General features: G+C 43.2%; 3 protein-coding genes and 2 pseudogenes across 3 annotated transcripts in view; 2 read left to right on the top strand and 3 right to left on the bottom strand.

Annotated features, from left to right (window-relative positions):
• Positions 1-4,221, top strand: part of ELP1 (elongator acetyltransferase complex subunit 1) — a 57,307-nt gene extending 53,086 nt beyond the window's left edge. Inside the window, exon 37 of the mRNA XM_008707928.2 lies at positions 2,008-4,221. Coding sequence (XP_008706150.1) covers positions 2,008-2,075 — 68 coding nt within the window. The 3' untranslated portion in view covers positions 2,076-4,221. The remainder of the gene's footprint in view (positions 1-2,007) is intronic.
• A 3,278-nt stretch (positions 4,222-7,499) lies between these two features.
• Positions 7,500-9,255, bottom strand: ACTL7A (actin like 7A). Its single transcript, XM_008707927.2, has one exon. The coding sequence runs from the start codon at positions 9,079-9,081 to the stop codon at positions 7,759-7,761; it is 1,323 nt and encodes a 440-aa protein (XP_008706149.1). The 5' UTR covers positions 9,082-9,255; the 3' UTR covers positions 7,500-7,758.
• Positions 9,256-13,747: 4,492 nt separating this feature from the next.
• Positions 13,748-15,001, top strand: ACTL7B (actin like 7B). The gene has a single exon (XM_008707926.2). The coding sequence runs from the start codon at positions 13,748-13,750 to the stop codon at positions 14,999-15,001; it is 1,254 nt and encodes a 417-aa protein (XP_008706148.2).
• Positions 15,002-47,304: 32,303 nt separating this feature from the next.
• On the bottom strand, positions 47,305-47,612 carry LOC103678554 (annotated as a pseudogene).
• A 17,786-nt stretch (positions 47,613-65,398) lies between these two features.
• On the bottom strand, positions 65,399-70,600 carry LOC103678647 (annotated as a pseudogene).
• Between the last annotated feature and the right edge of the window lie 1,109 nt (positions 70,601-71,709).

Raw genomic sequence — 71,709 nt, 5'->3', positions numbered from 1 at the left:
GCTTTATTGAAGAGCACTTTCATTTTCCAGCTGAGCCTTAAAGACACTATTTTGAGGCTCCTCATTATCTGAGTGCATAAGTATTATCAGTGTCTTTGTGGTTACAAGATGGCGTAGGAAAAGAAAGGTTCTCATAATCTAAAAATAGGCAGATGAACTACTGACAAAGTCCCAACACTATTCCTCAGCTGCTTCTCCCCAGCTAAGGGGAGGAGTTAAGCACGCTCACAGGGCCCTGTGAGTGGGATCCATGACTTGATAGGCATTCTCTCTGTTTCATGTTTACAGCGCAGTATCATGCAGATCCATTGTAAGTCTTGCAAAAATGTAGCGTTTGGTAAAATGGATTAAAGTATTTTAAGAGAAGTGCTTGAATCATCATAGCTGAGTTGGGCTTGTTATAATTGATAACAGAGTAAGTGCTTCAAGTGGGAGTGATTTTGACTATTAAAGATTAAGAAAAGTCCTTGGAAAAATTGATAAGACCTTCAAAGTATTTTTCCAAAAATAGCTCTTACACTGTGAAGTTCAGACACGGAAAGGTGAAGGATGTCATGCCTTGTTGTCATACAGTTTGTCAGCACAGTTACTTTCTTACTAAAAAGTCAATGCTTGGTATTCTTAGTTAAGTGTAGAAATCAAATATAGTTGTAGTTATGTCTAATTTTTTAATAAGATAGAATACTTTATTTTCATAACTTGTTTCTTTTTTTAAAAAGTTCATCTCGTTTTATTTAAATTCAGTTAATTAATACATAGTGTACTATTAGCTTCAGATATAGAGTTCAGTGATTCATCCGTCTTATATAATACCCACTTGATGTTGTAATGAGCACTGGGTGTTATATAAGATCATCTCATTTAAAGTTTAATCACCATTTCACATGAGATGATGGGCCTTGCTGATAATGAATTTCCTGTATCAGTGTCCTTATATAAGGAAAACCTCGTGTGGTCTTTTTGTCTATCTAGCTTTTTGTTTAGGGGAGTAGAAAGCACTAATTGTATGTAAAATTATAAAACTGATGTGATTAATGGCAAAAATCTGGATTGTACAGAAAAGTATGTCAAAGAATATTAAAATTTGACAATTTTTAGTACATGTATGTTTAATATGAAAGTCATGTTTTTAAAAACATTCTATCTTGAGCATTTTTCTCACATTGGTTAAATATTCTTAAAAATAAATTTTAATGTCTGTATGGTTCGTAAAGATAGATATTCTTCTGCTGGAAGTGTATTACAAATAATGCTGAGAAAGAACATCTTTCTGTACATGTATTTTCTCATATCTTTGCTACCTCTATATATCTCTGCTACCACAAATCTGAAAGAGGGCCCAGGTGGAGCCGTGTCTCTTCATCTCAGCGTTGTGGGTTTGAGCCGCACGTTGGGTGAAGAAATTGTTTAAAAACAAAATCTTTTAGAAAAAGGAAAGAAAGAGGGCCTGCAAGTTTTATTTAATAGTGACAATTTTACCCCATCCATCTTCTCCTCCTCCACTTGCTTTTTTCTAAAAGTAGGGACATTTTTATTGATCATTGTGTTTGTAGAATTTTTTTTATCATAAAAGTATTTTCTGTTCATTAACTGTTTACCAAATAACATGCCATCACATTTTTTTTCCTCTTATAATTGAGGAAAACTTCATGGATAGTGAAGTGTACAGATCTTAGTGTACAGTTTGATGAGATTTAATAATTACATATGGCCTTGTAACCACCACCATCCCCTCCCATTTGAAATCTAGAACATTCTTCTACTTTGAATCACTCAGTGGGCATTTTTTCTTCTACCCTTCACATGCCTGAAGTGGAAATCCCTGTTCTTGGGGCAGGGCCTCCAGGCTGTGTTTGCTCTGACGGGAGGCTGTGAGGGTTAACAGGAACTTTAGCTCTCGTTTGATGGTTATGACGGTTATCTCGTAGCTTCCAGTGCAGAGTTACTGCCTCAGCTCCCCCTAGCAAGAAAGTGTGTCTGTCACAGTTTTCCTTTCTTTTCTTCTAGATGCTGAGCTTTTTATACCCCCAAAGATCAACAAAAAAACCCAGTGGAAACTGAGCCTTCTAGAGTGACTAACCCCGGCAGAGACGGTTTTCCTTTCACTCCCTCCTCGAGGCCTGGCTGTCGGGAACTGGGAAGAGTATGACAGTGATCTGCCTTAGCAGTGTGGAGAGCTGCTCTATACAGCAGACCTAAGCAGACACCAAGCTCTTTTGCTTTATTTGGGTATGATTTTAATTAGCAAAACATTAACCTTTAACCAGTATTGCATCCATTTGTAAGAATTACTTTCTTTTGTTTAGTGCTGTTTGAGAGCATATTTTTGGTATAGTAATCAGAAGATTGACTTTCATTCCCAGCTACCAGTCTGATTCATTTGGGACCTTAGACAAGTCACATAATTAATTGATTTGTGCCTCAGTTAATTGGGAATAATGTTTCATGGCTTCTACCTCAAAGTGTGAGGAAAAGAAAAGAATGTTGTTTAAATATTTTATGTTCTGGGAGGAGAGCATTATATATAAACAACATGGCTATTCGTGCTACCAACAGTTGGTGAAATTTAATCACTTAAATGACTTCTTCACCTTGAACTAAAGCAGAATAAAAAGCTAAATATATCCTTTGAAATTCTAAGCTTTCCTTGCTGACAGCTGTTATTTTGTGATATCCTACCAGGCCATGTGCTTCCAGTTACAACGGCATTGAGCTTCACTACAGTGCCCATAGGGACTATTTTTACTGCCTGTGAATTTTCTGCTAGGGAGTTAGCAGCGCTAGAGCTGGAACAGATGAGAATTTCTGAAACAGTATCATGCACATTTGGTATGGTGAACTGTGTGCACAATTTTAAGTTATTCCTTTTTTCTCCAAGTAATTGCTGCTTTTAACTAAAGGGTTTTTGTTAGTGTCAAGGCTGTTTCATGTATTTTTCTTTATCACGCTTCACTGACTTCTTTTAGTTATTTTCTTTGGTAAAAATGAGAATGTTTTCTCTTTTTGGTGAGTCTAGAAAAAGCTCATTTTGTTTTGACAACAGTTTTGTGGCTGATTCTTGGGTAAGGTTAACAATTTCTTCCATGCCTTTAATACCAGAACCAGACGTTCATGACTGTACATAAACGAAAATGCTGCCTCTGATCCGTGGAGTATAGATTTGCCCAGAATTGTAATTAAAGTCGTTCCCTAAATAGCAAAATGTTAACTATAGAATCTAGGTGTGTTTGCTTGTATAATTAAGCTTCTTTGAGTGTCTGAAAATTTTTACAAAATAATAGAAAACAAAAAAGAAAGTATTTCCTGCCTTGTAGAAATCTACTTTTTGATTTGTATCCATAATGGATTTGCTATAATTAAGTGCCCCATGCTGAAAGGCTGAACATGCTCTGCGACTACTCTTCGACCTGGGTAAATGAACATAGTAACTTATATGGCATTTTAATATATTATAGTGCTCTTCCTATGCACAGTGGCAAGGGCACCCATGCCTGATGGATTGGAAGTAGAAGTAAATGTGCCTGTTGATACTAGTGTGACTTTTCATAGATGTTCCGTTTCCTTGAGATAATGTATTGAAGCGGCAAGAAAGAATTTGTGTGAATACAAATTGCTATCAATTACTGTCTATTTCCTGTGAGCAAGATGGAATTTTGTTCATTTGGAGAAGCAGCAGGCTGGAGCAGACCTTCCAGACTGAAGTCAAAGTCACGGGAGAATTCATGAGGAAAGTGCAGTGTATGGGAAGAGGAGAAACTTCTGGAAGTGGTGAACACTTAATTTTGGGGAAAGCTTCTGTCAAGGTCCTCGAAAAGAATTTATAACTCTTCCACCAGATTGGAACTCTGTCCCAAAGCAAGTTCATGCTGCAGTAAGCTAAAGACCCCAGTTATTTTGTTGGTCCCGTTGAGTCAGCTGTGCTCAGATGTTCCAGGCGTCAAGAGGGAACTTGGAGAGGACGGTCTCCTACAATCCATTTTAAATTTACACTTAAAAAAAAACTGAGGCAGGAGGTAATGTTTTTGTTATGTCTTTATGAGTGTTGCTTGATGTAATTTTTTAGCACTGCCACATATTTTAAAATAAATTCATTTTCCATACATGTCTGCATATACACACACACACACACAGGTTTACCTTTTAGGGTTTGTTCATAGCCATAATTGAAGAGGGTGTTTTCAAAAATAAATAAAGCTAATGATTCTTAGCAATTTAAGGTCACTACAAGTTTGGGAAGCAAAATCAGTTTTTTCCCCGCCTCCCATAAACTTGTGCTTCATCAGAAGTACCACCTGAACAAACCCTTGGGAGTTTCTGGCTGTCCTTTCTTGTTTGTTGTATTTATTAGTAACTGAGGTGAGGAAAATAAACATCTTAGACGTTAGGTACCCATTAATATCCCAGAAGCTGTAGACAAGTCAAAGCTAATATGGTGACCTCTGGGAACACTGAATTGATTCTTGTGTTCTCTGTGCTCCCTAAGCCCTTGCCTGTGCTCACGTCTATGTTAATCTTACTGGCTCTGAAGTCCCAACGGTTTTAAGACCAACAGATGTTCTCCTGGAGAACCCACCCATCTTAGTGTCCTTGGATAGAGACGTTTTTCTATAAAGATTGTACTTAATTGAGAGAGAGAGAGAGCATGAGGGGGGGAAGGGGTGGAGGGAGAGGGAGAAGCAGACTTTCTGCTGAGCTGGGAGCCTGATGCAGCGCTCGATCCCAGGACCCTGGGGTCATGACCTGAGCTGAAGGCAGATGCTTAACTGTCTGGGCCACCCAGGCACACCTGGACAGACATATTTAATCTCCCTGAATCTTGCTTTCCTCCAACCTTGTGTACCTACTAGCACCATTGTGCGCCTTAGCACTGTTGACATTTTGGGTCATTTCATTCTTTGTCGTAGGGAGCACCCTGTGCTTTATAGGATGTTTAGCAATATCCCTGGCCTCTAGCCACCACCTGCCAGCACTGTATATCCCCCACTCCTGTTCCGATAACCAGAAACATTTTTAGACATTGCCAAGTGTCTCCTGGGGGGTCAAAATTGCCCGCAGTTGAGAACCACTAGGCTAAGATGACTTTCATGTACTTACTACAACTATTCATCTCTTTCGTGAGGATGACTTTTTTTTCCTACAAGGGGAATTGTGTAAGGATCAAGTGAGAATTCATGGAAGTGTTGTTTTGTTTTAAGATTTATTTATTTTAGAGAGAGGGAGCGCGGGGAGAGGGAGAGAAATGTCAGCGGACTGTATGCTGAGTGTGGAGCCCAGTGTGGGGCCCAGTCTTAACGACCTTGAGATCATGATCTGAGCAAGAGTCAGGCGCCTCACTGTGCCCCCCAGGTGCTCCCATCCAAGTGTTTTGAAAAAGATACATAGTTGTTCAGCTTTGGATTGGTATTTTTCTTTTTCTTTCTTCTTTCTTTTTTTGGTTTTTTCATTTTAAAGTGCAGCAGAACATTTAGACCTACTGTGGCCTGGAGGTTTCCCTCCAGAGCCACCTCCTGTGCTTCTCCTTCATCAAGACTCACCTTTTCGGGGATCCTTGACTTGGGGTTCATAGATACTTAATGGATTTAAAGATAGTATGTTTCTACATGATTGGTTTTCTCTGTAATTCTGTGTATTTTATTTTATGCATTTTAACACATTATTCTGAGGAGGGGTCCAGAGGCTTTAGCACCCTGCCAGCGAGGTCCAAAGGTTAGGAATTAATCAAATTTTAACCTGTCCAACAGTGAGCGTTCATGGAATCTTGGACATAAGAAACTGAGGTGAATAAGACCTTCTACCTCCTTCTCAAGTCAGTGTACCCTACTGCTAGGGGATCCTGGTGCTTCAGGGTAAGGTTTAGTCATCCTTGCTTAACCGTAGGAACTTCAGAAGCCCTTCTGTGCCGGTCTTTACTTCTCTATTCCGGCCTGCTGGTGCCAGTCAGCCATGCTTACCAGGCCTGGATCCAGGGTTGGGCATTTAGGTCTTTCGAGGCAGTCCAGGCCTCCCAGTCTAGGCAAACCCAGATACTATAAAGATGGCTCGGTAGGGCTTCTCCCTGGGGATGGTCGAGATGCCATTCTCTCCTGTGAGTGCTGGAATGCCTGCCTTTGGTTGTGCGTGTGACTAAGACCATGGTAAGGGACACCTGGGTGGCGTAGTCAGTTAAGTGTCCCACTCTTGGTTTCAGCTCAGGATGTGATCTCGGGGTCATGAGATCAAGCCCCGTGTCAGGCTCTGCACTCAGTTTGGAGTCTGCTTGAGATTCTCTGTCCCTCTCCCTCTGCCCCTCCCCCTATCCCATGCTAACTTTCTAAAACAAATAAATAAATCTTAAAAAAAAAAAAAAAAAAAAAAACCACCATGGTAAGACTTTGGGGCTCCTGTATAAGAGAAATCTACAAGATAATTCTAGCTAGGTCTTGTGATCACCTCCCAGAAGCCAGATACTAGTATTTCAGTGTAGGTGTTTGAATTCAATTTTATAGGTAAGTAGACTCAGGCCACACAGTTAGGTGTTAGTAAAATAGGTTTTCAAATCAGAGTTCAAAGCCCCTTTCTTTCCACTGTTTGATGCTGCTCCCTGCCAGCGTTCAGATGCTGAGTTTTAGAGACAGGGCAGAGAATATATTGGGGACTGTTCTGAAAAATCTGCGTTCCATTTACAAAACTGGCCCTGTAAGACTACCACAGAACATGCTGGGCCCTGGAAGGGCTTCTCTGGTCTTGAGGGACTGTGTGTTCCTTCTGGCTCCTCACTCAGTTAGGTTAGAATAACCAGCATAAGGCAGGTTCCCGCAAACCCACACCATTAGCCCAAGAACTAGCACCCTCTGTCCTGCGCCCGTCCCAGATTCCAACTGTATATCCTACAGGTTGATGGGGAATCCAGTCTAGTGGGTGACAAGCAGCTGAAGAGTTGCCCCCTTCAGACACACACTTACACCTTGCTCATTACATGCCAGGTTTCAACAGCCAGACACCATGATGGCTTGGTAAGAGCTGGTACTGAGACGTAAGTTCCTGTTGGAACTAAAAGAAAGTACAGTTTAAGCAGGAATCAGACACCCTCGTCAGCTCTTTACAAGCCTTCATGAAACATGAAATGTACTCTGCAGCTTTGTGGGACGTTGAACCATTACAGCAGACTTCCTGTGGTTGATCAAAAGGGATGTTCTGCAGGCCCTAACAGCATTTAATCTATCTTCATCTCGCTCCCCTTCTGAGCAGATTGAACAGTGCGATAGTTCCTAAAACAGGGAATACAAAAAAGGGACAGAATAATTTTAGAGCTAGTTTTTCCCAAGAATGTTTAAGCAACAGGCGCCTGGGTGGCTTAGTCATTAAGCGTCTGCCTTCAGCTCAGGGCATGATTCTGGGATCGAGCCCCACGTCAGGGTCCTCCTCTGGAGCCTGCTTCTTCCTCTCCCACTCCCCCTGCTGTGTTCCCTCTCTCACTGGCTGGCTCTCTGTCAAATAAATAAATGAAATCTTTAAAAAAAAAAAAAAAAAGATTAAAAAAATGTTTAAGCAAGCAACACGTACTGCAGGTCTTTGTTGTTTCACCCACCCCTGACTTTTGTTTGGTACATGCTGTGTATATGAACTTGCTCGTGTTAAGTCAGGAAATGGAGAAGCACACTTCGGAGGGAACACGAGGATTTAATACTACAGGAGCGACCGTGTGGATTCAGCTCCCTGTGTGTCGGGTGGGTGCTCCCCCGGCAAAGCCGCTGCACGGCAGCCATGCTTGGTCAGAGTTCAGAAGCACCTTCTGTAGAGGAAGAAAGGCCCGTGTTCCTCGTACTCAAAGCGGTGGACCCACAGCGGTTGGAAGCCCTGAAGTGATGCCAGGATGGAGCCGCCCGTCCACACTGCAGTGTCTCTCTCGGGCAGCACGTTTACCTGCGGGGTGTCGTTGGGACACATGCTGCTCAGCTCCTTCTGCAGGCGGTTAGGGAAACCGCTGAGCATAGTGCCCCCCCCGCAGAGCAGGATGTTCCCCATGAGATCCCGCTTGAGGGCAATGTCACACTTGTGAAGGCAGGACACCGTCTGGGTGTGGAGCCCCAGCTGCATGGACTTGATCAGAGAAGGCTTAAAGAACATCTCCGAGCAGAGGAACCTCTCCTGGCACAGGTTTATCGCCTGCCCGTCGGGCAGAGTGTACTGGATTGTATGCTCAGTGGCTGGGACTTTCTTCTCTTCGATAGGGTCCAGGGCCACAAAGCAGCATTTCTTCTTGATGTCCTCCACAATGCCTATCTGGTCCTCGGTGAAGTATTTCCCCGAATTATTCATCAGGCCCATCAAGTAGGCTGTCAGGTCAGAGCCCGCATAGTCCAGGCGTCCAGTGATGCTGGGCAAAGGATAACCCTCATAGATGGGGACCACGTAGGACACGCCGTGGCCCACCTCCACTACCAGGCCAGAGGTCCTTCCGTAGGAGTACATGGACAGGCGGGATTGGTAGGCGATGTGCATTGCAGGAGTGCTGAAGGTTTCAAACAGCATTTCAGCATACTTCTCTCTGTTGGTGTGCGGGCTCAGGGGTGGGTCTGAAACCAAGACCGCGTGCTCCTCTGGGGCGATCTTCATCTCTTGATGAAAGAGATATTCCCAGATATCCTGCACTGTGTCCCAGTCCACAATGATGCCGTGCCGCAGAGGATTAATTAGCTTGAGACGAACTGCTGGATTGATGAGCTCCTGCCCCACGAATGTCTCCTTGCGATTGTCCCCGGTTTTGGCCGTCTCCATGTAGGGCTTGCCCACTGTTGATGAGATGGTATGGGTGGGCTTCGGCAGCCCGGCAAAGCCACATTTGCAGGAGCCAGTGCCAAGGTCCACGACCACTGCTTTGGTCACCCCTAGCTTGGGTTTCTCCTTGACCATCTTTGATTTAGTAGGTTCTTCTGGCTCTGAGCGGTTACAGCGGACCCACACTGCCCGCTTCGCCGGGCCATCTCTTAAGGAGGCAGTCTGGAGGACATGTGTCTGTAGGGGGGCCTGTTCACCCACTTTCTTGGCAGGCCCATCCCCAATGATTGATGCCTGGGGAGCCCACATGCTATCAAGAGCCATCTTGCTCTCAGAAAGTTCCTCGATCCCACAGGCTTCAAGGCCTGAAAGGCTTATATCAGAGAGCAACTTGAGAATTTTCCCAACAATGACATCACTGATTGTGACATAATCTGGTGACCCGGGGCTTTCTAGATACTGGGAACCTGTGTCCCATGTTAGGGTGGATTTGGGGTAGTGTTTTGGAGGTCATTTAACCTTTTTCTAGATTTTGTAATAAACCTGATTTAGCCAATCAGTTATTTATTGAGCGCTTGCTACGTGCAAGGCCGCTGTGGAGGAAAAAAGACAAAAAGGTCTGCCCTTGTAGAGTTCACACTCTGGTCAGTGGGGGCTAGGGGGAGAGGCAATAGCCAAAACAAACAGCTGTCGGAAAATGGTAAGGGCGAGAGGGAAAAGGCAGGGAGGGGGGTTGAGGGTGGCCTTGGCAGGGGTCCCTGAGAGGGTGACACTTGAGTGAAGACCTGAAGTGGGGGAGGGACGGTGCCACGTGTGTATCGTGTATATCTGGAGCCACAGGTGCAGATGATGGAGGTGCGCCTGTGACCAATGAGTGAGAGGAGAGGTCAGCAAACTAGGGCCTGCAGCCTGTTTTTGTAAAGCAGCCTTTATCCGAAGACAGCCATGCTCATTTACGTCCTGTCTGGCTGCTTTTGTGCTACAAGCACAAGGTTGGGTCATTGTCACAAAGAGTACACGGCCCGCCACACCGACAGTGTTGATTATCAGGCCCTTTACAGAACAAGTTTGTTGGTCCTTGAGTTAGAAGATCCCATGCCCGTGTGGCTGAGTGGGGACAGCAAGGAAAACTACGTGAGGCGGGAGAAGGGGGTGGGGAGGGCGAGCAGCCCGCATCTGTTCTCTTGGGAGGTTGCCAGGACGTTGGCTCTGACTGCATGAGATCAGAAAGCACTAGAGACATGAGCACAGTGGACACTGTGATTGAGATTTTGGCAGGACCGCTTGCTGCTGTAGTGACTGTGCTAAGCACTTCTGTCCCACTTGTCCCTTAGGACAGCCTGCAGAAGAAGAATTTTTAGACGTGTGTACACACACTCCTTCACGCAGGTCCTTGGGTTGGCAATGAAATCGGACCGTACAGAGTGCACTGATGAGAACACTGAGGTTCTTAGGTGCGTGGCTCACCCGTGGACATCCAGCCAGCGGGGGCCAAGCTTTCCTGACTGCGACTTCTTCCCAGGGGTGTGGTGTGGACACACCTCAGTGAGACCCAAAATGTGTCTCTGAGGCTGTATGGCCGTCATCTCATCTACCATCTCTGAAGCTAGGCACATTGGTGCTGACACCTGTCACTGTCAAGGCGCCCAGAAGCCAACTTTTTGTTATACAGTCCCACTCTTTTCATAAAAGAGGCAGTTACTCCGGGGGGCGGGGGTGGCTTTCTCCTTTAAGGAGGTTACTGAAGATACTCTTGGCTCCTTGGGGGGGGGGGGTGAGAGAAGAAAAGGTCCAGGTCCAGTCTTGTGACCGCCTGATGGGGGCAGTCAGGCCGTCATATCAAAGGCAGAGTGTCAGCTTCTTGGTTCAATGGGTGGAGGATGAGATGGCATTGAATTTTGGAAGAAGAGGAAAGTACTTTTCTCTACACCTGGCTGCCTAAAATATTGGGTACTTGCCTCTGCTGTTCCGTAGGGGTTCGCGTGGCCGACTTGGATTGTTTGACTTCACTTCAAAAGAATGTGTATGTGATAACCAAGGGCATACTTAATGTAGAATGACCAATTTTTCCTTCTCAACCCTCGTCTTGAATTCGGACGGCTGTGCAGGTGCCTAGCACATTTTCATTGTCCCGGATTCCTGTAAGAGCCCGTGCTCCTTTCCTGTGGCCGCTGTAACAAATTACCACGTATTTAGTGGCTTAAGACACAGATTTATCAACAGCTGTGGAGGTCAGAAGTCCACAGTTGTCCTCAGCTGCAGTCAAGCTATTGGCAGGGCCGCGTTCCTTCCCAAGGCTCTAGGTGATCGTCTTTGGCCTTTTCCAGCTCCCTGGAGGCCACCTACATTCCTTGGCTTGGGGCCCCTTCATCTTCAAAGACCTGTCTGACTTCTACTTCTGTGGTCCTATCTCTGACTTCACCCTCCTGTCCCCCCTCTTATTAAGACCCTGATGATTACTTCAGGGCCACCCAGATAATGCAGGGTAAGCTCCCTATCTCAAACTCCTTAACTCTTATCTGTGAAGTCCCTTTTGCCATGAAAGGTAACATTCACAGATTCCAGATGGGGACATCTTTTGGGGACCATTATTCACCCTGTCCCTTGACCTATGCTTCCCACTTCCCTGAGAGACACTAAAGCCTGCCAGGCTGTGTTTCAAGTGCCCCCCCCCCCCAGGCTTGGCCCTCCTTGGCCCTTTCTGTCAGTGCGGGTGGGAGAGGTGCTGTGCGGGCTTAAAGCTAGTCACTCCATCTTGTCTGTAAGGCCCAAGAGCACAGGGACTCTCGGTCTACCCCACATCCTTCAGGCTAAAGTCACTGGATACTTTTCACTCCTTTCACTTCACCTCTCAGGATTTTGCATGCTTGGACGCTCTCTCTTAAGTGAAGCCCTTTTCCCTTAGTTTCTATGTCCTCCTTTCTGTTCCTTCTCTGTTCTCGGGGGTCAGGACACAGTTAATGGTATTGATGATGGAAGAATATGGAGACCATTGGCACACTGCACTCCAAACCTTCAGTACCTGGCATGCACAAGCCCCCATACTTGTCACTAGCCATCTAAGGTACTGGTGGGCTCCCTGGGGTCTTTGGTGAGGTCCTGCCAGGTTAGAGATGCCCACTATTGTTCAAACTATCTTGGGCCACATATTCCAGTGGGATCACACCTACTTTTGCTCCTCTGGCCCAAGGCTGGAAAACCATGAGGTGATCCTTCTTGAAAGCAACTCTGAGGCCCTCCTGCAGTGGAGGAAAAAAACAAAACAACACACCAAAAAACCAACAATTGGTAAGATTAGACCAAGAAACACATTTCTCCCTGAGCTGGTATCCTTGCTCCAGCTTTTAGGACACCACCCACCCTTTATTTTTGGAAGAAAGGTGAACTGAGCCCCTGTAATTTTAGAAGCTATGGGAGGGAAGAAAGAGAATCTAGTAAGGAAAATGTTGAAGTTCAGGGTTTCTTATGAATCACCTGGAGGTGTTTTTGTTTTTGTTTTTTTGAGGGAAGACGGTTTGGGGCCCCATGGAAACAATGAATTGGCCTGTTCTGGATGACAGGCCATCTTTCTTTGCTTTGGTGAAGCTGAGGGATTCCTCCTTCCCTCTCCCTCACTCCCCACAGCTAGTCTAATCATCTGATGTAAATGCGGTGTTTCAGGTGAGGCATGTCACAGGAACAACGAGAGACGGCCTTCAATGCTAGAGTAAGAGCTTGGGTTGAATGGGGGATAGTTGGGGAACCAACCAACTGGATGAGATTCTGCCTTCTAAACTGCTCGAGAACCTGTTCCTTCCCTTCCACACTGCCACAGCCTGGCTTGGGTCACCTTCAGGTCTTACAAGAATGTCTTCCGTGGCCTTGCCCCTCTACATCACAGCTAAACACAGATGTTTCCCAAATTTTCCAGTGGTCAGATCTGACCAGCCCCTGCTTATAGTCTTCATTTGTTCCCCAGCTGTCCTCCATTTAACCCGGGCGCTTATTTCCGGGTGTTTGAGGCCCTCCCTAGTTGGCTCCATGAGCTCTCTAGCCTCATCTGTTTTTCCAAACATTCAACTAGTAGAAGTTTCCACCGTTGCCCCGGCCACCCGCCCACCCCGCCTTTGTACAGGCTGTGCTCTGCTTGGGATGCCTTCCCCTCCCCCTCGCTACTTGACAGATGCCCACGTACCCTTTAGTAGTTGACTTAGGATCACCTAGAACCCGCTGACTCCTTCCCTTCCGTAATCACTCCTTCCTTGGGCACCTTCGTTTTCCCAGTAGCCTTCCACCTACAAACTCATCTGCATCCATCCTGTCTCCTTCCCACCTAGACGGGACACTGCTGTGGCCAGGCTTCTGTCACCACTCACTGGCAAGCTGCCCTGGGCTCGACCTGCACCAGCCCCAGTAAACGTTGAATGAAGGGATGAGGGCACCGTTGGAGCCCTCACACTCTAAGCCCTGGCACAGGGGAGTTGAAAGAACTTGAATGAAAATGCAAAGTTTCAAGAGCTGTTTGCTCCTGAGCAAATCATTTGAATTCTGAGCCTTCATTTCCTCAGCTCTGCCTGTACCTCTCAGGATTCTGGGGAGTAATGTATGTGAGGTACCTGGTGCAGTGCCTGGCTTACTGCAGGGGCTCAAATGTGTATCACCCTCTCAGCCACGAAGCAGAGGAAGAAAAGGCGTTCGGTCAGTGGACAGGGCATTAGAAGCAGGGATGGAAGGGGAGGGGACGGAAACCTGAGACCCCAATGTGCTTGGATTTCTAAAACTGCTGGCCGCCTGCTGTGTCTCGAAGCAAAGTCGAGTTAGGTGGACGGCAGTGGGGGTGGCAGATCGAGGGCCTGCCAAGGCCAAGCCCTCCCCGGGCCGCCAGAATGGACCGGCCCTCAGTGACATCACAGTCCTGAGGGGTTGCCAAGGCACTGCTGGAGGCGGGCTGTCTTATTTCTCCCCACGGAGCTCTAGGATGTGGATGTGAGAAGGTGAGCCAAGAAGGAAGATGGCGACGAGGAGCAGCCCTAGCCCCATGCCCCTGGGCACGGCGCAGGGTGACCCTGGCGAGGCAGGAACGCTGTCCGGTCCCGATGCCGGCATCCGGGACGCATGTTCAGCCACTCAGCTGAAGATGAAGCCCAAGAAGGTGCGCAAGCTCAAGGCCCTCATCCTTGACCTGGGCTCCCAGTACTGTAAGTGCGGCTATGCGGGCGAGCCACGGCCCACCTACTTCATCTCCTCCACCGTGGGCAAGCGCTCCTCGGAGGCGGCTGATGCCGGCGACACCCGCAAGGGGACCTACGTGGGCCACGAGCTGCTCAACACGGAGGCGCCCCTGAAGCTGATGAACCCGCTCAAATACGGCATCGTGGTGGACTGGGACTGCGTGCAGAGCATCTGGGAGTACGTCTTCCACACGGCCATGAAGATCCTCCCCGAGGAGCATGCCGTGCTGGTCTCCGACCCCCCACTCAGCCCCAGCAGCAACCGGGAGAAGTACGCGGAGCTCATGTTCGAGACCTTCGGCATCCCTGCCATGCATGTGACGTCCCAGTCGCTGCTGTCCATCTACTCCTACGGCAAGACCTCGGGCCTGGTGGTGGAGAGCGGCCACGGCGTCTCGCACGTGGTGCCCATCTCGGAGGGCGACGTGCTGCCGGGCCTGACGGGCCGTGCCGACTACGCTGGCAGCGACCTCACCAACTACCTGCTGCAGCTGCTCAACGAGGCCGGCCACAAGTTCACGGACGACCACCTGCACATCATCGAGCACATCAAGAAGAAGTGCTGCTACTCGGCGCTCATGCCCGAGCAGGAGCTCGGCCTGTGCCTGGAGGAAATGCGCGTGGACTATGAGCTCCCCGACGGCAAGCTCATCACCATCGGCCGGGAGCGCTTCCAGTGCGCCGAGATGCTCTTCAAGCCCACCCTGGTGGGCAGCAGCCAGCCTGGCCTGCCCGCGCTCACGGCCGCCTGCCTGGACCGCTGCCAGGAGGTGGGCTTCAAGGAGGAGATGGCCGCCAACGTGCTGCTGTGTGGTGGCTGTACCATGCTGGATGGCTTCCCCGAGCGCTTCCAGAGGGAGCTGAGCCTCCTCTGCTCCGGGGACAGCCCCGCGGTGGCTGCCGCTCCCGAGAGGAAGACCTCCGTGTGGACCGGCGGCTCCATCCTGGCCTCCCTGCAGGCCTTCCAGCAGCTCTGGGTCAGCAAGGAAGAGTTTGAGGAGCGGGGCAGCGCGGCCATCTATAGCAAGTGCTGAGCGCTGCTGCCCTGACAGGCGGGGCCTGGTGGGCAGGCGGCCTCCGGCCACTCTACACATTTACAGAGTTTCTCATAAAACTTTCACGTGCAGTGGTTCTTGTCTAGTCTGGATTTCTTGCTCTTGTCTGGCAGCAGGGTGGCGGGGGGTGGGGCGCGGATTTAAGCCGAGAGATCTCAGCACCTTTTGCTCTGCTGAGTCGAGTAATGGGTGGGCTGGGGGGGGGCCCGCTGTGGCTCCCTAACCCGTCCCCCTCAACCCCCATCATGAGGGTGACATCATCTCAGAGCCCAGAGTGTTCCATTAGCTCGCCTGAGTTCGAAACCCAGCTCAACAGGCATATTGCTTGCTCACCCATGACCGCCTCGTATGAAGGGACTAGCTTGGGACCCGTAGTTGAGTAGTGGGTGGGAGCCTTAGCCAGGTGTCCGACTTCAGTCTCCTGTTTCTGGCCCTGGTGGTCACACAGCTTCCCACTGCTGCCCACAGCTTCTCCTTGCTGGATCTCTCCAGGCGCTCTCACTAACCCCCCTCACAACCCGCCCTTTTCGAAGGTGTAGCCCATGGGCGTGTGTCTTCTGATTGTGCGCAGCCATTTCTGCCTCTCAGGCCTTCCCCCTCCCAACCCCAGCCCAAAATGCAGCTGTTTTTGCACTGGCAAAGCCAAGCCACTGAATCCAGAGGATGCCAGAGAAAACCAGAAAGGCCTTTAGAAATCACATGGTTCTCTCCTTGCTGTAGACAAGGGGAAACTGAGGACAAGGAGGGAGGGGCCTATGTCAGTGGTTGAGCCCAAGTCTTCTGACCCAGGCCATGATTATTTCCAGAAGAGTAAACATGGTTCCTTTAGCGTGGGCTGTTACAACAAAAGACCACAGACCAGGGGGCTTCTAAACAACAGAAATTTATTTCTGGAGGCGGGAAGTCTAAGATCAGCTTGCCAGCATGGCTGGTTTCTGGTGAAAGCCCTCTTCTGGGATGCAGACTGCCCACACCTTGCTGTGTTCTCACATGGCAGAAGGGGTAGGGAACTCTCTGAATCCTTTTATAAAGGCACTAATCCCATTCATGGGGGCTGCCCTTGTGACCTAGTCACTTCTCAAAGGCTACCCAGCTCATACCATTACCTTGGGCACTAGGTTTTCAACATATGAACTGACCAAGGGGGCCAGTAGGGATCGGGGGTGGGGCAAACACTCAGTCTATAGCAGTGGTTCTTAATGGTTAGTAACCATAACCAAGAATGTGGCGCTTCCCTCGGGATCACACACAGCTAGTGGGGGATTCGGTGGTCACCCATGTTGGTAAGATGAGGCTGGAAGCTCATGTTTCTGGGGGCGGGAAGGTGGAGGTGGTATTGGAAAGCTGTAAATAGAGAAGTGCTGGGCGTGGTGGCTGCTTGGTGGCTTCAGGGCTAAGGGAGAAGCTGGTGAGGCCTGTGAGATTTCAGCTCAGGGATGACTGCCCAGAGGAGGTGCTCCTGCCTCTTTGCCCAGCCCCCCTGTGCTGACGGAGCCCATGACCACGCATCTGTGGGATCGGACGCTGGTGAGCTGTGGAATCTGATGGGCTACCAAATGGTCCTGAGCCACCTCTTAAGAGTCCTGATTTGGGGCACCCGGTGAGGCTGCGTCTGTCCTGGGCCGGTGCTGGAGGCCGCAGGCTTGCAAAAGAACCAGCCGTGGTCTTCATTGCCCAATGCCTGGCCATTTAGTCCTTCCCCATCATCCAGAATTGGGTTGGAGTCCCTGTGGGGCTGGCAGGGCCTCAGTGTTAGGCAGGGACCCGGGCTCTTTCCTGTGGGGAGGGGTTGCAGACGGGGCTGCAGGGCGATGGTGCCAGGAAGCACATGACGTTTGGCTGGCACAGTGTATGCGTGTTTTCCTGAATGCGAATTCTTTCAGTGGGGCTCACGTGCTGCAGGTTGCCCCAGTCTCTCCCCCCTCCCATCTCTTCACACGAACCTGCTGCTGCAGTATCTTTTGCTTAATTAGCTGGCATTCATTTCTGTTGCTTGCACTCCAAGAACCTTTGATAAATACTAATCCTAAAATACTGATGAGTTACAGACAGGGAAACAGAGGAAAATGACGTGCCCCAAATCACAGGCAATAAGCTAGGGCTGCATGGGAACCCTCTTCCACATGCTGATCTTGGAGATCTCCAAATCCATGCCTCTTCCTTGCTCCCCACATCCTCAGCAACTTCCCTCTCCACAGTCACCCCCTCACTGCCCTCCTTGCCTGGTCCTCTCCTTCTCACTGGTGGCAGGGGCTGTAGAAACACTTCATCCTTGACATGTATTTATCCAAGCCCATCACAGACATAACAATTTTGGTGGAAAACTATGGGTCCGTGATTTCCCACTTAAAATGACCAACCAAACATGTGCTTGTCTCCTCTCCCTCCTAGGACTGCGTTAAAGTGATAGAAGAATCAATGTTTCATCCCACTGCAAATGAGGATGATAGAGGGATTACAGGAGGCCAGAGATTTCTGCCTGATTCTGGAAGAAGGAAAGTGGATGCAGGGCAGGAAGGTTGCCGCCTGAAGCTTGCAAGGTGCTCCTGGTGGGTGAGGGTGGCTTCCCGTCCTGCAGAACAGGTAAAGTTTGGGGACTTGCAAATGCCAAGTAGGGGAGGATCTCTGAGTGAAGTGTGTGAGATAAAACGCGATAGGGGAGGGGACGGTAACGAATGGTCCCTGAGAGCACAGTCCCCCTCCCACGCGCTGCAGGTAGAGGGGTGAGCAGAGCGGTCGGCTTCTAAGTGCGAATTTCTCAGGCAGGAAACGGAAGACCTCACTCTGTGGAGGCAGTGCTAGTACAGGGAATGGGAGCGTATATGAAGAGCGCATCATGAGCTCCACCTGCTTCCCCTTGTTCCTCCCGAAAGCACGAGTCACACCCAGGTCTAGCTAATACGCCCCAGGTGGAGCCGATAGTTGATGCCTCCAATTCCCCCTCAACCCTTCCCCATAACTTCCCTCTTCTGCGTGGGCATCACGTGTGGCCCAGGGCTGACCCCTCCCCAGAGCCGAGGGGCAAAGCCGATCAGAGCTGCCATCCACCTGCCTGGCTGGAGTGAGCACGTGACTCAGTGTGCCTAAGCCGAGTCACAGGCCGTTCGCTGGGAAGCTTGACATGGGATTGATGTGGCCTGGAACTGCTGCAGCAATATTTGTTACCAGGAAGGAAACCAGCTTGAAGCGGAGCCAGCAGGGAGCGCAGAACTCAGACACCTGGTCCCCTGATGGGAAAGTGAGCTCAGAACGCGACCGGGCCCGGAGCGCCCTCTACCGGCAGCCTCTGTTTCCACGAGCCGACGCGCTCAGCCTGCGCGCCTGCGCCTCGGGACGGGGAACGGGAACCGGAGCGTTCGGCTTCAGTTTCCTCCTCGGGAGTGGTATTCCTCCAGAGCAGTTTGCGGGGCGGAGGGGCTGGGGTTGGAGAGGGCTGCTACAGTTGAAATTTTAAGACCAGCGCTTCATTTATTTCCGAAAAAATCGGCTACTACCCATGAAGACGTCTTATCAAGATTTTAGAGAGTGTCAGGTAACAAAATGCTGAAATGCAGAAACCTAAGAGTGTCTACTGGCCAGTGTCTTGTAATCTCGGGTGGTGTAGATATTTGTCCCCGAGGTTAAAGGTGGAGCTCCTCAGGGGCAGGAACTTCGACTTCCTTATCTTTGTTTTCTGCAAGCCCAGTGCAGAACAGACTACCAACCGAGATAATGTACTCCCAGCCTGTGAGGTGGAAGTTACAAGTATTTCCCCCATTTCACAGATGAGGACACTATGGCCTGGAGAGGTTAAAAAGTCTTGTCCAAGTTCACCTGCCTGATAAATCAGTCTTGTGCTAAATCAAAGTTTCGTGATTCCAGAATGCCTCCTTGCCTTTGTCTCTTACCTTCCTGCAAATTACCGCTTTCTTTAACCAAGAAAAAAATATTGACATAAAAACTGCTTTCAAGTAATGAACAACAAATATGATGTAATTTCATAATCACCTTGAGATACAAAAGTTAAGAATGCCAACCTTTTAGTGAGGGAGAGACTTCTCTTGCCTGAGATTGCCAGAGACATAAAGACGCAAGTACTAGAGTGACATCACGTGGTGAAATTCTACTATTTAGACATGGCCAGCGGCCTCTCATCCTCGCTGCCTGTCTGGGCAGCCTAATCTCTTTTCCCCTAGTGGTTATTACCAAGTTTGCTCTGAGAGTTTTCTGCATAAGATGGGTTTAAGCAATTAACTTTTTAAAAAGATTTTATTTATTAATTTTACAGAGGGAGAGGGAGAAGCAAACTCTCAGTTGAGCAGGAAGCTTGATGTGGGGCTGGATCCCAGGACCCTGGGATCATGACCTGAGCTGAAGGCAGTCGCTTAACGGACTGAGCCACCCAGGTGTCCCAGCAATTAACTTTATTACAATACAAACTATTAATGTTTTTCTACTTGACGTTAGGTGGTTTTTTGTTTGGTCCTACATTTTACTAGAATATAGTATTTCTAAACCAGTGGGGACAGGGATGTGGGCTATTGGTTATGCTGGAGCTGGCTCTTAAGACGGCCTGTGAGAGTCCATTGTTAACTATTCAGGAATTTTGCAAGCCAAATTAAATTGTTAATTTGTGTTGGTGGCTTGAATTGGGCCTGGTGGGCGTATTGATCCCCACAGAAATCAGCAGGTGTTACATATCAGGGTCCCCTGCCCACCACAGAGAGTCTGTTTAAAGGGGGGGAGCAGGAGAGTGGGAGAGAAATGGTGGGCAGCAGAACTGTCTAGGGGGCTAGTTCCAACAAAACAAATAACAAAACTGGTGTGGACCACCCTCCTAGATTGAATCAGTAGACTTGGGGAAGCGCCTCGGAATCTGTATGTGAGAAGTCCCCCCCCCCCCCCGGGTGACTCTAATAGACACTCCCGGTAAAGAGCTGCTCAGAAGAGTGCCGGGCACATACTAAGCGCAGTGTGAATGTTCAGAAGTAAATCAGAAGCTGTGGCATAGTGTGGGACAAGCCAAAGGTGCTGGGTGTCTGCCATGCTGCTCCTTTAGGTCATAACAGTTCTCGTTACCTGTTTAAGCCCCAGTCTTCCTCCAAGGCACAGCCCCATGGCCGCTCCTCTGGAAGGCATTCCCTGACGTGCCTGCACCCCTTTGCACTGCTGTGGCTTTGCAGGTCTGCCTTGGCTTTTTTTTTTTTTTTTTTTTTTTTTTTGGTCCGTACAACTTGGTGGAAAGGACAGACTGTCTTTTCCATCTTTGAGTCCTGGTGGAGGCTTGGGTCTGGCATGAGCAGGTGCCTGGGGAAAAGGGATGCTGCATTTATCATTCCTAGACTCCTTAATTTCTATTTCTTGAGTTTTTGTTGTTCTTCCTTTCCCAGAGCTCTGCAGGATCTTTAAAGAAAATATAGTTAATATAATTGGCCCTGTCATGAACGGTTGCCAAATAGACAACCAGAATATAAGAAAACACACTTAGGCTGGGTTTCAAGGGGGCTGAATAAGGAGTTGGTCTCCCACCCAACCCTCTGCTCCATGGAAGTGAGTGCCATGCTCAGACTCCGCCAGGGGGTGGTGTCAGGGATCCTGTGTTAAGCTGTACTGTCATCCCCAGCCAGCAGCAGTGAGGTGGAATGAAGTGGTGAGAGGTGAGGCTAGCTGGCACTTACCTCCCTCCTCCTCATGGGCTCCTAATGGGGCCCAGTGAGGAGCTAATCTTGCACCTCCACTTGGAGGCAAGTGATTTGTGGATATTGCCAAATTGATTCTGAAGTTTATATGGAAAAACAAAAGACCCAAAATAGCCTAAAATAGCCACCACAGCATCGAGGAAGAAGGAAGACAGTTTGAAGACTGACACTATCTGACTTAAAGACTTTCTCTAAAGTTGAAATAATCAAGACAGTGTGGTCTTGATCAAAGAATAGACAAATAGATCAATGGAAACAATACAGAGAACTCCAACATAGATTCATACAAATATATAGTCAGTTGTTGGCAAAAGAGTAAAAGCAACTCAATAGAGAAAGGACAAACTTTTTAATAAATGGAGGTAGAACAATAGGAAATATTTTTGCAAAAAAAAAAAAAAAAAAGGATCTAGACACAGTCTTTACCTTCCATAAAATTTAACTCAAAATGGATCATAGACCTAAATGCAGAACACAAACTTACAGCATAGAACTTCCAGAAGACAATAGAGGAGAAAAGCTATGTGACCTTTGGCTTGGTAATTGAATTTCAGATAGGATACCAACACAATCCATGAGAGAAACTATTGAATTGGTAACTTAGACTGTATTACAGTGAAAAACTGCTCTGTGAAAGAAACTGTTAAGAGAATTAAAAGACAAGACTCAGAATGGAAGAAAATATTTGCAAAACACATATCCGATAAAGGATTTGAATTGGAAGAACTCAAAACACAGCAATAACAAACAACCCAATTAAAAATTGGCAAAAGATCTGAAGGAACACTTCACCAAAGAAGATACAGAGATGGCAAATAAGCATATGAAGAGATATTCAACCTTATATAAAAGATACAAAATGGTACATCCACTTTGAAAAGCCGTTTGGCAGGGTTTTTGTTTTGTTTTTTTTTTAACCAAGATAAACATATTCTTATCATATGATCTAACAATCACACTCCTGGATATTTACCCAATTGAATTGAAAATTTACATCCACAGAAAAACCTACACACAAATATTTACAGCAGCTTTATTCATAATTGCCCCAAACTGGAGGGCACCGAGATGTCCTTAGATTGATGGGTAAATGGCGGTACATCTATGCAATGGAACATTATTTAGTGATAAAAACTATGGACTTTAGTGAATAGTAATGTGTCAGTTTGGGCTCATTAATTATGAGAAATGTGCCACACTAATGCAAAATGTCATAATAGGGCAAATGTATGGGTGGATGGGGGGTGGTATGTAGAAACTGCCTGTGCTATCTGCTCATTTTTCTGTAAATCTAAACCTGTTTAAAAATAATTTAAGAAAATCATCTGTTAATTAAAATCAAAAGACAAATGATAGGCCAGGAGAAAATATGTGGAAACCATATATCCAGCCAAGGATTAGTATCTAGAATATTATATAAAGAATTCTCAAAACTGAACCATTAGAAACAATCCAATTAAAAAATGGACATAAGACATGAGCAGACATTTCACTAAAAATGATATGCAGTTGGTAGATAAGCACATGAAAAGATATTCGCCAGGGTGAATCACTAGCCATTAGGGAAATAAATGCAAAGTAAAACCACAGGAAGAATTATCACCATTCTATCAGATTGGCTTTTAAGAAAAAATTGTGTCAAAAACTTGATCACTCGTGCATTGCTGATGGGAATGTAAAATGGTACAGTCATTCTAAAAGATGGTTGGGCAGCTGCCATAACCACCCAGCAATTGTACTTTGGCATTGATCTCAGAGATATCAAAACTCATCTTCAGACAAAAGCCCACACACAAATGTTCATGACAGCTTTATTCATAATTGTCAAACTGGAGACAACTCAGATATCTTTCAATGGTTGAGTAAACTGGCACATCATACCAATGAGTACTACTCAGCAATAAAGAAAAAATGAACTATTAAAACATGAAGCAACTTGGGTGAATCTCCAGGGAGTTTTGCTGAGTGAAAAAAGCCAATCGTAAATTGTCACAGATTGCATGATTCCATTTATACAATTTTCTTGAAATGACAAAATGATAGAAGTGCAGAACAGATTAGTGAATACTGGGGGTAAGGGATGGATGGGTAGCGGGAGTTGGTTATGGCTGTAAAAGGAAAGTTCAAGAGATCCTTGTGGTGGTGAAACCTGTTCTGCATCTTGGCGATACGAATGCCGGTATTACGGTTGGGGTATCATACTGCAGTTTCGCAAGGTGTTACTGTTGGGGAAACTGGCCAAAAGGTACATGGGATTGATCTATATTATTTCTCACAACTGCACATGAATCTACAATTATCTCACAATAAAAAAATTTAATTGAAAATGAAGAGATAGACTGAGAAAAAAAATGTATCCTCATATCAAGGCTACACTTTAGACTAATTAAATCGAAATCTCTGCGGGTGGGATCGGGGGTTAGCATTAATTTTTAAGTTTTCCAGGTGGTTCCAGCGTGCAACCAAGTTTGAGAACCAATACCCCAGCCAGCTTTGTGGAGGATGGAGTATCCGTGTAGAGGCAGTGGAGAGGTTAGGGCTTACACAACTCAGACCAGCTGCGGGGTCTTGGGAAAGCCATTTAACGTCATTTAACCTCTGGCTCTTTCATTTGTAAAATGGTGGCTACCTCTTCTTACTTCCCAGGGCTTTTCTGAAGATTGAAGAGAAAATGCAGCTAAGTATTTCATGAATTGTAAAAGCAATAATTTCATAAATTGTAAGAGCAATATAAATATTCCGATCAATGTACAGGGTGTGTTGTACATATGCGCAAAATTCGTGTGTTTTTAAACATGTACAGAGTGTCAGCTGCATGCAGCAGTCCTGATATTTACAGTCTCGTTCAGTAAGAACTGTGATTCTGATTTTACAGAGAGAAGGAGCCTGAGGCTCATAGAGATAAATAATAATGCTCTTGGTGTTAGGAGTCTAAACAGACTCTGTTACAGCAGAACTCTCCCGGTCATGGGCTTGCTGACAGAGGTGGGTTATCAGAGTAATTCTGGTGAAAAAGTAAGCTCCTACTTTCACTTCCAAGAGACATAAACAAATAAAATTCCTGCTAGGACAATTTTGGTTGAATTATCTTGTTAACGGTCTGAATTCTTGACTTCATTCTGCCAATAAAGATGAAGCTAAGTGTGAGAGGGAGAAACAAGTGGAGAATAAGAAAGCACCTGGTTCCCAAATGAGTTTTGCCCAGCAGGTAGCCAGAAGACAGAGGCCACTGGGGGTAAGAACAAATTAGGACATGTGGCATCCCATTTGTGAATATGCAATCCCTCCCAATGCCTGTGTTTGATGACAAAGGTAGAAAATATTGCTCCAACCATCACATACATTTTTCATTTCTCTCAGTGTCTGCTGTCTACCTCAGTCTCTCTGCAGACTTGGATTGCAGGGACACTAGTCAACACTATGTTAACATTCCTTTGACATCTGGCTGGAACTGGCCCCAACAAAAGGCCAGCCCTAGGTCCTGGTGCCCAGGAAGGGCACAGGGGGAGACTCTTTGGAGACCTTGAATTTTCCCACCTCAGGTAATGGACCTTCTCATTCTAAATGAATGAGAAGGAAAGAGGTATCTTTTCCCTTTAGTTACTGCTGAGGTGTTCCAACAAGAAACACAAGAAAAGGTCATGGACAACTGGGGGATTGGAACAAAGAATCTAGAAATGATCTGGTCAAATATTTTTAGATAAGGAAGCAGAGGCCCAGGGTGGGGAAGCAACTTGGCCAAGGACACATAGCTGGCGAGTGCAGGCACTGAGGCCACTGTGAGATCCTGGCGTTTGGTCCTGTGCTCTCTGCACGCCATTGGAGCATCTCCTTGAGTGACGTGCAGCTCAGCACATCCGAAGCCTTCACACTGTGTACTTTTTAATCATTTGAGAGTCACTTAAAGAGGAACGGACCTGTCTGTGGGTGCCACAGGAGCATACTCTTTGCAGAAACAATGTGATTGCGCTCTCTCTACAAAGAGCATGAATGAGTCACCTCTAGTAACAGCCAAGCCAGTATCTCTCACCATACTGGGGGAGAAGGCCCCTCACATCAAAATCATATCTTCAGAAAACAGCTGGGTGGCGCTTCGGGAAGATCCCTAGCCCGGCACTGAGCTCCCAGGGCTCCCTTTTGGGGCCCCAGCTTTTCATCAGAGTTAGAGAGCCCAAATGGCCAATTATATCTCACCAGGTGTCTGATGGCCTCAAGGAAGCTTCCCCCAAGTGAGGCCTGATTTAGTAAATGGCAAAGGCTCACAGCTAGACCAAGAACAAGCCAAGTATTGTTGAAGAAGAGTAAAGCAGGAGGAAGGCTGTGGCAGAGAATGATAGCTGTCAAGCAATCATTCCTCTGCTTTGATAGGATTTGTAGCTGGGCCTGCGGCTTGAAGTTGGAGATTGCGTTCCAGCCTCCCTGCGGCGAGGTGTGGCCGTGTGACTAAGTTCAGGCCCACGAGGTGTGAATAGAAGTGTTATATGCAACTTCTGGGTCATCTTCAACAACGGGGTCCCGCCACAGCCCTCCCTCTCCTCTTTCCTTGAGCTGGAACGTGAATGTGCCTGTGACCTAGCCTTGTCCATGCAGACAAGGATGATGCCCTTGATGGGTGATGGCAGAACAGCAGGATGGAGGAAACCTGGATTTCTGAATGGCCACATGGAGAAAAACCACTCACCAACCTGAACCTCAGGGACCTAGGGACAGAAATCTCCCTCTCCTTTAAACTACTATATTTTGGGAATCTTTTGGATGTAGAAGGTTATCCTTTACTCTGACTTTACTGGGGAGAGCACAATAGGAAATGGGTGACATTTTGAGCAAAACTGGAAGGAGTCTAGGCCATTGCTGGTAGAAATCCCACCCTTTTGGAAATTTACTGGACTGGGCATGGAATTTCTCTGTAAAGCTATTGTCCATCACTTTTCCTTTTCTGACAGTTTCCCTAAGTAAGCAAATCAGCTGTCTCATACAACTCTCATAAAAATCCTGTGAATGGGGTCCCCCCGCCTTTATACCTGAGAAAACAGACTCAGGTCACTCACCCAAGATCATACAGTTAATATATGACAGGAATATGATTTGACCTTGGGTCACTGTGACTCCAGGGCCCAGGAGCTTTGCTCTGTGGCATGCCGCCCCTCCCAATAAGCCAGAATGTGTTTCTGAAAATAAGTGCTCACTATGCTTTGGTGGTTTTAAGTCTTAAGTTCCTAAGTGGAATGGGCTTGGTTGTTCATGCAGGTAGAGGCTGGCAGGAAGCTGGTACAGGCTGTACCCAGTTTATAATAGTGATGGGACAATTCACTTACATCCCTGTTGTTTGGAACCGAGAACATGTTTTCCCATAGAATCAGAGTGATTCATGGTGACACATACCCAGGCTAGCTCCCAGACACCTTTATAACTCATAGTCTGAGTTCTGGGTCTAGCGAGCAAGGTAAGAGAGTCATGAGAGGGGATGATTCTCCGGTGACCAGATGCCTCATGCCCACTCAGCCCTATGCTTCCGGTCTGCCTTCGCTACAAATTGCCACCTCCCCTACATTTCAACCAAATCCCCCAACTCCTTAGTCTGGCTTATTTCACAAAGGAATAAATAAGAAAGCAAGCTGATTGAACTCATTTACACTAACATGTTTGTTATCTAAGAAAATCTATGCCATTCAATATGGTGGAATTAGAAAAATTCGCTTTCTAGTCTGTGTATTTTACTACGGTGCAGTTGTAGTCTACAGGCGTGGTTGGGTCAGGTCAAGAAATTAGGTTATCTTGTTGACCACATTTCATTCTTACAGACGGATTAGGTTTCATCTGGAAAGGCATAAGTCATATTTTAAAGGAGAGTGAAGTGGGGAAACAATTTCAAAAGGCAATCAAGTGCATAGCTACCTAGTTCAATTGCTAGAAGTCTGGGTTGCATGTATGGAGTTTGGAAAGCAAAGGAATGATTTGGAAACAAAAGAGCTATGTTGTCAATGTGCTTTGTCCCACATCAATCACAATTTGGTAGCCTTTTGAATATTTTAAGCAGGAAGAGATTTTAATACATTAAATCTTACCAAATTTTGCTCACCGAAATAGTGATGAGTGTTGGGGGAACTGGTTCGGCTTTGGGCCTCTGGGTATATAGAACACTACAGAAATAATGCACCTGGAAAGCTACCACCTCTTGAGCCTTAAGAACTATTGAGTTCAAGAACCTATCACGGTAGCTTTGAGCTGGGTAAGGCAGATGGAATCACAAAGCTGCTGACATTCCTGCAAGGCCAAGGCCGCAGCTGCCTTTGACACGGAGAAAGCTAAACAGATGCTAGTGTGCTGCTGCAGAAAAGCGGAACACCCTCAGGTTGTGTTTATCTTTGTTTTTGTTCTTGAAGTAAGCTCTGTGCCCAGCGTGGGGCTTGAATTCATAACCCCGAGAGCAGGAGTCCCCAGGTGAGCCAGCCAGGTGCCCCATGTTTTTCTTATTTTTGCCTCACCAAACTCCTATAAGCATATCGAATTCGTAAACAGAATTTGCGTACAGAACCAGCAAAGGAGTGTAGAAAGTGTAGTTTTAGCTTTCTGAACTCCCAAACAGGAAGGCACACTAGATCTTCATAGTCAGTAGAACTTTCTGTGATGAGGGAAGCGTTCTTTATCAGCACTGCCTAGTACAGTTGCCAGATGTGGCCGTTGAATACTTGGAATGTGGCAATTGCAGAAGTAAATTTAAAATTTTATTTAATTTTAGTTATTTAAATTTAATTTCCAAGGGTCACGTGTGTCTGGTAGCTAGAGTATTGATGAGTGCCACTCCGGAAAGAAGATGGAAGGGAGGTGGAATGAGCCAATTCATTGTATCCATAACACTGATTATAGTCCTTGAGAATCACTGTGGAGGGTAACCTTCATGGCCTCTATTCACACCTGTAAATGAGGAGAACTACTTCAAAGGGTAATGTCATAATAAAGCAGCTGGGAAACAGCTCATAGTTAGCAGTAAGTTCAGGACCATGCATACCAGAGGGCTAGGATTAAGATGTGGCAGGAAAGATTATCCCAGAGGATAAAGGTAAATACACTTGAAACTAGGGTCTGGCACACTACTATTGACAACTCCAGGGCTTTTCAAAGTATGTCTTTCTAAGAGAAAGCTGATGACGTGTTCTTGACTGAACTTGGCTTCTCTCTAGTCCAGACCTCTCTCCTGAGATCCATGTCCACGGATCTGTCTCCTGGATGGCTTTACCTGGACGCCTGACAGTTACCTCAAATGCAGCACATTTATCCATCCACCCATCCGTCCATCCATCCACCCAAACATACACAAACATGTATTATATGCTACCATTTATGCAGTAATGAGCTAGACTATTAGAAGTATACTGTTAACAAAACAGGTAATACCTCCTTCTTGGAGCTTCTAGCTTAATAGGAAAGAGAGAATAATAGGCAGTGGGGTAAGTGGGAACACAGGGTGCAATGGGAGTACCTTGGAGGAGCACCAGACCTAGACCAAGAGCTGCCCAGGCTGTTGGAGAGGGCTCCCTGGAGAAGCAAAAGAATTGGATCTCGCCAACACAGGCAGAGGGGAGAATCAAAAGCACAGGCCCAGAGGCAGGAAAGCATGCAACGCATTCGAGGAGGCAGAGATGGTCGGTTAACTAGTATATGAGGGAGTGGTGTAAGATGGGGTAGGTAGAGACAGATGATGCAGGATCTTGAAAGTCAAGGTAATTGGACTTTATCCTAAAAGCACAGGGGAACCATAGAAAGATTTTAAGCAAGATATTTGCTTTTGGGGAAAAAGCTCTGCTATCAACAGAATTGTAACCCCCAATTTGCAGATGAGGCCTTTGGGACGTAATTGGGTTTTAGGTGAGGTCATGTGAGTGGCGATTAGAGTCCTTATAAGAAGAGATACCAGAGAGCTTGCTCTCACTCTCTCTTACCATCATATGAAGACCAGCAAGATGGTGGCCTTCTACAAGCCAGGGAGAGAGTCCTCACCAAAAACCGACCATGCTGGCATCTCAGACTTCTAGCCTCTAGACCTCTGAGAACGACATTTTTGTTGTTTAAGCCATCCAGTCTAGATATTTTGTTACAGTAGCATAAGCTAACTAATTTAGGCCCTCTGATTGCAATGTGAATGAATTCTAAGAAAACAAGTCTGGACACAGGGAGACTGGTGGAAACAGGAGGTTGATGTAATTCATATAGGAGAGGAATGAGGGTAGTAGCACAAAGATAGTAGCAATAGGGAAGGAGAGAAGAGTGCAGGTTATGGAGATAAATAGAGATTTCTGACTTGGGCAATAGTGGGAGAAAACTGGTGCTAAGGTAGGGAACACCAGAAGAAAAGTTGGTTTTGAGATGGGGAGATGAGCTCAATTTTGAATGTGATAACAATGCAGTTAACTTGTTGGTCCTTTACTGCGCTATGTCTGGTAACTTCATTTGATCAATAGGTTTCTCTAATGTTCTTTTAGAGAGAAGAATGGATGATTGGAAAGATTAGTAACTGTTTTTGAAGATTTTTGGAAACAGACCTTGTGATAGGCACCATAATGCTCTCCCCAACGATGTCCACACCTAATTCCAAGAATCCGTGAATGTCACCTTACATGACGAAAGGGATTTACAGATGCAATTAAAATATGGGGAGATTATTCTGGATTAACTGGGTGGGCCCAATCTAATCAGAGAGTCATCAATATGGAGTACCTTTCCTGGCTGGGTTAGAGAGATAAGGTGGAAGAAGAAAGAAGAGTTGAACCCTCCATTGTTGGTTTTGAAGATGGAAGAAGGGGGTTATAAAGCTACGAATGCAGTAGCTTCTGGAAGCTGGGAATGATTCTCAGTTGATAGCCAGCAAGGATTTGGGGATTTCAGTACTACAACAACAAGGAGCGATCTGAATTCTGTCAACAACCCAATGAACAGAAAACAAATTTTTGTTTAAAGCCCCCAGAAAGAAATGCAGCCTGCTGACACCTTGATAAGTCTCATGAAATTGTGAAATCCGTTCTGGACTCCCAACCTGCAGACCATATAAAGTAATAACATTTGTGTTGTTTCATGTTCCTACACCACCCTGCTGGGTAACAGAACAAATCCTGGCCCTCACCTGCATGGTTGGTAGACACACCAGTTAGTGTCTACTTAGGAGCTTAAGCCACACTAGTAATTCGAACAAATTTGTAAAGAATTGTTAACTAGTAAAAAGTGATCAACAAATAAGAAGAGTAAAAGAGAACTCTGAAGAATACAGAAATAGCAAATGGGGGAGCAGCCAGTACATCTAGTGCTGTGAGAAAGTATCCAAGGAAGGAACAAACTTGGCCAGGTCTTGCAAGGTGCAAAATTGATTGGGATTGTTTAGTTTACGACATTATAATAGCCTTGGATCAGTGGGGACAACAAAGCAAAGATCTTGTAGCAAGCCTTGATCAATAATAGTCCTGATGAGTAAATTATTTTAGTTGTTTTGCACTGTAGTCTTCTAGGAGTAAACTATTTCCTGGAACGAATGGCTACATTAATTTTGTTTCTTCTCAGTACTGTTTAACATAGTGATAGAAAATATGTGGGTCCCAGTATTATTTTAATACAGGTACAGAAAATTATGTTGGTTTAAATTTTCATTACCTCTGCCATTCTTCTGAGAGGAAGATACCCTCATTGTTTTTGGAATTTATGTTTCATGAATGAGTTGAAGAGCTTTTCATATATAGTTCTGTGTGAATGCCTATGAATTAATCATCTTCTTCTGATTGGTTTGTAAGAACGTTGCATAAAATAAGGATATTCTTTATCATTTGAGCTCTAATACTTCCCAGTTTGCCATTTGTTTTCGACTTTGTTTTTACCTTTTAATACAGAAATATTAAATCTGTTTATTTTGGCCCATGAATCAGTCTTTATAAGATTTCTGGGTTTCAGGTTATGCTTTAAAATGCCTTTCCACACATACCAGATTGTTAACTGTGCCCACTTCCACAGAATGGGAGTGTAAAGGGATGAGAATGCTTACACTTTGGGATTTATACATTTATGTGTTGTTTGAATTTATTATAAAAAGCATGCTCTGCTGTTACACTTTTTAAATATTTTTAAAACATAGATGGGTATTAAGGAGGGCACGTATTGCATGGTGCACTGGTTATACGCAAGTAATGAATCATGGAACTTTACATCAAAAACTAGGGATGTACTGTATGGTGACCAACATAATAAAAAATATTATTAAAAAAAACATGGATATGCTTTTCACACTCCAAGATGGTAGTTTTCTAGAACTTTTTATGTTTTTTTAAGTATGCTTATATGGGGCACCTGGGTGGCTCAGTCAGTTAAGCATCCGACTCTTGATTTCAGCTCAAGTCACGATCTCAGGGTGATGAGATCAAGTCCAGAGTCAGGGTCTGAGTTGAGCAAAGAGTCTGCTTGAGATTCTCTCTCTCCCTTTCCTTCTGCCCCTCCCCCTGCTCGCTCAATAATAAATAAATAAACAAATAAATATTTTTTAAAAAAGTTATAGCCAGTTTTTCCTCCAAACACCTAGGCAATTGCCCCAACTTTGCCGAATATCCCATCTTTTCTCCCTGATTTGACATGCTATCTTTACAAGATGCTAAATTTCCATACACAGTTGGGACAATTTATGGACTATTCACACCCACATTCCTGTATTTCTGTGCCAATACCATACTGTTTTGTTTACTGTAACTTTATTAAAATATTTTAATACCTTTGGGACACTTGCCTCCCTCATTACTATTTTCCAGAATGTCTCTGACCATGCTTGTATGTTTTCCTCTTTTTATATTAATTTTAATCACCACTAATCATGTTGGTGTTATCATTGTAATTATAATGATTTATAGATTTAGGGAAAACTTACATCTTTATAATTTTGTATCTTTCCATCCTAAAATAATGTGTATCTTCGTCTCCTAAAACAAATTTTCTCTCCTTTGAGTCCCTAAGTAGAATTTGAGGAACTCATGATTTTGCAAATTTATTTTTTTACTTAGCTACTTTTATTATTTTATTCTTTTATCAGTTCTCTTGGCTTTTCTAATTTTTCTGAGTCTCTACCTTAGGCATGTTAATTTATAGAAAGCATAGAGTGTGGTTTCATTTTTGGACTCAATCTGAGTTTTTCATTTCCTAAGGATTTTATCCCACTTTCATGTAGTGCTATCCCAGCTGTTTATTCTGCTTCTGCGTCCTTATTTCAAAAAGTCTTCGTCTGTTTGGGCCACTATCACACAAATACCATAGGCTGCATGGCTTAAACAACATGGATTTCTCACCGTTCTAGAGGCTGGGAAGTCCAAATACAAGGCGCCAGCTGATTGGGTGCCTGGCCAGAGCCTGCTTCCTGGTTCCACAAACGGCGGTTTTCTAGCTGTGTCCTCACATGGGGGAAAAGAGATCCCGGAAGTAAGTTGTCTTGTGATTCTTAAAAGGGTTGGGGTTATGGTGAGGGCTCTACTCTTATGACCTCATCTAATCCTATGCGCCTCCTAAAGGCTCTGCTTCCTAATACTAGGACATGGTGGTGGTGGTGGTGGGAAGTTTGGACATCAATTTTGAGGGGGACACAAACATTCAGTCCCTTACATAGTCTGAGTTTCCTTTTTATGCCTTTTCTCAGTAGTCTACTACCAGAGACTGCCATCCAGACAAGTCTGGTTTTTTGTTTTTGCTTTTTTTTGGTTTGAATAGGTAAAATATTTACTTTTATATCCCTTCAAATATAGGTGTTTGTTTAGCTCTTCTGAGCTCTGTCCCAGACTATTAGCATACATTATTATTATTTCTACATTATACATAATGGATTTTTATTATTATTTTTTAAATCTTTTTTTTTAAGATTTTATTTCAGAGAGAGAGCGCGCGCACAAGTGGGAGAGACAAGCCGAGGAAGAGGGAGAAGCAGATTCCTTGCTGAGCAGGGAGGCCTGATGTGGGGCTCGATCCCAGGACCCTGGGATCATGACCTGAGTTGAAGGCAGATGCTTAACCAACTAAGCCACCCAGGCGCCCCCATAATGGATTTTTAAAGGACACCAAAATAGGATGACAAGTTGGTCTAAAATTTCAAAGTCCCTACTAATCTTTTTCTACTGAATAGCTCTCATATTTTGAGCACTTACTATGGACCAGGCATTTCACATGTTACATCATTTAATCTGTAGATTATTTCTAGGAAATGGGTATTATTATTCCCATTTTCATGTGAAGAAAGCAAGTCTCAAAAGAGCTAGTAAATGCCCAAATTCAAAGAGTAGTGGATTTGAACCACAGCTTTCTAGTTTCTGCTCCTTTCTGTTCTTCACATTCCTTCTGTATCTTGAGGGAAGAAATAAAAGCCAGGTTATATCATCTCTGTTTTTGCTGGTGAATCAGAGGAAAGGATTGGAAGTGAGACTTCTCAAGTATAATTTACTTTTGACTTTTGAATTATGTAAATGTTTTGGTTTTTTTCTGAAAACTAAAATCAGCAAGGAAAATAGAGCTAACCCTAAAATTGGAAATAAATTGAAATTAATAACCTTAACTCTTTATCAAATTGGTTACATAACCATACAGAGAAAATAATTATTTTTAGTGACTTTGGAAGATGTTCTTCTGGTATATATTCTTGGAGAGGTATATTCTAAGGAAAAAAGAATTGCAAATAATTTCAAACTTCATAGTTTTTTTATTAGGAGTAATATTTGTGTTATAATTTTGAAATATATAATTTCATATATTTGGAAAGAACAAATGAGAATGGTCATGTTAAGAGCCAAACTTTTCATTGTGAAAGGAGACAACATATAAAAATTAAAAAACCCTGTGTTAAATTTGATATATTAATATGAACTCAAGGTTTAGATATTTTTACTTTCTCTGTTCACTGAAAGGACCTAAAAGCAACAGTATCCAGTAGTCATGTTAACTGAGGATCTATCCTTCATACTTGTTCTTGCTGCGAGTTCTGGCAAAGCCTCATCATTTGGGTGAGAAAGGACTGGGTGCCCCAGGCTACGACTGTTTCAGGTCAGGAAATAAGTCAGTGCTTAATTCAGCAGGTGGGGATTTTAAAGTTGTTTGCCAGGGGTGAGGTCTGCCCCAGTCCTCTTCATCATCATTTTGTAAAGGCTACATTGCTCACTAATGCTTTTATGTGAAAGTGGACTCTTTTGGGTAAACATGAAGGCGGAGTTGTATCCTATGTCTGCATTAATGCTGGGTGGGAATCTGGAGGTGAGAACAGGAAATCCTGAGAATTTAAATCCCCGGGAATTAGCAAAAACTCCTGAAAGAACTTGAGTTTTTCAAAGGCTGTATAACTGGTAGGATCAAAGCTGAGGTGACCAATGCGGACGACCCAGCTAATATCTGGGTTGTAGGAGGCATTAGTGTATGTAGGATATGAAGAAAAGATGGGATTGGAAAAATACTAAGGCCCAGAGAAGGATAGAAGGATCTAGAAGGCCCCTGGAAGGGTGAAGGGATCTACTAGTCTGGATGCTGTGGGGAGGGATTGTGGGTTCACCTTCCTCTTTAAGGACCTTCTCCCACCTCAAACACACTGTCACTGTCCCCTAACTCCTGATGGGGACCTAGAACTTTAATCTACAGTATATATTCTCAGTGTCAGTTGAGGCTTCTGTGTACTTCAGATAAACTGCTTTCAGATGCTTCTCAGTGAGCCTTGGGGCACTAGTGCCATTTTATATTTTCTGTGAGTATGGGGTTCCTTTTTCTGTTCCTATGCTATTTACAGAGGAATCAAAATTTACCAATATTTAGAAAAACCAGACACATCAATTTGGCAGAGGAACCTTAGGGCCAGCCCCCAGCAGAGATGAACCTTTTCCTCTTCCTACTTTCCTGGATCAATTATGTTGCTACAGAGAGCCACCAGAGATGGAAACTCTCAGGAAAGACTAGAATTCACTGAGGGGCATAGGGCAGGGGTAGGGGTGGGAACTGGGGTTTATATTTGAAGCTCAAAGATCCTCTTTCTGGGTGTGGTAGAGGGCTCCATGATAGAATCCTGACAATAGTCACCAGCCATAGACTGGATCATCAGGAGAGTTTAGGATACCTGTAGGAGGATGGAGTCCCTCAACTCTATTCATCAGTCATGATCCCAGCTCAGGTCTATCTCTGGGCCAAGACTTCCCTTTGTGTTAGGGCTAATATGAAGAACAGTGCTGCTAGCCTTTGAAAGCCTTGAATCAGATGCTGGAGCCCAAGTTCTGTCATCAAGGTCAAGTCCAACATGAACGAGTACACATGAGCTTGCTGCTCTGAGAAATTTGTGTCTTTCATCTGAAGAGGATAGGGACTGAAAAATCAATTGAGCATGGCATACAGAAAACCCTTCTTGAAATTTTGCAGAAGGAAAAGTGACAATATTATACCCACTTTAAAATGAATAACAGGGATGGATCCCAGAGCTCTATTAATTCAATATAGAAAATCAGATTATCCATGAATCATGAATAATGTGTGCAGCTAGCCTAGAGAGAAGAGAGTGAAAATTTGGTCCTAGCCACTCAATCTAGTCTCTTAAGATCAGTGCAGAGTCAAAAAGAGGAACAAAGGTGAAGCACTAAAAGGCAAGATTTTGTCGAGTCAACTGTGGGATGCTCAAGGTTTAACCTTAATCTCAGCTATCCATGAGGACCCAGGTCCACAATCTCTTGAGGATGACAGTTCCTAGAGCAAGTCCCTATTAGAAAACAGAGTTCTTAGAAGGGGGTCATGTGAGATCTACTGGAACCACTGGGCAGAACTCCCAGGCCCTGATTTTGGACAAGCTCTCTGACTTCCCCAAGGTTCAGTTGCCTCCTCTGAGGTGTCACCTGATCTCCATACCTCACAGGGTTGTTGTGAGGATCGCATGAGAAAATGTCTGGGAAAGGCCTTCCTATTCTTGTCATGGACTATTTTATCTCGTGTACTAATTCTGTTGCTTTCAGAGTCTTAGTCTTCCAAGAGTCTGCCCCAAAGGATCATTCCACAAAGCCTCCTAAAATATCACTTTGCTCCTCTCTTCACCGCAAGTAACCCAAGCTCTTGGATTCTCAGATTGGAGAGGATGACTGGTAGAATCTGATGGAGCACAGGACAAGCTTTTCCGGGGAACAGGAGAGGACTCTCTCTCCCCTCTTTTCTGTGTCCCTCTTCCTAGGATGACTTATGCAGTGGCAGGGCCCAGTGCAGCCTGGGATTGATGTTGGCTTAGAAGCCTGTAGGGAAGGGCATGTGCAAAAAAGCCTTAGTGTGAGGAATGAGGGAAACATTGTGAAGTCTGGGATGTGGGGGAACATAATGTGTTTTCAGCTCTGCAGGCCCCCATCCCAGCTCACTGACTTAGCTTACTCTTTTTGTCTTCTGCAGCCACTTGGACAAGCTCCCCGTTACAGGCAGTTTGTGGCAACTGTTTTGTCAAGAGCCCTACTGTGAGTTGTGTGATCTAGTGGCTATGGAAGCTGACGTTCTGCTGTTTGGGGAGCCTGTGGAAGATGCTGCTGCCTTAGAGCCCCATGGCTCCCACCATTCCTCTGAGGGGCTTAGCTCTATCTCTGCCTTCAACCTCCCACTGACCTTCAGAAGACCTATAATGGACCCCTCAGGCCCCTGTACCTCTGGTTTCCACATTTTCACTGGATTCTACAGACGCCCAAGTTCCAGACCGTCTGCAGACTCCGTAGCACTGCCTTCCATATTCTCCGTGGACTCTCCAGCGGCGTATTCACTCAGTTGCTTCTTTGCCTGAGTACCCTTTGGGGCCCCTCTTCCCTCAGCAAACTTTTACTGTCTCTTTCCTCTCATTGTGTCCCATTTTCTCAAAACACCTCTTTGTCACTCATTTTACCATCATCACTGCCTTTCCTTTTGTGAAGATTTGGGTGGAAAAGCTGATTTTCACAAAAGGTTTCTGAGGATTATTTTGTTTAGGACTCCAAACTTCCTTTCTATGTACGACGTGACAGGGGGTTTTAGAATTCTGGTTGTTTGACCTGTTATACTATTTCTCATCCCTAGATCACTTCTTGGTTGAGTCTTATCACCTAGGAAATAATTTGATTAATTCCATGACATTGATAGCAAAGGCAGTTGGATGGCACCCACAGGCAAGTACGTACAAACGCAGCAGACAGTGTAATTGCACGTTGTAGCCAAATGGTAAGCAAACTGCGCCTGGGACTGGACTCATACCGAGGAGTGACTAAAATAAAATACAAACAAACACCAGTATGAAAGGTAAAGACCTTGGAGGTATCAAGGTTAATAGGTAAGAAGTGTCAACAATTCAAACCTTAACTTTACAGAGAGGAAAGAAAAAGAGCAAAAGCACATGCAGATCAAAGCACCACCATGGTTGGCTCTGGTGGTCTTGTCTGGTGGATCTTGAGGGAAGGTGACACTTCCTGCAGTTACCAGCATGGTCCCAATGGTCGTGGGTGGAAGGTGCAACTTCCTGCCCTTATCTGTTTTGGAATGATTCCTCAGATGGTGCTGTTTGAGGTCTCCGGACAGCCTCCCAGTGGTTTTGTGCGGCTTACGTCTTTTGACTTGGGAGCATGCGTTTACCGTTGTGTTTAGCTGTTAACAGTACCTGGTAAGGTCCTTCTCACCGAGTTTTTCTTTGCTGTCTCATCTAGTAACAAAAAAAATAAATAAGGAAATTTGTGTTATTCAAGAGAATGACAGGACAGAGAGTTAACAGAATATTTTGGTGATTCAAAAGAAAACTCTGTTATCTAGGCACAAAATAACTTGGGTCATTGTCTTTAATCAAGAAAGAAAACCCTAAATCTCTTCTTTTTGTGTACTGTCTAGGTTACAATTTGCAGTAAGAGGCTTAGAAGTCTTTTTCTGTGAATAAATCCATTAATATGGAATATATCCTTGAAGCTGTTTTTTGGTCATTTATAAAATCAAAGTTTATTAATGTATCTTTATATGTCCATATAGGCATACATAAATATATATATTATATATATATATAATATATATATAATTATACATTAAGACTAAAATTAACTTTATTATATATATATAAGGTATATATATATATAAGGTATATATATATAAAATTAAGTTAATTTTAGTCTTAATGTATAATTTATCTTAGCATATAAAAACAAATGTATATATTACATTGAATTATCATTTAATACAATAAAAATTCCTTAACAGATAAACCATATTCATTCTTACATACACATTCATATTTTCTGTAATTATTATACTAAATATAGTCTTAATCATTTTTAGTTCTAACTATTTAATCAAGGTAACCAAATTTTGTTTTCTCCAGACACAGGGACAACTAAAAGGTAAGAAACCAAGAACTGACTGACTAAATTTTTTTGAGTATGCATTTTAGATTACCTTTTACACTTTCAGGAGGCAGAATAAACACTGTCCAAAGTCATTTACACATTCTATTAATAGAATTAATAGTTAATTCTATTAATCTATAGTCCTTATGTAATATATATGAATAAAGATAAATTAAAATTGTTATATTTTATATATATCTAAAAGCATAGAAACTGTTCAGGTATCCAAATGTTATATATCAAGTAACACAACATTTCCTAACGTCTTACCATTTCAACTAAGTATTTAGAGATTACAATTTTAGCTAAAACATTAAATCCTTATGATTCATAGTACTGTAAAAATTTTACAAGATCACAACCCTTTAAAAGACATCTGTCTTATGATTTCACTTAATTTTATATTTTGTAATCTTAAAAAAGTTTGCTTCAACAATGATTCTTTTCTTGTCCCATAAAACCAATATACAAAATTTAGAAGGTTTAAATCTTGAAGTTTTAATCCTAGTTTCTTATAAAGTAGAATACTGTCTCAGCATTAATTTTATATAACAAAACCAGAGCAATAACTTTTTATAATAAAACCAAGGCAATATGGACATAGAGTTGTCTTTAATCAATATGATTAACTCATTCCAATTTGCCCAAAATTTATTTATGAGAAAATTACAGGATACTTTAAAAATATGCTTTATGAACTTTGTATTCGTGAAACAAAATTTAAATGATCTTCAAGTCATATTTAAAAGCTCTTATATTGAAGCTAAGATCTCTCATAGCTGTAGTAATGAAGGTTAGTATTTTAATACATTTGTCTATATTTTATAATGCAAAATAGTTTACCAACATTTTTATTGTCTTTTTTTCACACATATTTTGACTATTTAGTGCAAAATAATGACATGATTTTTTTTCCTGAGCATCAAATTGATGTTTAGAATTTCCCAAGTGAGGGAAAAACAGAGGGATAGAACAACAAAGTTGAGTGAAAGGTAGCTTTAGACAAATACAAAGTTATCAATGTAAAAGGTTATCTTCTCTCTTTAAGGAGAAGGGAGAAAGTTTATATGCAGGAAGAACTTTTTCATATGTACAGAGACACAAAAGAGAAAGTCATTACAGGTTTAAACAGTAACTCAAGCCCTTGACAATTTTATCAAGCCATACAATTAAAAGCCAGTGTTTATTAATCCCTATGGAATGGAAACAGAGGGGAAATCTACATTAATCACAGTGATCTCTTTCTTTTAGACCAGTTATACAATCTCCTCTTGAGAGTTTCTGTTCCCTTTTTGCCTCGGGCATTTCTCAAATGAACATTCTTGTTTGTGTCAAAGTTCCCCAAGTGGCCACTATAATTCTAATTTATCCTCAGTGAAGTTATGCCAGGTGCTAGCGCAAGCTTATTAGCAGACAAGCCCACGAGAGATTTTTGGACTGTGGATCAGAGGCAAAATATCACTTGTGCTCTAAGTCTTCAGACTAAGTTTAGGCTGCTGCTACTTGCTGACCTGAGAAATCAGCAGCCACCTGGCTCAAATGTGTGGAGAGATTTTTGCCAAAGCCAATTTCTCACACCTCGAAAAGATTGGAGAAAGTTCTCATAGACAAACAGAAGATGTTGTTAAAAACCACATTTTACCAGGGGACACTCAGGTCTGATCAAGAAACCAAAAATTCCAGCAAATATTAAACTGGTTGTATCTTTGGTCCTTCAATATCAGAATCTAAATTCAGTCTAAAACCACACAAAGACAGAGAGACCTTCAATGTCTTGAGATTCAAGGAGTCTCAGATACATTATTATGAGTGAAGGAGGCCAATGCTTAGTAGGGAAGGTCTTGACCAAATATCAAGAGAACCTCGAAATGTCCTATTTTAGGACACCAGTAGCAAAGTTGTAGTTGATAAAGTCAGATTTATTGACTCATTGCAATGGTGGAGGTCACACACCAGAGGAACCATGGGGTGTGTCACCAAGAAAGGGAAATGTTAAATGGTACGGTTTTGAGGAAGGGTGGCATTTAGATGACATTTATATGAAACAGTATTTTGATAAGTTTAAGCAAAGGAGGACTGTGTGAAAAAGGGACAATATCAGGCCTGAATGGTGAAATAGACACAAGGTCTCCTTTTCTTTGAAATTACAAATTCAGATAAATGTGGAATGTTATATGCCCAAACCCCTATCCTGAATCTGTTCCTGGGTTGGATATGAAGGCAGATGCTTTGTGTTAAAGTGAATTAGATCCTGTAGATAAGAGCAGGATATTTTGTTCTTATTGAAATTATTTCAAAAGTAGTTTCTGATAAACTATGATTTTTAGAAAGCAAGATTTCTCACTAGCAAAGTAATAGTCATGCTACTGAGTGCCATTAGAACACTTTACAGCTGCAATGTTTCTTTGGGAGAAATAGAATTTTCTGCTAACTTTGCAGCTGGCTTTATCTGTGTTTTGTGTCTGTTTTCTCAGCTTGATGAATGGCGTGGTGGATTTTCAGTTTCTCAGGCCAAACTAATTTTCACTTTCTCAACATGTAACTCAGTCTCTTGTTTTACCAGCTTGTAGAACTTGCCAGAAAGAAGCTGTGATGGCATGGGACCTTTCTGAAAGTGATTAATCTCTTCCCTTCTTTTCTGTTTCCCTGCTTCCTAGGATGGGCTGTGTGATTTTGGGGCCCCAGTGCAGCCTCGGGTTGTTCCCAAAGGAGGAACCCATAGGGAACAGAGTGAGAAAGCAAGCCTTGGGATGAGGTAAAAAGGTGTACAGGTTTCCCCACTATCCAAAAGTCGTGTGTTTCTATGAAAAGTTTCATAAGCCAAAAAAAAAAAAATGGCATAAAGCAAAGAACCATTACCATTGATTTATATGGAAAAATTTTGAATGTTCCCAGACCACCTCCCCCCCCCCCAAAAAAACACCTTCTTAGGCTTTTCTGATACCTTCGGGCACATTTGCTAAAGGAGGCACAAAATAAGTCAAGAGCAAGCACAGAAGCTCACACAGCTCAGAGGGCTGGCGGCTTGATGCTGAGATGCTGAGTGTAGTTCTGGGGAAGGAGCTCAGGGTGCGCGCTGCCTCATAAAGACTCACCGCAGCACAAATGCTGAACGCTATTTCCACTGTTCACCTTTTTTTGTAAAAGCAAAAATTCTCTTTGGATGTCTTTTAGGTAACGGAAACAGGTAGTAACGTAGGTCTTTCCTAAAAACGAGGCTGCATAACACAAACTTTCAAAAAGTAGGGGAAATCTGGAACCATGAGTGTTCTGTGGGAGATGAAATGAACGGAATACATGTGAAGTGCTTACTAGGGCTTGCATATAGTAAGATAGCGATGTAGGTTGGTATCCAAAAAAGGGCTCACTACAAAAACACTTTCTGCTTTCCATCTTTTGTTCTAAAGGTGAAAATCCTCTTCGGATTTCTTTCAGCTAGCAAAAACAGGTACTAATGTAGGTCTTTTGTAAAGTGGTGTTACATGAACTTTGGAAAAGTTGGGGGAGGATACCTGTATTATGAGTCTAGGATGTGGGGGAATGGGCAGGGGGAGCATGCCTTAGGGGCCCTTACTCTCTCCAGAGCCTCTTATTCCTATTCTGTTCCTGATCTCAGTAACTGCCGGGTCAAGACCTGCACAGGGGGGCTTGGGAAAGCCTCCCTTTGGAGGTTGACCTTTAGCAGGCCCGTGGAAGATGCTGCTCTGTCTGTGTCCCCTTTGGTTCCTGTAGCTTCTCTACCTGGGCCCTCTTTAACTCTGGCGTCCACTCTTTTACTAGACCTTCCAGAAAAACCATTATCAGTCCTTCTGGCTGAGCCCACATACTGACCTATTTATCAGCCTCTCTTTCTAGGACCCTGCAGAGTCCTGTCAACCCTTGCACCTTCCCTCTTGTGTCTGACTCTGCTCCCACAGAGTCTGTTTTCTTCTCATTCTGTCCTGCCCTGCACAGTGGGGGCCACTCCCTCATCCCGCCTTTCACCCTATTATTGCCACCAGAGGCTCTCCCACATTCTCACTCATCTCTTTCTCCACTCCCATGATGGCTTTCTCTCCTCTGCCTGGGAGTCCTCTATGCCTTGGTCTTGCCTAATCTTTCACTGTCCTTCCTTTGCCCTCACTACCAGCTTCCTCATTTTTTTCCCACAAGGTCTCTCTGCCTCCACTTGCCCCCCCAGGTGCCCTAATTCAGGCTCATCACGGAGCACCAGATCCCTTTTTGCCTCTGGAGCTACAATCATAACAGACTATCTTCTACTCCCATCATTTACCCTTTCTCCTCTCTCCTGGAACACACTCAGATACTAGACCCTCTTCCCCAACCAGATCCCACCCCTTCACATGATGCTACCCTCTTTGTCAGGACTTCAGCTTCTCATTTCTCACCAAAGCCTCATTCACTCCATGAATCCCACGGATTCATTTGCCTGTCAACCCCCTCCACCAACTGTCTCTACCCCACATTGCCAGACTCTAACAATGACTCAGTTTGGCTCAATTTCAATCTTACTGAACACTGTTCCAGAAAGTTCATCTTCAGAGGCTTTTTGTCTGGCCTCTCTGCTACAACAACCTCAAGCACTGACTGCTCAAAAAACTTGCCCCTATCAACTTTCTGGTGGCAGGTGTCTGCTGAGGACTTGTTTCTCCCTACCTTATCATTCTGTGACTTCCAGCCGAAGTTTTTTTTTTCTATCAGGTTCCTTCTCTGGGGAGATCCTATAACCAGATATGTGGATGCAGGTAGACACTCTTTCCTCAGCTCTACTAGTCCAGAAACTCCTGGAGATACAAGTCACAAAGAATGTGGATTTCCAGATTTGGGAGGAGAAAGAAGAGGGGATCATTTCTAAAGCAATAAAGGGCATATTACCAACTTTACTGTTGGTAAGCATCCCTTATTGTTGTGTACTACTCCAGAGTCCTCTGACTCTTCTGGAGATACGAAGGCGAACTGGAGAAATTGCATAGTCTATAGGAGCTTACAAATCCCCAAACCTTCACAGACTCTGCAGCAGAAATGTGGCTGGTTCTTCTGAGGTCCCTGCTCTGCACAGCGAGTCCCTGCTGGCTACTCTCCTGTTCTTTGATAGCTGTCCCCCACCAGTTTCCCTTTCACTTATTCCAACTCTAATGCCCTCCTCCTGCAATTGAAATGCAGATAACCAATCCCCAGAATAACCAATTCCCCACCTTAAAACCTAGCCCCAGCCCTTGGGGAAAAGTTCTAGAGAGAAAGAACTTACCAAAGATGGATAGTATGTATCTTCTCTAAGTTGAGTTCCCACTTTAGGAATATGATGACAGGGGGTGCCTGGGTGGCTCAGTCGTTAAGCATCTGCCTTCGGCTCAGGGTGTGATCCCAGAGTGCTGGGATCGAGCGCCACATCAGGCTCCTCCGCTGGGAGCCTGCTTCTTCCTCTCCCACTCCCCCTGCTTGTGTTCCCTCTCTCACTGGCTGTCTCTCTCTCTGTCAAATAAATAAATAAAATCTTAAAAAAAAAAGGAATATGATGACAGAAATTAATTTAGGAATGAATTGGAATTCTTTCACGGAGGGAAATAGTTAAGGCCAAAGCATCCCCAGCTCAGGAGCAGCTTGGGTGAGCAGAAGCCCTATGTCCATAAGCTTTAGGCCCCAAGGAAAAGCCAGAAAAAAGAATGTAGCCCCAAAGGATGAGAAGACCTTAGGAGATAAATGCATCAAGGAAGGGAGGTAGGATTAGGGACACACCAAGCCAAAGAGTCACCCTCCCAGTCCAGGGACTTAGGTGACACCCTAATGAACAAGACCCATGGTTTTTACCCCAGCTGGAATAGACTTCTACAAAAAGTCACTTAGGAACAAAGGATGAGATGCTTGGTTCAGTGACTTTGTCCCAGGACACAGCTAAGAGCAAGAAGATCGCTTGGAAAAAACCTCCATCACCTGTGTATCATCCACGTCCAGTTGAAACCAGAGGAGTTTGGTAAAGTATCACCGTCATCGTTCCAAGCATCTGGGACACATCAGTGAGAAAAACAAAACTGTCTGCCCTTGTCCAGTTTACCTCTTTGGTCCTTGAGTCGGCTTCCTCTGAAACTACACAAAATTATCAAACCTCCTTCATTCTCCTCAAGCTTCTGCTTCCCCCCCCCCCCCCCCCCCGCCCCGACAGATTTGCTGTGTGGCCCGCAAGCCTTCAGATGGGAACTTTTCATCATCAAATCTTCAAAACCGTTGCATCCCACCTTTCTTTCCTCCTTCCTTACTGCTGTGTGAAGGAGAGGTCCTTCTGGAAGGCCTTCCTTGACCCTCCCAAGGAGGGGCCGGTGCTCTCACTTTGACCATCACAACTCTTGTTACACCGTGTTGTAACTTTGGACGACTGTCCAGCTTCTCTGAGCTTCCCTGAGGGGTCCTCTCTATCTCCCTCACGACTGGCCTGGTGGGTCACACCCAGGTAACGGTCAGTAATAACGGTACAAGAGAATTCACCAGCAAAACTCCAGGACTCTCGGGGGGCGGGGCTGCGTCCTGGAGGCGGGACCACGTCAGGGGCGGGGCCACACCTGGGCGGGGCTGCGGCTTCGGGGCGGGGCCTGCATGGGCTCGCTTCCCGCTTTCTGGTGGTGGTAGCCGCTTCTCCTCAGGATTATGAGTCGGGAAGGAAGAGCTGGGGCTTTACCCTCAGAGACGAGGTTAGGATGGGACCTTCCCCCACCCGTGGCCCCGGAGCTTCACCAGCTGGCCCTCACCTCAGCCCCGCTGGGGCTCACAGTGGGGCCGCACGGGCCAGAGGCGGCCTCCGAGGGCCCGGAGAGACCCTGAGCACCAGCCGCCCTCTCTGCTGGAGCTTGGCGCAGGTCACCTTCATCATCATCATCATCATCACCGTAGCACTGACCGCTGCCTGTTGAGGCCGCACGTCGCCCTGGCTGCCCAGCTCTAGGCAAGTCCCCGGGCTCGGGTCCCAGTGACATCGTCCCAGGGACTGGAACACTGTGCATACCTGCCTTGTGAGGCTGCCGCGGGAGTGGAAGGAGAAATGGAAGGGGGCCTAGAACCTATGTTCAGCGCTGGGGTCGGGGCTGGCCCAGACGCTCTGGCGCAGCTGCCGCGGGGGCTTGGCGAGGCCAGCATCTCACGCTACCCGCAGGACCACGGAGGGTGCCCAAGGCCGCGCTGGGCACTGTGTTCTGGGAAGCCGCCGGGAAGGCCCCGGCGCCTCCAGCAAGGCCAGGTTCCCGAGAGTCCCCAGGTGAAGGCCATCAGCGCAGCGTGACGGTGGAGGCACGAGGTCACCCCCGAGGGGCAGAGGCAGAAGCCCGAGCAGACTCCCGAGGCCTCCAGCACAGCGGTGGAGCTGCCTTCACGACTCAGGTAGGCTTCTGTTACAGCCTTGCTTTGCTGGAGGGGCCCTCCGTGTCAGGCCCTCTGTTAGACTGGGCCTCTGGATATGACCGTAGTCACCAGAGATGCGAGCAAACGTTACGTTTCTTCTTTTTTTGAACATTTTCTCGCATGAGTATTATCTAGCACATTTGCAAGATACACATTATCCCATAGTAGTAGTGCTCATAAGCTCCACCCTAAACATTTAATACTAACACTTTGTTGTATTTCTTTTTTTTCCCTATTGCTTCTCCTTCCTTCCTTCCTTCCTTCCTTCCTTCCTTCCTTCCTCCCTCCCTCCCTCCCTTCCTTCCTTCCATGTTATGTTAGTCACCACACAGTACATCATTAGTTTTTGATGTAGTGTTCCATGATTCATTATTTGCCTATAACCCCCAATGGTCATTACAACACGTGCCCTCTTTTAATACCCATCACCGGTCTACCCCATCCCCCCACCCCTCTCCCCTCTGAAACCTTCAGATTGTATTTCTTTCCAGACTTTGCTATGCGTATTTTTGGTGTTTAAATAATATCTATACACATATATTTTTGAAAGGTCAGAAAACATTTAACATTTTATCCCAAGCAATCTCTACATTATTGTATACTCTTCCTAAACATCATTTTTAGTTAATGTTCCATATTAACTTAACCATTCTGTTCTTTCTTTGATATTCAGATTTGTTCTAAGTTTTTGATATTATAAGATGTTGCTTAACATATTTGTGGGTAATTGTACTTGCTTCTGAACTGTCTTATTCCAAAAATCACAAAGCTTTCCCCAAACTTCAGATGATTTTCTAATCCGGGGTTCTACTCTTGAGCCATTTTTTCTTCTTTTTCTATAGTCTCCCTAGGTGAGGTTTCCACCTACGATGTTATTTCAATATTGACTTCTCCCTTTTGCTTCAAATTTATACATCCAGATGCTGGCTAAACATTCCCAACCTTGATTTCCCACAGGTACCCCAAACCTAACATCTGTAAATTTAGCTCTGCCAGCATGGGGCTCTTGCTCTCCTAGTCCCAGTATCAATTGTGGCACCTGGTCACCAAGCCAGAAACAGGTGAGCCTTTCTCTGCTCTGCCCCCTTCATTCTTCCCGTAATTAGTTAGTCACTAATATTTAGCACCTGTCTGCTAAATAGTTCTCAACTTTTAATCTCCTCTCAATTCTTACTCCCACCCTGGTAGTTCAGGCCCTCATCATCTCTCACCAAACTATGCAGTAGCCTCTTAACTAATCCTCTGTTGCTGATCTCTCTCTCTCTCTTTTTTAGCTTCTTTTGTTACTCTCTACTCTGCATTTTTTTTACTCCAGTAATAAATGCCTGTTTTGTTCAGTGCTTCTACATCTTTACGGTTTTTCTACTTGGAGTGCCTCAGGGGGGTGAACACTAGCATTTTCACCATCTACCAGTGTAGGTCAGGGGCTTTATTTATTTTTTTCAAGGAATTTGTCCATTTCATCCAACTTGTTGACTTTATTGTCATAGTTCATAATATTTCCTTATTTTTCTTTTAATATTCGTAGATCTGGTACTGTTCCTTCTTTCCTTCTTGATACTGCTAATATGTGTCTTTTGTGATCAGTCTGACCAGAGGTTTATCAATTGTCTTTTTTTGCAAAGAAACAGCTTTTGGTTTTATTGATTTTATTATTTTTCTGGCTTATTTGATAGATTTCTGCTCACGTTATTATGTTCCTCCTTCTGTTTGCTTCCTTCTGTTTCTTTTTCCAGCTTCTTAAGGTGAATACTTATTAGATCGTTAATTTGAGACCATTCTTCTCTTCTTAGTATAAGCTTATTTTTTTTCAAAGTTACATAACCTCAAGATTTTATTGCGTTTAGAATAACACAAAAGATGAAGCTCAAAACTGGATTGTTTGACCTTTTCTCTTGTTATCTCGTCCTACTTCAAAATGCTTGCATCTCTTGATAGCTGGCATTCTCTTAGATCTATAGTTGGGCTCCACGCATTTTTGCACAATCTTCTCTATGGTTTCAGCCTTTTTCTGTAAAATTGTCTTAGTCTGCTCACCATAGTCACTCTGCCTCCTGTCCCAACACTGCTTCCCCGGGATACATGAAAAACTTACCCTTCTCATACTGTGTTATTTTGTTGGTATCTGCCACACTTCTTAGAGAAAGTCTGCTGGGTTTTAAGGATGTTTACCATGGTTGTGTGGGTACTTTCACTATGCATGTTTAATGCTATGAATTTTCCTACGAATACTGATTTATCGGTAGTCCATGCATTTTGGTACATTGCCTTAATTTTCATTTGAAATTATTTTTAAATTTTCTTATTTGACTTTTTCTTTGAGTTACTTAGAAGCGTGTTTTCAATTTTCCAATATTGGGGAATTTCCCAAATACCTTTCTGTGTTGATTTCTAATTTAATTCCCTTGTGGTGGGAGAACATACTTTGTACGATTTCAATATTTTAAACTTCGCTGAAGTCTGTTTTATGAAAAGTGTCTCTTGGTGACTGTTTCATGTGCCCTTGGAAAGAATATGTATTTTGCTGTTTGTTGGGAATTCTCTGTGACTATTAGGTCAAGTTAGTTTATAGTATTTTTCATGTTTTCCATGTCTTTTCTAACTTTCTTTCTGCTTTTATTCCCGAGGGAGGATTGTTGAAGTGTCCAACTCTAGTCCTGATGTTGTCTGTGTCTCCTGAGCTCTGTCAGTTTTTGCTTCAGGCATGCTTCAGGCTCCACTGTTAGATGTGTATACATTTAGGATTCTTATGTCTTGTGGGTGAATTGTCTCCTTTATTATTATCTAATGACTCTCTTTATCTGTGGTAATACTCCTGTTCTGAAGTTCACTCTGGTATTCATAAAGGCCCCCCAGCTTTCTTTGGATTAGTGTTTTCATGGTATATCTTTTTACATCTTTTAACTTAGTTATGTCTTAATCTCTAAGGTGAGTTTCTTGTACACAGCATATGATGGTGTCTTGCTTTTTTATCCAATCTGACAATCTCTGCCTTTTAATTGAGGTGTGTAGACCACTTCCATTGCTATTATTGAAATGGTTACATTTAAATCTACCATCTTGCCAACTGTTTATTATTTGTTCCTTCTGTCCTTTCTTTTCCCACCTTTGCCAACTTGCTTTTGGATTATTTTTTATGATTCTATTTTCTCTTCACTCTTGTCTTGTTAAACCTCTTTTAATATTTTTTCCCTGTGCATGTCACAGGACTTAAAATATTCATCTTTAATTTACACATTTTAAAATAGTCATCTTCAAAAAAATAGTCATCTTCAAATAATAGTATACCACTTCATGTATAGTGTAAGAACCTTACAACAAGTTTCCCCCCCTCCTTTGTTCTGTTATCATATACTTAGGGGCTGTGTTATTTCAAATAAATTTTAAATTTTTTAAGTAATACGTAATTTTTTTTGTGTAAAAATATTAAGACATTTCGCAAAGCCTAAAGTCCCCTTGACCATCCATCCCTTCCCTGGAGGTGAGCAATGTTATAAGTTTCTTATACATTGTTTTAAACCTTTTCTATGCCTGTACCGTGTGTGTGTGCGCATGCGTGCGCATATATATATACACTTAGAATATGTATAGTTTTTTTACATGAAAGATATCACACTGTGCATACCAGTCTATGGCAGCTTCTTTTATTCAACAGTGTATCTTATCCGTCTACCCATATCAGTACCTCATTCTTTTGACCCATTACCTAGTACTCTATTAAGTGAGTTGCCCACCATGTTACTTAAGGCAATGGACCTTTGTTTCCTATGACTCATTATGATAAACAAGCTTCCAGTGAACATCCTTCTCTATGCCTTACTATGGACATATGCGAGTGCTTCCTTAGAGTACCTGCCTAGAAGGAGAATTACATTTTTCATAGAACCCTCTAGCAAGAAATAAAGGGGAGAGGGGAGCAGAAATTAAAATGAGAAGGTTTTAGGGTTGCACTGGGACGAGTGGGTGTGGTAGTGGGTGTGGTGGTTGTGTTTGGAATATGATAGAGGATTTAAAGCCTTGGAAAGTCTTTGGAAAATCTTATGCAGTAATGGCATAATCTTTGGAACTCAGGGGCATGTGAGGGAACACGGATTGGTTGCTATTTTCATGCCTTGGGTATAAAGAGTCTGCTTTTTTTTCTTCACTGCATGTAGAAAAGAATGGTGCGACTCATTTTGATAGTCGATCAGAGGGGTTAAATAACTTGCCCAAAGTCATATGGCTGGTAAAGGGTTATTTTCTGGTTACCCCACAGCAGAATCAGTGACAGCCCAGTGGGCTTGTGAAAGTAATTGAGTTTAGAGGTCATCTGGTTAGACACCTTCACTATTCACATGGGAAGAGAGGCCTTCAGAGCAGAGAGACTTGCTCAAGGTCCCATATCAAGTCAGTGATAGAGCTGGAGCTCCAGCCCTAAATGCTAACATATTTTGGCCTGGCTGTAGGAGGCAGAAAAGCAGAAACAGGAAGGAGATAGCTTAGTCCAGCTCGGAAGTGGTGGTGGGGGACCAAGGAGACAGAGAAGCAAACAACATTGTCGCCTACTCCGCCCCCTGCAGCCCACTCTCTTCCTTTCTCCAGATTCTTGCGGACTTCTTTCTTCAGCAGCATCAAAGAAGTCCAAAAAGGAAAACTAAACAATCCAAATTATAGGATAGAGAAAAAGACCCATTTCCATGTAAATGTTACCATTATGCTGCAAAACAAACATAGTGGAAATAACGAGACTTTGGTTTGAATCTGCGATGTGGAAGATGGGCATAAATAGTCTCTACACCAACAAGTGGAACCGCAGTAATTCTCTCCTGGATGGTAGAGGGATGGGGGCTGGGCACAGGACCCAAACACTATTATTTAAAGAGTGGTCTAGGTCACTTTGCAATAATCATTAATTTCAGGCAGCAAAACAAAATAAAATTAAAAAAAGAAAAATGAAGGCATGGAGTCATTAAAACAAAAAAGTTGGGCGCTCAAAAGACTTCTCAAAGCTGGAAAGTTGTGGAGAAAGGGTTTGAAACTGTCACCGGGCTCTTGCCTACTTTACAGCAGAGGTCCTCAAACTGCCTACAAGCAGATAAAGGATGCCTTTTGAGACTGATGGCATTTTGGGGTGCTGTCTTCTGAGTAGTTGGGAACAGAATATTCTTCCAGTTCAGAAATTTTCCAGGGGAGTTTTTGTTGTTGTTGTTGTTGTTTTTTGTTTTTAAGTAATCTCTCAGCCTTGGAATATCTGGTATGTGTTTTAAAAAGGCAAATTCCTGAACTACCCCACCCCAACTCCGCTACTGAATATGGGGGTAGGTCTGGGAATCTTCATATTAAGAATTGTCCAGGTGGTTCTTGTGCCTGCCTGCTGATGATGGGCTTGTTCAATCATTTTGCAATGATAAAGGAACTTTTTTGAAAACCTGCATCAATTATCTTGAACCCAATCAATTTACTATTTTAGTTTTTTTGTAAGTCAAAAAATAGATATTGGTAACCTATGGTTCAAACTAGTATCTTTGTTTTCTTTAAGTTTCAACTGAGTGCTAGAAAACGAGTGTCCTAGATTTTTGATTGGAGACACTCAGGGTGAAGAGAGTTTTTCAGGGTGTGAACATTAACTGACAGATGACCTAGGGCAGAGGTTTCTATATTTGGTAAGTTTTGAAACCATTTCTGGGAGCACCTTAGAGTTCTCATTTCTGTTTGGAGCTATGAAGTTCAAACATATATTTTATGAGGCAGCAGGTCCTCAGGGTTTTTTTTTCTAATTTTTTTTATTATGTTCATTTCTTTATTTGAGAGAAAGAGAGTGCATGAGATTGGGGGAGGGGCAGAGAGAGAAGCAGACTCTCTGCTGAGTACGGAGCCTGAGACAGGGGTCAATCCCAGGACCTGAGATCATTACTTGAGCTAAAATCAAGAGCCGGAGGCTTAAATGACTGAGCCACCCAGGAGCTCCAGGTCCTCAGGTTTTAAAGGTAGTTCCAGTGTTACTTATAATTCTGACCTAATCCCCTTTCTAGGATCTCTATAAACACAGTAGGAGAAGTTCCTCCCTATACTGCAGGGAAGGATTAAGATGTTAAACTTCTGGAATGATGCAAGGACAAACCCATCAGGCAATCAAAACAAAACTCCCAGTGGTGAAGTGTTAGGGCCAGGATCTCAGACACAGCAACTGGGAGAATTAGGCTTTGGACATAAGTTTTTGGGAAGCAACCTGGTGCTGTAAAGAGTATGAATTGAACTTTGATCCAAAATTAGGATTGCCAGTTACTAGTTAGTTATGTGATCGTGGTCAAATCAAGTAACCTCCTGGAGCTATCTGCATTTCTAAAACAAGAATGACATCTTGCAGAGCTGGTGGGATTGGCAGTGCTGTAGTTTGGGGAAGGTGTGTGAGATGCTCAGAGCTGTGCGTGCCCACAGGAGGTCCTTAGTAGTGGTTATGATTAGTGAATTCCAGGCTGAAGGTTTTTTTTCACAAATGCATGGCAACCATTCAGGTAAGGAAAAGAAGTCTCCCAGTGCCTTTTGGACTAGCTGTAACTCTTCCCCTCCTCCCCCTACAACCCATAACTGCCCTTGGGCATTTGCATTCCAGAGGATAAATGCTTGTTGAAGCTGGCATATCTACTGTGGGAACCAGCAGGTGCCAGCACAGGCCAAGCTTTCAGAAGGGCTGCTTCATTTGATCGTATCATTCTTCCATCCCTCAGTGTGACTCATGAGAGCCCAGACTTCCTTTCCTTTCATCTGGAGTGCTTCTGGTCTCTCACAGCCTTTCTTGCTTGTTATGCTGAGCTGGGAGAAAATGCTCAGGGTTGCACTGTCAAATACTAATTTGAAGGCCTTGAAGAAAGGCCTCCTGTTTGGGGATCCCTGTAGTAGAACTAATTAAACACCAGTGGCTCCATTTGGCCAGTACTTTACAGTTTTCAGAATCCTTTCATATCTGTTAACTCATTTAATATTTGCAAGGTCCTCATTTAATATTTGCAAGGCAGTGTGATGGCTAAGGGTGGGGCTCTGGAGTCTGCACATTGCCTTCAAAATCCCTTCTTCACCTTTTCCTGGCTAAATTATCTTGGGCAACTATCTCTGAACCCCACAGATTCAAGTGGGAAGTAGTTACAATATGGTTAAGGAGCGCTCTATAACGGTTAGCTAGTGTTTCTGTCATGCCCATTTTACCAAGTGACTTCATGTTCTTCCATAACCCAACCATTTGTCCTTAACCTAGTAGGTCAGGCCTTACTTTGTTTATTTTTATCCCCGTATCTTGTCCTCCCAGTCCTCTGCCCCCACACCCTCCTCAGCCTCACTCCCCCTTCATCCATAGCCTACCGTGAACTTTCCCCTACCTGTGCTGTGCAGGCTATCTCAGGCCTTTGCAGGTGCTATCCTGTCTGTCCTGAGCCTGTTTCCTGAATCCTGGTAAGTACCTACCCATCCTTCAAGCAGATGGACTCCCTCTTATCCCTAGGCTTCCTGCTTGCTTTCTGCACACCTTGGTTACAGCAGTTGTACAGACTGAGATGGTCTTTTTCCCTGTCTGTCTTCTCATCAGACTGAGTGCTCCTTGGTGACAGTGAGCACATCTCACTCTTGTAAGCCTGGTGCCTGATATCTATGAGGTACCAAGTGAATGCTAAATTATCTTAGGTAAGCATTCAAGTCATTGAGTTTGGAGGCTGTGGGGCCAGTCCTGGAACCCAGGCTCCGCTCCCAGGCCTCTCTGGGCACCCCTGAGGCTGCCTCTTCATGTGGCTTCCTTACATTGCTGAGTAGTTTTTTGGATTAAGCTGGACACAGACAAAAATGAATGATATGAAAGCACTAGACTCATGTTTACAGGCCCAGTAGAGATTTCCAAAGGACACCAAGCAGCCAGTGTGCAAAGGCCTCCTTTTAATGTATCAGAAAAGACACAATTACAGAATGCCCGCTTTTGGTGTGCCGTCTGTTTCGTCTTTCTGAGTAAAAGGGAAACTGTGGCTCCAGGCTGATTTTCAATTGCAAAAATAGACTAAATTCCAACCCTTAAATTATCAAAAGTGCCACATACTTGACAAGCAGCTAAGCAGAGAGCAGAAACTACCAAGTTAGTAATTAAACAGAGCTTAAGTCAAATTAACAGAGACAGACATTCTTGTCTGGCGGTCAGAACAGAGGCCTGGAGAGTCCTGAATCTGGCCCTGGTGCCCACACGTGTCAGAGTCAAGTCCTGATGTGCAGCCACAGTTGTCCGGGAGAGACCCATCTCCCTCCACCCCCATCTGTCTTCCTGGAAAGGCTCCCAGGGTGGGAAGGGGTTATGTTCCTGTTGAGAGATGAGAAGAATGGGGGGAGGTAGGCCTGAAAGGAATCAGGAGGTGACTGCGGGGACCCAGCTATTCCCCATTTCAGAATTTGTTTCCAAATATTACAAGGGGCCATGGAAGATCTTTTTTAAAAAAATATAAAATGATCGTAGGTTAGGAGCTCTTATAAGTACTTTAGTGGAAATTATTCATTCACTGAAAAAATACTGACTGCCTACAATGGTGGACAAAGCACAGTTCTAGGCTTGGATTGCTGACATGCTGGAAGGGAAAGGCAGACAACGAACAAGCAAGTCAATGTGTGGCTCTAAGTGACATGGATATAACTATAGTGAAGGGAAGAAAAGAGGGGGAGTTCAGGAAATAGAAGGCAGGGGGAGAAGGGGAAGATGGAGTTGTTATTTATATTAGGCAACTAGGGGAAGCTCTTCTGATAAGGAATATTTGAGAAGAAACCTAAAAGCAGAAGAGAATTCCAGGCAGAAGAAACAGCAAGTATAAAGTTCTTGAGTTGGAGAAGTGCTTAGCATGTTTGAGGAAAAGCAAGGAGCCCAATGTAGCCTGATTAGGGCAAGCAAGTGGGATTGGTAGAAAGATGAGGTTTGAAAAAGATTAGGGGCTAGATCATGGAGGCATTCTAAAGACATTGGCTTTTATTCTAAGTTAAAAGTGAAGGCAGGATATCCTCCTTTCTCGTGGCTGAATAACATTCCATTGTGTATGTATACCACATTTTTATCCAAAAAAAAGAAAAAAAGGGCCTTGAAGGATCTTCAGCAGGTCTACATGACTTGAAAGTAGACTTACAAGTGATTTAGTCACTTGGGCTGCTGCATTGGGATTGGGCTGTGGAGCAACAAGAGTAGAAACAGAAAGACCTGCTACAAGGCTCTTGCAATAATCCAGGGGAGACACAACTGTAACTCAGATTGGATGGTGGTAAAACGTGGTCAGATTCAGAATAACTTTTGAAAGTAGAGCTTGTAGGATTTCCTCACAGTTTGGAACCAGGATGTAAAAAGAAAGATTCAGGGATGACTTTAAGGATATGGGCCTGACCAAGTGGAATGATGGGTTCCTATTTAATAGGAGATGGGGAAGAGAAGGTCTGGGGGTTGGAAACTAAGAATTCCTCTTTGGGTATGATAATATGAGATGGCTATCGCAGCACTGCAAATTGGTATTGTGATAATACAGTGTGTAAGATAGTAGGTACTGCGAAGAAGCACAGCTCTGGGAATCAATGAGACTATGGTTTTGTTTTGTCTCCTGATGTCCCTTTAGGATTTATTTGGTGGAGGAATAGTTTTCTGTGGCATTGGGTGAAAACTCTGGTGAGTACCATGATTTTTTTAGGTTACTCTTAGGTATCAGTAAGTCTTCTACAATTTTCTTTAGGTAGGAAATCAGAGTCTTGATTCAGACACGAGGATGTCCACTTTAGTTTATTAATTAATACTCACCATATTCATTAAAAGGTCAAATTCCTTCTGCTTCTAATTTTTTCTACTTTTAAGCCTCTTGCTCTACCTTCAAACCTGTCAAACTAGGTCCTGTAGCAGATAGGAAAAACTTTTCCCATTGGGGAGGAAATTATGTTTGGCTTTTTTTCTCTTTCTTATGTTCTCAGTAGCTATGCTTTCAACCACTCCAGAGTTGGAGACCTTGGAAGGTAGAGGGGAGAGAGATCAGAAAGTCCCCACTTGGCTGAGGCCATCCTAATCAGATCTCACTTTCTTGGAGGTCGGCTAATACTTCTAGTCATGTCTTCCTTGGTTCTTTCGTGGCTTCTGTGGCTGCTCCCCTGCTGTGGCTCCTCTTTCAGCAACACCATTGGAGTGGGTGATACATCCTGTTCCTCCAATTGCCACTGGTTTTCCTGCAGCTCACTCCACACAGACTCTCTCGTTTACAGTCCCATCACCCCGCTGAGCGGCTCCTGGCTGACTCTCCTGCATGGCCCACCTCTTGTCCGCGGGAAGCATACACCCTGTGCCTCAGCTGATCCCCAAAGGAATACCTCTTCTCTGCTACCACCCACTCTGTTAGCAGCGTCTCACCTTTAGATCCCCCCCCGGGGGGGGGCAGTTAGACTCCAGTGAATTAAGCAGCTCCCACCATCCCCCTTTCTCCAAACTGCAAGGAACACATATCAGCTCTCCAAGTCATAGTCTATCACTAGATCTGAGCTGAAGGTAGACTTCCCCACTTCCTCACCTCTCCAGTGAGAGGAGCTATTCATAGCATAGCTGTTTTGAAAGAAATTTCATAAATCCACTCTTCAGTTTCTAGGAGCCAGACCATTTTATAAACTTGATTACAGTGAGGGGCCCACGTTAAACTGTTCTCAGATACTGCTGTGAAGATCTTGTTTTGCATCGGCCCCTTAATTTATCTGTGTTTATGTCTGTTGTATTAAAGGCTTGCCCCAAATTCCCTTTATAACATCTTGTTACGTTTTCAAAGTGTGGGAATCAATGGCATATGAAATGTACTTAACGCCACGAGATTAGGGGAAATTGCCTATGGTATGAACAGCAAAAAGGTCTGAGGACTGAGCCTTGAGACTTTCAGAAATTGGAGAAATGAAGAGCCAGCAAAAGGACACTGAGAAGGAGTGCTTAGAATTTGACCTATTTCTGGACTGGCTTTAAAAAAACAAGTAACCCTTACTTCAGGCTTGTAGAACTCCTCTTTTATTCTGAATTATAATCAATACTCTAATAACTGTCTTTTTCAAGAGCGAATTTTCCATCCTTCACGATGCCACTCTTGATGTGTACATGCCTTGGCATTTACACAGTGTCCATTGTCTCCTTTTAACCACTGATAACCCCGTGAGCAAAGTTTATTACAGACAGGAGAACTGAAGGCCAGAGAACTTTCAGAGACTTTCCCAAGTTTCAAGAAGTAAGAGGCAATGGGTGGATTGAGGTGTTTGTTTCAGTTGTTGTTGTTGTTATTGTTTTTTGTAATATACTTAATGTAGTTTAAAAAATGTTTATTTTAATTCTAATTAGTTAACATACAGTGTAATACTAGTTTCAGGTGTACAATATAGTGTTTCAGCACTTCCATACATCACCCAGTGCTCATCACGACAGGTGCTCCCCTTAATCCCCATCATGCCTATTTAATTCATTCCCCCCATGAATTAAATGATGAAAAAAACCTGAAAGGGGTTTTGAGCTTTCTTGCGCAGCTGCCTTGGAGACCCTCATGAAAATCATAGTATTTTCTAGGTTTTGCTGAAGTAGTCTGTTTAATCAATGGATGGTAAAAGTTTTATCTCACCAGCTCCTGTGTGTTAATCAAGATTACCTGGAGAGCTGTGTTGAGAAGGATTCTGAAGCATAGTGAAGTTCAGCAGGAAAGAGTACCTTGATTGATTAGTTATGGCTGCCATTGGTGTGATAGGGGTTTTGGTGGCATGCATGCAATGTATTTGGCATCACCAATTTAATTATTTTTCGTGTGTGTGTGTGTGTGTGTATTGTACGCTGGAACAGTTGCAGTTTCTCAGAACATATTATAAGAAAGGGAACAGGAAGAAAGAGCAGGCTAAAAACATATTGGGTTACTGGAGATGACAGCATTGTATGCATGCAGTCTGAGAGCACACATTTTTAAAGATGTGGCATGAGTAAAGAAAATAGCCTGAACTCAGAGCAGCCTTACAAACCAGCCATTGTTCACCAGCAGTTTTCTCCCTGAATTTTTATTTTGAGAAATTTTGGACCAACAGAAAAGTAAAAGAATAAGTAGTACAATGAGTGCCGAATGTCATTTTCCTAGATTTATCAAGTGTTAAAATTCTCTCTCTCTATGCTTTTATTCTGAATTACTCAAAACTAAAAGTTCATGACACTTGGGAATTCATCTCTTAAGAACAGGGAATTTTCCTGTATGATCAAAATACCATTATCATACCATTAAAAATAATATATAGGCCATGTTTAAATTTACCCAGTTGTCCCCCAAAGTGAGATCAGATTGACTGTACTACTTTTTGACAAGATTTTATCTTGGTAAATGATATATTGTAAGGTTTTTCACTTCATTGATAAAATCCATCAAAAATGAGCATGTTGGGGTGCCTGGGTGGCTCAGTCGGTTAAGCATCTGCCCTTGGCTCAGGTCATGATCCTGGGGTCCTGGGATCAAGTCCCGCATTGGGCTCCCTGCTCACCAGTGAGTCTGCTTCTCTCTCTGCCCGTCCCCCTGCTCATGTTCTCTCTCTCTAATAAATAAACAAACAAATAAATAAATAAATAAATAAAATCTTTAAAGAATGAGCGTGTTATTTTATTACCTGGATATAGTACATTTTATTTTACCCGTCTTTTACTTTTGGGCATTTAGTCTGCTTTCTACTTAGCAATTGTTCTTGTAAATGCTGCTGCAGTGAACATTGTGGGAACATAGTAGATTGACCTTAATATATATTCCAACCTCTTTTTCCAGGGCCCTCCTATAGTAAAAGGCTACATTTTCCCCAGCTTGCCTTGCAATTTGGGTTCTAGATATGATTTAGTTTCCACCAATCACTTGCACTTACCTAAGACTTGGAAGGCAAGAGTGAGGTAGATGTCATGCTTTTGCGCTCCTGGATTTCTCCTAGAAAGCCTGGCTATTTATTTATTTATTTCTTCTGCAGTGTCAGAGACTATGGAAAGCCATTGGAGAGTTGACGGCAGAGGTATGGAATGATCTGATTTAATTTTTAAAATCATGCTGGCTGCTGCTTGGAGAACAGATTATAAGGGAGTGTAATCAGAATCAGGATCCAGTTAGGAGGCTCTTGCTATCTGGGTGGAGATGATGGTGGTTTGGACGAGCATGATATCTATTGGTAGAGGAGGTGAGCAATAGTTGGATTCAGAATATATTTTGAAGGTGGAATCATCAGAATTTGCTGCTAGATTGTCTATGGGATGTGAGAAGAAATGATCCCCGGCTCCCTTTTCATTTGAGTTCTGGATGTGATTCACCCATCAGATGCAGTCGTGTGAGATTTGGAAGGCAGAATTAAGGTAGAGGTCTTGCCTTTGCTATTTCTGACCTCATCCACTGCAGCTGGAAGGAAGGCAGCGTGTATTGGTTCAGCTGTAGAAACGATGGTAGATTTGGTGGTGGAAGCATTGGGTGGTTGTCTCCTGGTGTTTCACTTTTCTCATGAACTAAAATGCAAAGACATCAACTGAGATTGGGGTGTGTGGGAGGAAGGACTGAGATTTATTATTTATCATGTGTTGCTTCCTCCACTGCCAGGACCCTACACAATGCCTGGTCTCTAGAAGATAGTCACTTTGTTGTTAACTGGACAGTTCTCTACTTTTGTAGAAAGATTTACCCATAAAGCGTAACCTTTGACTTCAAAATAAATCAATGCAGTAAACTAAATCAAGGAGATTCTCACATTGTTCAAAGACGCTATCTTTTTACTATTTAAACCTCAGGTTTCAAACAGTAATTGTCTTTGAAAGTGTTGCTAGGTTTAGAAGTGTTTTTTGATTCTGACCTATACCCAAGCGTTCTGTATCTTTTCAAGAGACGACTCCGTCTCCTCAGGAGGTATTAATATGTAAGGGACAAATAGCTCCCTATATTTGAAAACACTTGAGAAATCTCTGGCATTTTTCTAATAGTCTTGAGAAATAATTTGGTAAACCAGTTTTTTTTTAATTTTAAAAATTTTTATTTTTTATAATAATTTTTTATTATGTTAGTCATCATACAGTATAACCTTAGTTTTTGATGTAATGTTCCATGATTCATTATTTGCGTAAACCAGTCTTTAAAACTTTATGTGATGAAACTGGTCATTCCTGTCATGGCCTGTATTTCTTTTTAAAGCATGTCGTTGGGCTTTTTTCATCACCTTTGATATATTGAATTCTAATTTTTGATTCAAATTTTTTAATCTCTAAATATCCTCATTTTGGAGTTGATTGTTTAGATTGTGTATAAAGCACCTATGGTAGTGGAAGAAGTATTTGATTTAGAGCTAGAAGATACAATTTTGGGTCCTTCCTCAGCAATGTCCTGGCTATTTGGGTTATTTAATTAAATTCCTGAGACTGTGTTTCCATTTTATTTTATTTTTTATTCTTTTTTTTTGATAATAATTTTTATTATGTTAGTCACTATACAGTACATCCTTGGTTTTTGATGCAGTGTTACAGGATTCATTATTTGCGTATAACACCCAGCGCTCCATGCAATATGTGCCCTCCTTAATACCCATCACCGGCCTATCCCAATCCCCCAACCCCCTCCCCTCTGAAGCCCTCAGTTTGTTTTCCAGAGTCCATAGTCTCTCATGGTTCATTCCCCTTCTGTTTCCCCCCCACCTTCATCCTTCCCTTCCTTCTCCTACCGATCTCCCTGCTATTTCTTATGTTCCATAAATGAGTGAAACCATATGATAATTGTCTTTCTCTGCTTGACTTATTTCACTTAGCATAATCTTCTCCAGTCCTGTCCAAGTTGCTGCAAATGTTGGGTAATCGTTCTTTCTGATGGCTGAGAAATATTCCATTTTATGGACCACATCTTCTTTATCCATTTGTCTGTTGAAGGGCATCTCAGCTCCTTCCACAATTTAGCTATTGTGGACAATGCTGCTATGAACATTGGGGTGCATATGGCCCTTCTCTTCACTATGTCTGTATCTTTGGGATAAATACCCAGTAGTGCAATTGCTGGATCATAGGGTAGCTCTATTTTTAACTTTTTAAGGGACCTCCACACTGTTTTCCAAAGTGGCTGTACCAACTTGCATTCCCACCAACAGTGTAAGAGGGATCCCCTTTCTCCACATCCTCTCCAACATTATCTTAACCAGAGAGGTAAAGGATCTATACTCTAGAAACTACAGATCACTCTTGAAAGACATTGAAGAAGACACAGAAAGATGGAAAAATATTCCATGCTCATGAATCAGAAGAATAAACATAGTTAAAATGTCTATGCTACCCAGAGCAATCTACACTTTCAATGCCATCCCATTCTAAATACCAATGACATTTTTCAAAGAGCTGGAACAAACCCCCTAAATTTGTGTGGAACCAGAAAAGGCCCCGAATTGCCAAGGAATTGTTGAAAAGGAAAAACAAAGGTAGGGGCATCACGTTGCCTGATTTCAAGCTATACTGCAAAGCTGTGATCACCAAGACAGCATGGTACTGGCACAAGAACAGACACATAGACCAATGGAACAGAATAGAGACCCCAGAAATGGACCCTTGGCTCTATGGGCAACTAATCTTTGACAAAGCAGGAAAAAACATCTAGTGGAAAAAAGACAGTCTCTTCAATAAATGGTGCTGGGAAAATTGGACAGCTCCATGCAAAAGAATGAAACTTGACCACTCTCACACCATATACAAAGATAAACTCCAAATGGATGAAAGACCTCGATGTGAGACAAGAATCCATCAAAATCATAGAGGAGAACATAGGCTGTAACCTCTTGGACATCGGCCACAGCAACTTTTTTCATGACACATCTCCAAAGGCAAGGGAAACAAAAGAAAAAATGAACTTTTTATCTTGATGAAAAGCTTCTGCACAGCCAAGGAAACAGCAAAAAAACTATAAAACAAGGTTGATACCTACCTCATGTAGTTACTGTAATAATGACAACTCACATCTCTATAACTTGCAGTCATTTTTCTACATATCATCTTATTTGATCTTCAGGTCAACTCCATGAGCTTGATGGGGCATATAATATCAATCCCCTTCTACATTCGTGGAAACTGAGGCTGGGCAAGGCTCATGTGAAGGGTCAAATAGGAGGTGTCAGAGCTGGAATTTGAACCCAAATATTTTTCCATATACCACCCATCATATTCCATTGGGTTTATATTGCATTTTATAAATCTCAAAGCATTCTTCAAAAGCAAAGCATTATTATTTTTATGTTACTGTCTATTCCTGAGTAGACATTCAGTGGTGGTTTTGTTGGGAAAGTAGCCAGACATGCAGTCTGATCGTCTAGAATTGTGCTGTTCATTATGGGAGCCACTAGCCACATGCGGCTGCTGAGTAGTTGAAGTGTGGCTGCTATTACTGAGGCACTGAAGCTTTACATTTTGTTTAGTAAATTTAAGTTTAGAAACTGAAACTCAATTTTAGTTAGTGGAAAACTTGTAAGTATATTTGAAACAATTTGGGTATATGAATCTATTTTTCCAGCTGTAAATTTTGTGATCTAAATACAGATACCCATTTCCAATGAAAACGTAGCAGTCATATTGAGATGTGCTATAAGTATAAAAAATACGTCACATTTTGAAGACTTAGTATGACAAATGTGATGTAAAACATAATATTTATATTGATTACATTTTGAAAGGGTAATACTGTGGATATATTGGGTTAAAATATATTAAAATTAATTTCGTCTGTTTCTATTTACTTTTAAATATTGCTACTAGAAAATTTGAAACTATGCGTGTGGCTTACGTAGTACTTCTTGGACGGCATTACTCTAGAATTAGCTCTGAAAGAACATTTGTGTTTTCTTGACTAGGTATTTCCAGACCAGACATCATAGTTCAAATTTCACATTTTCTCTCAAATAAGGAGTCTCTGGAGCAACCTGTTTTGTGTATTAGGCCCTGGCTAATTACTATTCCTTCCGAACAAGGAGAGTGAGTCTCTTGCGGGCGCTCCTTGAGGTTTGTTCCGACCTCGGTGAGGAGCTTTGCTGCTTCCGCCTGGTGCTCAGTCCCAGCAGCCAGTCTGACAGGCGTGGCCTTCTAACTCTCCCTCCCACCCTCAAGGCTTCCTGAGTTTGTGTCTTGGGCTCCACTCTGACCTGGCCCGCCGCAGGTTCTAATTCTACCATGCTTGGTTTTGGTGCTTGCTGGTGTGCCTCCACCTGGGTCTGTGCTGGCTTGACTGTTTGCGTGGAGTGTTCCGCTGTGCAGGAATTGAGTGGACATAGCTTTGGGAGACACTAGGTTGCAGGTAATAGCTTTGTACCTAGCCACATTCCTGAAAGTGTATGTGAAAGTTCAACACACCCAAAACAGAGCTATGTAAGATGAGGACTGTAAACTCAATAGCCTAAATATCAGTCTTAAGTAATTCCTTGTCTTCTATTTTATTTTATTTTGGTTCAGTATTTGTATATATTGCAAATGATCACCATAATAAGTCTAGTTAACATCTATCACCATACATGCAGATTTTTTCTTGTGATGAGAAATTTTAAGATTTACTGTTTTAACAACTTTCAAATATGCCATTATTAACTGTAGTCGCCATGCTGTACATGACATCGCCATGACTTATTTATTTTATAATTGGAAGTTTGTACCTTTTGACCTTCACCTATTTTGCCCATCCCATATCCCCTGCCTCTGGCAACCACCAATCTGTTCTCTGTATCTATGTTTTTAAAAATAATATATTTCATATAAAGTGAGATTATAAAGTATCTTTGTCTGACTTATTTCATGCAGCATAATGCCCTTAAGGTCCATTCATGTTGTCACAAATGACAAGATTTCATTCTTTTTTATGGCTGAATAATATTCCATTATATGTCTATATCTATCTATCTGCACACATGTCACATTTTCTTAATCTGTCCGTTGATGGATACTTGGGTTGTTTGCATATCTTGGCTATTGCAAGTAATGCTCCAGGGAACATGGGGGTGCATATAGCTTTTTGAGTTAGTGTTTTTGTTTTCTTTGGATAAATAGCTGGTAGTGGAGCTGCTGGATCATATGATAGTTCTTTTTTTAATTTGTTGAGGAAGCTCCATACTGTTTTCCATAGTGGCTACACCAATTTACATTCCCACTAACAGTGCACAAGCTTCCCTTTTTACCACATTCCTCACTAATACTTGTTATTTCTTGTTTTCTTGATGATAGCCATTTTAACTGGTATGAGGTGGTATCTCATTGTGTTTTGATTTGCATTTCCCTGATGATGAGTGATGTTGAGCACTTTATCATGTACTTGTTGGCCAGGTATATGTCTTCTTTGGGAAAATGTCTATTTAGATCCTATGCCTTTTTTAAAAATTTAAATTCAATTAGCCAAGATATAGTACACCATTAGTTTCAGATGTAGAGTCCAGTGCTCATCACATCACTTGCCCTCCTTAATCCCCATTCCCCACCCATCACCCCTCCAGCAGCCCTTAGTTTGTTTTCGATAGTTAAGAGTCTCTCATGGTTTTTCTCCCCCTCTGATATCTTCCCCTTCAGTTTTCCCTCCCTTCCCCTATGATCCTCTGTGCTGTTTCTCATATTCCACATATGAGTGAAACCATTTGATAATTGTCTTTCTCTGATTGACTTATTTTGCTCAGCATAATACCCTGCAGTTCCATCCACGTCAAAGTAAATGGTAAGTATCCATCCTTTCTGATGGCTGAGTAATATTCCATTTTGTGTGTGTGTGTGTGTGTGTGTGTGTGTATGTATGTCACCTCTTTATCCATTCATCTGTCGATGAACATCTCTTCTATGCCTATTTTTAAATTGAATTTTTTTCTTCTTTTTGTTTTTTTCTTGCCATTGAGTTGTATGAATTCTTTATGTATTTTGGATATTAACCAATTATATATATGATTTGCAAATATTTTCTCCCATTCAGTAGTTGCCTTTTCATTTTATTGATGTTTCTTTGCTGTGCAGAAACTTTGGAGCTTGATGTAGTCCTACTTGCTTAGTTTTGATTTTGTTGCTCTTGCTTTTGGTGTCAGATTAAGAAAATTATTGCCAAGACTAATGTCGAGGAGCTTACTGCCCATGTTTTCTTGTATGAACTTTGTGATTTCAGGTCTTATATTCAAGTCTTTAATTCGTTTCGGGTTAATTTTTGTGTATAGTGTAAGGTAAAGGTTCAGTTTCATACTTTTGCATGTGGATGTCCAGTTTTTCCAATACCATTTATTGAAGGGTTTGTCCTTTCCCCATTGTATGTTATACCTTATCTTTTTTTTGAATAAAAAATATTTTTACTAAAACATAAAATTTACAGAAGTTTCCAGACAAGCCATACAAAATGGTCATAAGCTTTTTCTTGAAGGAAGGATTCTACACTTGACAGCAAAGTCACAATGTTATTAGCGAAGGCTGTGATGTTTGCTTAATGTTTCCATTTTAGTTCATCAATCTTGTCCATCTACAGTGTCTAAATAAAGTTAGACTTGGCTAGGGAGCACATTATAACAAACTTGCTAGCTGCTTTTAACCAAATGCTATTAGATCACCAATTAAAGGGGGAAGGAGCCCATAAAATTAAAATAAAACTACCTCTCCCCCTCAAAAAAAAAAAAAAAGAACACCCACACCCTTGCAGCTAACGCTGACAACTACCTTCATTCATACTTCTTTATACTTAAACCATAATGGGGGAAGTGAATAAAAGCAGAGACGGGCCACTGCTTTTAAATGTTTTGAAATAATCCCAATGGTACTTCTAGTCTCTAATCATGCTTTATAACAGTGAATCAGGACAAGACATAGATCTGCTAATGTGTACTTAGCCACCAAAGGACTGAAGATGTCTGGGCTTTATTCTGTAATGTTTCTAAGACTGTGTCCATTAAATGCAAACAAAAAAGGAAGAAGTCTTGGCAGATGAGGAGAAGTGATGCACACTTGATGATTGATTTTAAATATTATTCATGGCATGTAGCTAGTCCATGCTCTAGCTGTTTCTATGGCTTGGGTTTCATTGGTCTTGCACTGCTCTGCTCCATCATTTGCTAATGGATCATCTGGACCGGAAGGACTTAACAAAGCCTGGATCAATAGCAGAACTGTGCAGATCTGCAGTGCTGGGGACCACTTATCTTTCCAACATATCTAAACATATTTTTTTCAACTTGCCCACATTAGGATGATAAATTTTGGTCATGAAATGTATGTTAGGGGCTGCCATTGGGTATTCTTCTGGAAAGAATAGTTGAAGTTTAAAAGTCCTTCCTTCCTGGTGCCTGGGTGTCTCAGTCCATTAAGCGTCTGCCTTCAGCTCAGGTCGTGATCCCAGGGTCCTGGGATAGAGCCCAGCATGAGGCCCCTGCTCGCAGGGAGCCTGCTTCTCCCTCTCCTCCCCACTTATGCTCTCTCTTGCAATCTTTCTCTCTGTCTCTCAAATAAATAAAATCTTAAAAACAAAAAGTCCTTCCTTCAAAGGGGGAAATCCTGGGGGCCAACAATGACCACATGAAAATATGGGCATTGCTTCCATCTGGTTCTGCTTTAATATCAGGAACTGGTTCTGCCAGCAACCGCTGGGTTTCCTTGATAAATCCTTCAGGGCCGCCTGGCCATCTTGTCAGATCCTGAGTTTGGCCTCTGGTCTTAACTCTGGTTTCCTATACCTTGTCATTTAGCCACAATCTTTGATGTTGTCTTTCCAACATTTCATATATGCTTTTTGATTTTGTGGGGTTGTTTTCACAGTTGGAAACATAATTAACTACCTAAATGTACTACGATGGCTTAAAGATTTGACACTTTTAGTACCCCCAAGTGCCCTCATTTTTCTCAAATATATTGTTTGTAAATCCCACAGATCTTATCAATAGTATTAATGTTTTAATTTTTCCTACCATCCATTTATTTTTAAATATTAAGGGTAAAGAAACAATGCTTCTCAAAAATTTTAGCCTTGGATTTTTAGCATTTTTTCAAATGAAACCTTAGGTGCAAGCCCAGTAAGTAAAGCAGAGCATTGTAGCATGCTGTGGTTGGAACAGCAGGTGTGTGTGTGTGTGGGGGGGGATCGGGAAGGGAGTGCAGGGTCTGTGAGGGGAGCAGGCTGTCAACTCAACATGTAAAAAGTCAGTGAGTCACTGAAATAAACTATTCACACAGGATATAGACCCTTCTTTTGGGGCAAAGAAGGTGGTGCTGCTAAAACTGTTGTTGACTTGCAGGTGGTGCCACCATGATGTTTTTGAGTTGATATTACGATAGCCTGAAATTACTTGTTGAAAGTTGATTTATGACTGTCAAAGTGAAATATACAAATGTGGGGGGGGGGTTGGCCTGATTGGTCCCTGATGGATTCTTGAATCCCATACTGGGCAGTCCTGGAGAGAGGCTCTGTTTGTTTTGTCCTATGAGAACATGCCTATAATTTGGGGGTGGAGGAAGAGAACTACAGATAAAGACACTTCACTCCATGCTCAACAACTTGGTTTTATTCCCTCACCATGGAATCCCCTGAAGATTGCGGATGATTTTTCTGGCCAGGTTTCCCCCATAAACCAAGACAATGAAGTATGGGACACTTGTTAAACACATAAAAGTGGACTACAGAGCTCTTGATTACCCCCCTCCCTGCTCCCTACTCTCTTGTCCCACTTGGCGTGTTTGGCATGATGATGGGGAGGGCAGAGCTCCAGCATCCCAGGTAGGCATGAGTGACACCATATTAATAAATGAGTATTTTATTAATGGTGAAGAAGTAGTTCCCACTTTTCCAAATGATCTGATTTCAGTGAAAGGGCAAAAACTAAGATTCCTGTGTAAGTGAATGGTTTATGAAATCGTCCTGCGAATGAAAGCAGATAAACAGGTTATCAGACCCCATCCTTCTTTCCCATCAGCATTCAGCTTCTTTGGCTCTGCACAGTGGCATTTAGTTTTCAAAGAACATGAAAAAAAAGGTGGGAAGAGGGGTACCAGGTTTAGCTTTATTTACCATATGATTGGTACTGAATGCTTTAAACATTTATTTAAATGGTAGAATTTACTTTTCTATTCAAATATGAGCTAACCCAGGCTCAGAGAGGTAGAGCATTTGCTGAAAGTCACACAGCTGGTAACTAGGTGTTACTCTAAAATCCATTTGCTTACATAACACTAGGAAAATACTCTCAACATATGAATGAGTGGTTTCTACTTAGGATCCCTATAGCCCTTTGTACACAGTAGAATATAATACACACCATGACTTGTGTTATGCACCTGTTTGTCTTCCTCACTGTATGTAGGTTCCGTGAGGCTAGGGACCAAGGCAGATACTTTTGGTTCTCCTCCCATCAGCCTCTCCTTTCTTCTTTGCCAGTAGGACTTATCTCGTCCAGAATATATCACATGACTACACCTAGCTGCAAGGAAGGTTGGGAAATGTAGTCTTTAAGTGGGTCATTTCTGCCCTTAATAAAAATTGAGTTCTGGGGCACCTGGGTGGCTCAGTCGGTTAAGCATCTGACTCTGATTTTGGCTCAGGTCATGATATCAGGGTCATGAGATTGAGCTCCATATTGGGCTCTGTGCTCAGGGCAGAGTCTGCTTGAGATTTTCTCTCCCTCTCCATCACTCTAAAATAAATAACTATCCTTTTTAAAAAAGTTGAATTCTATTGATAAGAAAGGAGGGGAGTTTGGATATGGGGTATAAAGCTTTTCTGTATAGAGTACTTAAAATATATATATTTTAGGGGCACCTCGGTGGCTTAGTCGGTTAAGCATTTGACTCTTGATTTTGGCTCAGGTCATGATCTCAGGTTCTGGGATGGAGCCTGCGTCAGGGGTAGGGGTGGGGGATGGGTCCCTGCTCAGTGGGGAGTCTGCTTCTCCCTTTGCCTTTCCCCTTGCTTATGTTCTCTCTCTCTCTCAAATAGATAAATAAAATCTTCAAAAAATTTATATTTTAAAATACCTTAAAAAAATAAAATACCCTTTTAGGAAGGGCACTTTTTTTTTTTTTAGCTTCCTTTCTACTCCTTTTTCTCTTTAACTTACCGTAATACAGATATATGTTACTTCTAGGCATTGGGTTTAGAACTTGGCAGAAACCTCTGTTTCTGTAAGTAAGGCAGCACCCTCCTTACTTTTCCTGACAATTCCTTTCTGAGGTCAGGAGTGGGTTCTACTCACTTTCTGCCTGGAAGGGGCTTCTACCCTCTGCCCAAGATCTGGAAATGACGCTTTGATCCCTGGTCAGTGATCCCCTCAAAGCCGTGTTTGCCTCATCCTTGCTTTCTAAAGCATTTCTTCTGTCTTAACAAGTTCTTCTCATATGTTCGAAACACAGTTCAATGTGATTTTCACCTCATTTGCAAAGGTCTATTGAGAAATGTGGGGGAAGAGGTATTTGTCATAGCTATTGCAATTTCCTGGAAACTATTTATGATATGATTAGCCCGTTTGGAGAAGAGAGACTCTGAGCAAGTGGTAAGAATAAAAGTATTTCCCATTTAGGAAAAAAAAATTCACTCATTCACTTATTTATTTAAATTTTTCCAGCGGTTTCTTTGATTCTTGGGAAGGCTTTGAGGGACTTTTTGAAATTTTAGGCAATTTTCAAAGACTTCTCCAGTTGTTTTCCACAGGAAATGTAAAAGCACACATTTAATTTTAGTTCATTTGGAGGTATTTCAGGAAAACAGAATGTGGAAATAGGGAGAAATGTATAAATAAATAAACTTTAAAAAAAAATCAGGACGTAAGTCATTTTGTGCTCTTTTACTAAAACCCAGTTAATACTAATCATGCCTGCCATTAATTATTTGAGTTCAACTGTCTTTTGGCAGGCAGGATTGCTTGGTAAGCTGGCTCTGTAGGGCAGGGTTATAGTACTGGATTCATCTTAGTAATTTTAATAACCAGCACAGAGATAAGCCTGAGACGTATGTGTAGAATTGAATGGGTGCCAACAGTAGAAAGTGTTTCATTAATGCACCTAATTGATTCATGTCTTAAAACTTTGACGAGACTCTTATAAACTTCTGGCCATTCTTGGGAGGAAATCAATTTGCAAGTTAATTAACCAGCCTCACATATATTATTTATTCAGTTCTAATTGTTTATGAACTTTATGCAGATGGTTTTGCTCTGAATGAGAGAATCAGTGTCCATAAATTAGTGAAAATATTTGATTTCTCTGCACTCTGCTTATGTGTCTGTATTATGCATATTATAGCAGGACCCAAGGTTAACAAATTATTTTGACACAGAGAATTGTAATCAGGAATTTCTACCTAAGTAAGGATGTAAGCAGTTCTCCACAGTGATGGTATAAATAGAAATTTGAATTTGTTAATTGGCAAAATAGGTCACTTCCATTAGGTCAGTCTTATAGCCAATGGGGAATCTTTTGACTATCCAATTAAAAATATCAGCAATTAGGGACATCTTGTAGTGGCTGTGAAATAATAGAAAAAACTATATTAATTAAACCTTTTTAATTTCCTAAGTGATAAGAACACTAGGAGCATCTTTTGTTCTAATATTTGGTCTTTGATCCTGATTCCTGACATAGAGCTCCTAAATCCCTTATAATCTCCTGGGTAATAGCAATGTCTTTTGTTTTAACAAGATGACCTCTCTTGGTGGCTCCTGGATGGGGTCTGGTCGCCAGAAGGACCAAGCCATGATTAGATGCTTGGAAGTTTCAGCTCCACCCCCTGTTTTCCAGAGAGGGGAAAGGGACTGGAAATGAAGTTAATGATCCATTATGCCTCTGTGATGAAGCCTCCATAAAAATCTTGAAAGTATGGGATTTGGAGAACTTCTAGGTTAGTGAACACATCCACTTATCGGGAGGGTCACACACCCCTACTCCACGGGGACAGAAGTTCCCAGACCTGCCCCTAAGTATCTCTTCATCTGGTTGTTCATCTGTATCCTTTATTTTATCCTTTATTACATAATAAGCTGGTAAGTGTTTCCCTGAATTCTGTGAGCTGTTCTAGCAAATAATTGAACCTGAGGAAGGGGTAGTAGGAACCTTCCATTTAGAGCCCATTGGTCAGAAGCACAGGTCACAACCTGGACTGGCTGTTGACCTCTGAAGTGGTGGTGGTGGGGGTGGGCAGTCTTGTGGGGCTGAGTCCTCCACCTGTGGGATCTGACGCCATCTCCGGGTAGATCGTGTCAGAAATGAGTTAAATTGTAGGACATCAGGCTGGCGTCACAGAACTGACTGGTGTGGGAGAAAGACCCACACGCACCTGGTGGCAGAAGTGTTGTGAGTGTGGCAGTAGTGGGAGAGTACAGGAGACACGCAGGAGGAGTGGAGGTGTTCTTTATGGTAGCCCATGGAGATAGAGTCAGGTTTGCCACATATTTGAAACACTTTTTTGTTAAGGTATAATTACATAGAGAAAAATGTAAAAATCATAAGTGTAGAGCTTAAATTTTTATAAATGAAATCTCATGTAATTAGCACTCTGATTAAGAAACAGAATATGACCAGGGGCGCCTGGATGGCTCAGTCGGTTAAACATCCAACTCCTGATTTCGGCTCGGGTCATGATCTCAGGGTTGTGGGATTAAGCCCTGTGTTGGGCTCCCTGCTGAGTGTGGAGCCTGCTTGAGATTCTCCCTCCTTCTCCTTCTGCCCCTTCCCACTCACACGCTCTCGCTGTCTCTCAAAAACAAGCAAACAAAAACACAAAAGAAGCCCAGCAAAAAAACCACAAGTAGGTGACTAGTACCCTAGAAAATTCAGTCCTGCTCCCTTGCAGGCTGCCACTGGCTTTTTTTTTTTTTTTTTTGATAGACACACAAGCACACCTTTTTCTTAGGCACCAGTCCCTTTTAGTTTCCATCTATTCTTAATACTGTCTAAAAGTAAATGAGTTCTGACATTTCTAGTGAGCCCCCAAGTGGTAAAGATGCCACTGGTTAGCAGGCCACACTCGGAGTAGCAAAGATCTAGGGCTGCAAGCTCCAGTAGGGTAACCATGAGCTGTGTGTATTGGCCATGTGAAATGTGGCTGGTCCAGGTTGCAATGTGCTGTGACAGAGAAAGAAAAATGAGAAACTGGAGGGGAGACTTTCCTGCTCCCATTTCCTGCACGAAGAACCTCCCTCTTGAAGCAAAGGAACTCAAAGTATTCCCACACTACACTGCATCACTCCATGCTGCTAACTTCACAAGGACACGTACCACATGTTTCAGTGAGTCATTATGATTCCAGCACCTGGCATGATGCCTGACCTGTGAACGTCCTTCAACATAGAC

Source organism: Ursus maritimus, unplaced genomic scaffold, assembly GCF_017311325.1.
Source record: "Ursus maritimus isolate PB19 unplaced genomic scaffold, ASM1731132v1 scaffold_17, whole genome shotgun sequence".
Classification (NCBI taxonomy): Eukaryota; Metazoa; Chordata; class Mammalia; order Carnivora; family Ursidae; genus Ursus; species Ursus maritimus.
The sequence above is the reverse complement of the archived record's forward strand: the minus strand, read 5'-3'. Positions and strand labels throughout refer to the sequence as shown.

Excerpts from the sequence above, each read along its gene's own strand:
- ACTL7A (XM_008707927.2), bottom strand. The coding sequence starts at position 9,081 with ATGGCTCTTGATAGCATGTGGGCTCCCCAGGCATCAATCATTGGGGAT.
- ACTL7B (XM_008707926.2), top strand. The coding sequence starts at position 13,748 with ATGGCGACGAGGAGCAGCCCTAGCCCCATGCCCCTGGGCACGGCGCAG.